The 72,089-nt window shown below is 37.8% G+C and overlaps 1 protein-coding gene across 1 annotated transcript; it reads right to left on the bottom strand.

Moving 5' to 3' along the window:
* Positions 1 to 24,412: 24,412 nt before the first annotated feature.
* On the bottom strand, positions 24,413 to 66,774 carry spsb1 (splA/ryanodine receptor domain and SOCS box containing 1). The gene is made up of 3 exons (XM_028807896.2): positions 66,395 to 66,774; positions 42,523 to 43,362; positions 24,413 to 25,899 (listed from the first exon to the last, which is right to left on the bottom strand). The coding sequence occupies exons 2-3, from the start codon at positions 43,214 to 43,216 to the stop codon at positions 25,772 to 25,774; spliced, it is 822 nt and encodes a 273-aa protein (XP_028663729.1). The 5' UTR covers positions 43,217 to 43,362; positions 66,395 to 66,774; the 3' UTR covers positions 24,413 to 25,771.
* Positions 66,775 to 72,089: the final 5,315 nt, after the last annotated feature.

Here is a 72,089-nt window from a genome sequence, read left to right as displayed (position 1 = left end):
ACCCATGTAGTTTGCAGTAGTAGCTGAAAAGAAATTCTAAGCTCATGTTTTTGTGGAGAAATTAAACATTGGATGTTGAAACTCAGCAGCGTCAATAGGTAATTAACACTGGACAGTGCCAAATGATGTAAAAAAATAAAATAAAAAATAAAAAACATGCATGGGGGAAGAAAGAAAATTCTCATGTAACCCATGTTGAATAATCCATGTCTGATCTCTATTTGTACATTCAAAACAAGCAAAGTGTGTTTTCTGCTAAAATATTAACAGTTACTTCCTAAAAGTTCCCTCAATGTCAACAGGGAAGACATTGTTCCCACAGTGCTGTGTGTTAGAATTAAAGATCTGCCTCTCCCCCTCACTCACTGGTGACAAAACCTATATCTTTAACTAAAATTTGAATTTGTAAAGAGGTTTATAACAACGTCTGAAAGGGTCCTAAAAGCTTTGCTCCAATAATCCTCTTTGATGGGGAGCAACCAGGAAACCAAATGGGAACCCAGAAAATTTCAGGTAGTTAAACCAAAAGAGAGAAGCACGAGGCCAATGACAAAGACGATCCATTACTTACCTTGGTAACACTGGGTGCAAAGCTGTAGCCATTAGTGAATGTCACACAAGTCCATCGCAAAGCTCACTCGTGTGCACGTCAATTAAACACGCATCTCTTTTGGCATTGTTTTGTCGTGGTAGGGTCCTAAGGTGACCCTTATTTCCTTTAATCCTCTTTATTATGTAGATTAACAGAACGTCCCAAATGTTCTTACCAGTTTGATCATGGTCAGGGTTGACTGCTACAGTAGCTCAATACTTCTTCATTTCCTTAACAGTCTATCACCATTCACAATTAGAATATCAGAACAGGTAGAAAACATTATGTAATTGATGTATAAATAAATGTGTAAAGACGTTCAAATGTGCTAAAACGTACACAAAGTAAAAAATATAACCAATACATCCCAGATAGATGCTTTTGATCAAGTTTGGTCCAGCATGGCCCTTGACCCAGCATGCTATCTGCACAGAGCAGCAGCAATGGCCTCTCCTCAGGATGGAGAATGACAGAGAGAGCATGGCCATCTACATAGATGACACAGACGTTTTTGCCTTCACCTCTGCCCCCAGTTTATGTCCAGTCGTATTGTCCTTGACACACCTCTTGGTCAGGTGTGACTCAGCCCCTACTCCAGGCCAGCTCAAGCTTGTTCATGTCCTGTCATTTATTTTCTCCAGTGTCAATGGATGCACAAATGTGCTTTTGGACAAACAAGTAAGAAAGGATATAAAGGTAATTAAGATGTAAACTGCCTTCCCAAGCCTGCTTCTCTCTGTGTCATACATTTACATGTCCCTTCTGGTCCAGGAAAGTTCATAAGGTTCCTGTACACTTGGCCCTCTCTGGGCAACTTTCCCTCCTCAACGTCACAGATGGTCAGAGCACAGCACTTAACTAAGCATTTTCACCGGATCTAGCAAGTCGTAGATGTCCCAGAGCAACAATGAGCTTTCTCAACTTCCTAACACTTTAAAATCAGATGCAGTAAATCCTCGCTATATGCTATTAGAAAAGTGTAACCCATTTTATGACTCCGGTGGTCTTCTCTCCGGGAAGAAAGTCTTTGAATGTGGGATTCAGGATGGTGCTGGGACGATCATCAAGGGGTTTATTCACAGCCATGCACTGCAGAAAAAACAATTCGGAGAGGCCTATCATGTAGTAGCCAACTCTGAGATTGAGTAATAACAGGTCTGAGATGCCCTTCAATGTTCAGGACTGCACGTGTGCTACCCTGAATTGATCAACGTGTGTCTAACTAGCGCCAAGAGGCATGGGTAAGTCGTTGAACCCTGTTTGTGATGGGGTCTGGAGCTTTACCAGCAAACATGGAATTCTCAGTAAGCTCACCCTTATCAAGGCCCTGCCATTTGAACACACCGTCCATCACTGCAAGATGGTTTAGTGAGGTCCTCAGATTTGCTTCACAGATTACCTAGAAGATGATCAGACTTGACAACAGAGGAAGTAAAAGTTATAACAAGGTTTGTGTAGCTGAACCTCTGGAAGGATCTTGGCTGAACCTCAAGGGGTGAGACCCGGCCTGTTTGCCTGACCCCATTTACTTTGCTGGTCTTCCCTATGAGCTGGAGTTCCACCAGAACCTAACCCCATTTTTCCCGTAGAATCAATGCACTTGGCCCAGATATACAGTAACCTAATCGAGAGTTAGCCGCTTCAGCATCCACAGTTTCTGTATCTGTGGGGTTTTTCAGGAACATAATACCAGCGGATAATGAAAATTGAGTATAGTTGATCTAACATTTATATTGTTAGACATTAATAGAAAAAAATATATCAAACTATATGCTAGATAATATTCTCCATTACACTCATGTGGGTGGAAAAGAAGAGTAGTTAGAAGAAAAAAAAAAAAAGGAGCATGCAGATGTCAACCAGGCCTGGACCCTGACCTTCGATATAAAAATAACGGAATACAGCAAATAAACCGCACCTGAAAATATTAGCACAGCTACTGTTTTAGTATAAACGTTTCTAAGGACTTCAGTTTGCCAGAATTGGATAACACAAAGCAGATTCAAATATGATTAATTTATTGTCACAACATCAGATAGGCTACACCAATTATTTTAGAAAAATGGGTTTAATATATAAACAGACAATACAATAAATAAATAATACTTATGACAAATCACTAAGCATCTGGCCAGCCATTGTGCCCAACGCGTGAGCAGAGCTAGCAGACGCCACTGAGCACAGCAGCTGTGTGTGCATTTGAGAATTTTGAAATTAGCAGCTCTGATTAAACACTTTGCACTTGGCCCAGATGTAATCTAATCTCGAGAGTTAGCCGCAGGTCTCATTTATTTACCTTCAGTATGGAGCCTTACTGCTTGTCCTAGATGAGAGAGCCCATACCTGTGAAGCAATTAATGGTGTCAGCTCAGATAACACTGTTGACTAAAGTTAACCCAAGACCAGGGCCTGCTGGAAACAAACCATCTGATACAACATTTTCTAAGTTGCATAACCGCAGTTTCCTCTTACACGGCCTGCAAGGAAAAGGTGAGACTTGGCAAGTGCAGCAGGCTACTTGTGCACAACTCGTATCTTCAGGCTGCTTTCTTTTATCAAAAGAAGGCAATTAAAATCAATAACCTGAAAGCAAAATTAGCAGCTGCAGGGATTACAAAGGCCATCGGTCCCCACATTAAAGCCTCAGATTTCCAGAGTGGGGTGGCTCCCAGGCCCTGTACAGCATGAGCCAGGCTCTCAGCACTAAGTGTGCGATATTAGCTTTGCTACACGGCAGGTTTCAGTTACCCACTTCCCACGCCTACGTAATGTAGGTTTAGGGTCATGGAGACATACAATGCTAAAATTATACAATTAGGACAGTGAACTGGGCCTGTGAGCCTCCTGGCGCTGGAAATGTGAGAGCCGACGCCTCTAGCAGTCCTGCGTCAGCCGATTTTATATTCAGTTTATTGATTTTAATGTCCTTGTGCAAAACAGAAGCTAAGGAGGAGGTAGTTAGGTAGGTATGATATACTATAAGAGACTAAGTGAATTGCGAGACAAAAATACAATTTTTAGTCTGTAATGACAGTAAGAAGACATTTTATAAGTGCCTTTCATGGCACTAAAGTACACTCCACAAAAGTAAAACAAAGATATGGAAAGATAAATAAATAAGAACATTAGAAATTTGACAGACAAGAGGAGGCCATTCATTTTTTTTAGCTAATAACTAAACTGTCACAATACCTTATCCAGATACTTCTCAAAGGTTGTTCCAGTTTCTGCTTCAATGCCCTGCCTCAGTAGTTTGCTTCAGATTTCCCACAACTCTTTGCATAAGGAAGTGCTTCCTGGCTTCTGCTTCCCCATTCATTTCCATTGATGTCCTTGAGTATGTGATTCACCTGTTAGATGAAAGTATTCTGCAGGTGCTGCTTTCTCAGTACCGTAGAGGATTTTGACGACCTGGATTAGGTCCCCATGCCACCTCTTCTGCTCCGGACTAAACAGGTTTAAATCTCCGAGTCTGACACAGTAAGCCACGTCTAAGTCCTGGGATGCTCTTGGCTGTTCTCCTCTGCACAGCTTCAAGTCTTTTTTTTATGTAGCATGGTGACCAGAACTGCACACTAAAGAACTAGCCTTACTAGTGCATTATACAGTCTGAGCAATAACGTCCCTTGATTTATATTCAATAGCTCTTATGATACAAACATTTGTCCATTTAATCACTTCTGCCATTGGTAAAGCCAGAAATTGGCAAGTTGTTGGGCCTGGAAACAACTGGGTGGGCAAACCCATTAGCTGTTACTTGGTGTATCAGTTAACAGGGCTCAGTTAAAATTCAGCAGGGGGGGGGGGGGGGGGGGGTCTTGGTCCTTGTGAAATTCAGCACAACCCAATTCAATCACAATCGATGGAAGGTTAGTGGTCGAGGGGTCGCCTTGGAGGCCATCGGCTAAAATAAGTGAAAATTGATGATTTACATTAATCAAATAGAAGTATTTATAATTGACGTTCCTTTTGCCCACGTGTAGCATTTTTTTTTCTCCCTCCAGTTTTAGGCTATGTACAAACTACTAAATTCTCATTTCAAAAAAGAACTTTTAAATGAAAACGGTCGCCATCCATATTGGTGTTTTGATATCGTTTACGTAAGTATCTCCATCCACAGCAAAGTGACTGAAAACACATATGATGTAGTCCATGGATGTCGAACTTGGGGTGGGGGGGGGGGGGGGGGGGGCCTGGAGGGCTGCAGGTTTTCATTGTAACTGTTTTCCTAATCAGTAACCAGTTTTCACTGCTAATTAAATTTGTTTTCCCTTCATTTTCATAGCCCTGTTTTTAAGGATTCAGCCCCCTGAATTTATTCCTTTCTTCATTAAATGAAAGCCAAACAGAAATGAGACGTGAAACGAGCCAACTGATGACCAGCTAAACTGGGATTTCAAACTCCAATCAATCTGTTAATGAGAAACCAATTTTTGCTGTTCATTAAAGCTGTTATTTAATTCCATGGCTTGTTGCTGCTCTCATTGTGCTACAGCAGACATTTCCAAAACTGTTGATTTTCTGTTTATTCTAAGAAACCATCAAATTGTTTTGGTGACCTGAGAGATCAACCTTACTGAGATCATCACCTTTCTTTATTTTCAGATGTTGCGTGTCTCATTATTGTTTGGCTGCTAATTAAGGAAAAAGAGACAACTAAGGGGCCCGAGGCAAGTTAATTAAAACTAAAGCAAAAGAAGTTAATTAGCAGCAAAAACGGCTCACTAATGAAGAAGATGGTTAAAAATGAAAACCTGCAGCCACTGCAGCCCTCCAAGACTGGAGTTTAACACCGTAACGTTGACATTTGCCTACACTGGCCACGCACAGATTGGCAGAAAAATAAGAGATGGTAACACTGCTGGCCATGGGCTCTACCTCCAAACTGTAGTGACCAGTAAATTATTTGCCTTTTGCACAAGAAGGGCTGTGGATTCGATACACAAGACCTTCAACTCAGACTCCTCAATTTGTAATTAGACTCCTATATTTAAAATGTTAACTCAAAGATACAAGGCATTTCATCATTGCCAGCGAGAACTATCAGACTATCTTTTAGCACTCTAACCTGCTAAAGCTCAGGTTTAACAGCTGTAGTGAAGCTGTGGCTTACAAACACGTAGTAACATTAAAACATAAGGCTAAACTTACAAAATTAAAAAAGAGCTATATTTCAAACAAAAGACTAGAAGAAAAAATAGTTTAATCGAATCAGTATGTATGAAATTGGAAAATTTAACACATTACAATTTACAATTAAATTAAATCCACAAACACGTAGTAACATTAAACATAAGGCTAAACATACAAAATTAAAAAAGAGCTATATTTCAAACAAAAGACTAGAAGAAAAAAATAGTTTAATCGAATCAGTATGTATGAAATTGGAAAATTTAACACATTACAATTTACAATTAAATTAAATAATAATTTGAGTTACTCAAGTAACTCAATTGCTTCCGACTCTACAGCCCTGTGCAGGATTTAAACCTTACAAAACACATACAGCTAATCAACGCAACAATCATCATGGAAAGCACCTCTTCTGTGTCGCCCATGTTGGAATATGGTTCTCTTCTGAGGAGAATGACCAAGCAGGGAGTGGTTAGTAAAGAGTTGGATCCAATTAGGAAAGGGCCACGTAATAAACACTCTTATCAGAGTTCGCGTCCTCACCCATCCACATTGCAGCACTGAGCTGGCATTTTCAGATGTTTAACCCTCTGGAGAGCATTTTCAAAAGTCTCCGTTTTAGGGGGTTAAAAACATTGGGGTGCTGGGGGTTGAATTTTGGTTTGTTAAATTTGATTTGATTGTGTGTAATGTTATTTTCTTCAAATAAAATAAAATAAACACATACACACACTTGTGTGGTGTGGATGAAAAACTAAAATGAAACCAAATGTCTTGCTTTAAAAAAAAAAAAAAAAAAACCCCAAAAACAGACTAGAGCGGATGTAGGATAAAGATTACATTGACAAAGAAGGGCAGTTTACATTCATAGCTATTCTATCAGGTCAGTAGAGGTGAGAGGAGATGTCCTCAAAAGGGGTCTGTGCCTAGTGTCACATTGGGTGCAATGGCACTTTCATAAGCACGGGTGTATCTTAGTGTTTGAAGCCCCATTTGCCTAGTTGGCACGCTACGGCTGCCAATCCTGGAGTGTGGTAATCCGAATACACAAATTGAACAGGTAGTCTGTAAAGTGTGATCTTGGGTGAAACAACACGATAGGCGAGGATGTACCTTATTGACGGAAGCCCCAACTGTCGTGCGTGCACACTATGGCGGACAATACTGTGTTGGTCAAAGCGCCACATATTACTATAGTTTACCATTTATGCTCCCATATAGCAAAGAACCTAAAAAATGTTTTAGATTTTCCATGATATTACAATAGTCTAACACTTAGAACACTTCAAATTAGAACATGGTAATAAATGCCATTTTAAGAAGAAAAAAGAAACCAAATTAAATGGATCAGCAGGCTGTTATTAAAATAAACTCAGCCCAACCCTTTTTGTTATTAAATCCCGTTTCTGAGTACTGGTAGAAGTCATAATCATTTACTTTTTTTTTTTTTCCTCCACCCTCATAATCCACCATTTCAGGGGCCTGAACCTGTTCAGGCAAGAATCAAACCTGCAGGAGGCGCCGGCCAAGTCACCAGCAAACGGTTTATTTTTCTTCTTTTTAAATGTTGATAGTCCCAACATATTAGGGTAGGAGATAAAACTGACCAAAGTAGGAAGAAATGCTGTGGCCACATCCAATAAAAACATTCACTAGACACTGAGGAGGTAAAACAAGGATTCACACAGGATGAAGTCTGACAATCCATGAATGTGTGTGGAGCTCCTATTAAAAACAAACAAACAAATAAATAAATAAATAAAAAGTAAATAGCAACACATGCCAAGAGCAGCTGAAGGAGCCCACTGGTGACATCACTGAACGGCACAGGGTGCCGAGGTTGAGAAGGTCTTCTCAGCAATTCATGGGATCTGCGCATCTGTGCGAGATCAACTGTAAACTAGGATTAAGTCACTCATGCCAAAAACTCAGCATAACTGGAACAAAACTTTGTTTGGGTGTCTGGGATTTTGTGGGATGTAGTTTTTCTTTTTTGTTTTAGATGTTGAAGTACACACATTCCAATAGTCATTTCAGAGGAAAACAAGAGCAGAAACTAATCCATGACCACATATGGAAATGCATTTCAAAGTGTTAGCTGTAATCAAATTTAAAAAAAAAAAAAAGAAAGGCAGTGTGGGCTTATTCTGCAGCAGCCACCACCGTCTAAGAGGTAGCAGAGGACCTCTGGAACACAGACAGCTGGGAAAGGCAGAAGGCCACAGTGTCACAAGGACTCCACTCTTGGTGGTGTTATCAGATACCTCACTCACCCTCGTTGGCTTCGACTAACCTGCATAAACAGAGACTCTTCCAGGACTCTTTCCTGCCTTGCCCCCAGTGCTACTGAGAAAGGCTTCAGCCCTTCAAAACCCTGAACTACTTTAAGCACGTTTGAGAAATGTGTGTCAAGTAACTGCTTTCGCCAAGTGCACCGTTTTGTTGAAATCATAAACTTGCCACAGAATCGGCTCAGTGTAGAATTTGTCATGCACAGACCCCCCGCAAATAAGATTAAGGTGGCACTTTCTGTATGGGAAATATGGAAACTTCTGATTCAGGTTAGCATCCCCTGCTCCTTATACATTTGTAAAATCAAAGTGGCACTCCTTTGAGTTTAGTGATTGCTCGCCACCTGATGTAGGTGTTGGATAGAGAGGGAGAGATGGAGAAAGCACACTTCTCATCCGAGAACATGACAGGAGCCGTTATTTTGTACTCACGTTTGCTGTTTATTTGCAGTCGTTTCATAACACCATCATTAAAATGGGGTTACCAAGCTTGTACCACAAATCTCAGGGCTGACTAATTTGCATTTATTTTACACTATATACATAACGTTTTAATCTGTTTACCAGTCACTCAAAAATGGCTAAACCAATTTCATTAAATTTTGCACGTGCATTGACGTTGGTCCAGTTTAAAACAGACTAATATATGTTGGAGAGGGGAGTTGTAATGGACGGAGTAGGAGCAACACAAACACCACTGGTACTGTCCCCCGTAATACAGAGACCTGAAGCATTGTTTGTGAACCTCAAACCATTCCACCTACTATAGATGCTTTCTGAGGTCCACGGATTAAAATTATTCAACAAGCCATCCAGTTTACTGATGTGGGATTAAACATCTTACATGGGTAGCATGGCCATTAGATAAGTTGAAATCTAAGTAATCAACATAGCTCTCAGGATTAACGTTTACAGCGCACCATGCAATGCATAGGTCTCTGTTAGATGACACTTGGTATGGGATTTATAAAAATAGTGTTAACATTTGTGATGTGCCATCTGTTGGAATGGAAAATGCAAGGCATTTTATTACTAAAAAGGTTTGTGATATACCATCTTTTGGAATGACAGACATAGCAAATGGACGGGAAAACAGACACACATTTATCCTTTTATTATGGTAGATTTTTGAAACCACAATAAGCCAATAAATGCAAAGCAGTAGCATTCAAGGGCCCAACCCAGCAAAGAGTTACTGCAATAATGGAATCCTAACACACACAAACAGAACAAATTCTCAATCCATAAGATCAGAGACATTGATAGAGAGGCAGCAGCAATCAGTGGTTCTCAAAACTGTTTTACAATTATGTTTTCACTTGTGAAAAATACTATAATGACCCGAGGTGCAAAGAGGAGGAGTTGACTAACAGACTCAAATAGTGAGTTAGTAAGCCTGACAGGCCTATTTATTGGCAAGCACGTCCTTAGTTAAAGTGCCTGTACTACTCCCACTGTTATGCCTTTGGAAAATGCAGTAAGAAAGAAAACAAAAATCAGCACAAACTGAACTATGCCAAACGTGTACTGCTCCTCCGGCTCTTTCTATGGTGTAAGCTAATTGTCATACTGCTACTTTATAAACTATGTTGCTGGCTGTTTTTTTTTTTTTTTTTTCCACTGGATGTCTCATCTTAGGTTTGTATGGCTTTCCCTGTCGATGTCGGAATCTCTTACTTCCCAGGTGCTGAACCGGCCCAACCTTGAGGGAAGGACTACCTTACAAGACTAACACTCAGATCTTGCTGGATTTACATTTCAAAGTCCTAGATGATCCACAATAAATCTTGGATGATGGCGTTACAGGACATAGACGTAGAAAATTAAACATCTGAAGCAGCATGCGTCAGCATCCATCCACCTAGAATTAAGGGAGTATTGCTTCCAGAGGGGTGGGTGTGTGTGTGTGTGTGTGTGTGTGTGTGTGTGTGTGTGTGTGAGAGAGTGAGAGTGAGAGTGTGAGAGTGAGTGAGAGAGAGAGAGAGAGAGAGAGAGAGAGAGAGAGCTCCCACATACAGAATCGGAGAGGCAAGGAGTGATGTAGAAGTAAAAGATGTTATCATCTGCAAGAAACTCAGACAAGGTGGTCTATATTTGGTGTCTTAGACCAGTTTCATTCTTTTAAGAATGATGATTAGGTCAGCCCACTGACCACCTGGCACATGCTTGCAGAACACCAGGACTCCTTGGTTCACACTGGTGTAGATGAGGGATGGGACAGTCAGTAATGATAAACAGGTCAACATTTAAAAAAAAAAAAAATATTTGCTTTCTTACCTTAACCCATTATACAAACAAACCCAGGCAACCTTGGCTACTTCTGCTGGTGTTAGCATAAAACAGCTTGCCAGAACTTTGCTTTTTACATTAGGGTGGACCACAAACCAGAGTAAAGAGCTGAGGTTTGTAAAATCATTTCTCCACAAGGTGTATTTTTGTCCATTAAGGACAGCTTTCTTACCTGATTATAGAACATTTAGAGGCCACTCCATTCAACATTTTATTTGTATTGTTACTACATATGCACTCTTGTACAGTCTTCTCAGCTGGCTAAGGGATTTGTGAACAATAAAAAAAGAAATAGACAACATTTCAGTACTAAGGTGGAGTTTCCAGAACATTCTTAATAGGAGTTTCTATTTTCGCCCATTATTTATGACTGTCTCGGCAGAAACAAGGAAAAGATGGTGCAAAGACTGCAGCAGCCACCCATTCCCAGACATTCCTTGACATCTTAACCCGACAAATGAATCTGAGCAGCTGAAGTCAGAAGATCTGGTAGCTGTTGGAATAACATCCCTCTTTGATGACCTTATAGACAAAGGCTAAGAAAAGTCTTGGTCGTTTCTGCAGAAACCACCACAACATAGAACAGATGATCCACACATTAAAGAATTTTGTGAACTGTTAGCATGTATGACAGTAGCGAACGACATAGCTGAGAGAGGAGTAAATCTCATCAAAAAGTACACTGACATGCTCACGAAGGACAAGGAACAGAAAGTTTATTCTTCGACTGCTCGCAAACCATCACAAGGAATTTCCAACTTCAAAGATGGTGCCAACATTGTAGACCAACAAGTGAGGATCAGTTATCTGCTGTTCAGTTCTGATGACATGAAACCTACCAAATGTAGTGACCTCAAAATGCTTATTTTCTTTGAAGTTTTGTGCATTTTTGATAAATATGATAAAGAATAAAATTATCCAACTGGAGAACTTGAATCTTTTTTTTTTTTTGACCACCCCAATTTAAAAAGAATACAGAAAATAAAATTGTATACAGAGAGAGAGAGAGAGAGACACAGACAGACAGACATGCACGTGCACCCGGGTGCCCCCTGACAAGCTATAAAGTTTTTTGCTATAAAGCGCAGCTCTGTAAAGTGTGTAGAGGAAGGAGATTGTACATTTCTGTAGTAGTCTTGAGGGTTTCTTTTTATGTGTTCGGACCTTATCATCAAACTCATCATCAGGGACTTACAAAAAAAAAAAAAAAACACTATAAAAACTGTTCTACTAATTATACATCTATTTTACTTAATTGCATGATGATTTTTTGTATGTTATTTATTCATTATTATCTAGGTTTTTTTTTTTTTTTTGCTTGAGACTGTTTCTTTGACACCTTTGTAAAAACACTGAGCTACCTCCTGTGTATGAAAATGTACTGTAGAAATAAATGTTATCACCACTCCCCTGCTCCCCCCAAACCCCCCACAATGTTACTGCTCTGTTAGCTCACTTAAATAAGGTATTGAAATTCAAACCAAGGCAGGATGAATTCCTCTTTGTAAAGGTGAAAGCAGTTATGAAGTGATATTTGATCCCACAATTTCTTTGAAAGATGACTAATATTTTAAGATGGCGGCATGTATGGACATTTTGAAAATGAAGATGCCCTTTTGTCAGAACAAATTATCATAAGATTACACAACAGGATGTGGCTGTCTAGATATCCGAGAGAATTCTAGGACTTCCAAAATAATAAATGAAGAAAAGACAGGAAGGGGTATATGGGAAGCAGGTGATGAAGAAAATGATTCAAAGGTGCAGCTAAAAGAAGCAGACAGAAAAATATTCAATATTCAGTGCAAAATGGCAAGGGTATTGGGGGTAAATCAAGGTGTGCAGGAGGGAGGAGATGAAGAAGGCCACAGTGAGTGTGTACACAACTGGGAAATAAAGGAATGGCTGGAATTAAGAACAAAGGGAGCACATTAAGAACTGTTAATCTGTGCAGAGAAGCATCTTAGTTAATAACCATCCCAAGTCATACACTAATTACATAAAAAGGGAAATCAGATGTCACATTACGGGACTTCTAATCATCTGGTATGTCACACTTGCCCACCAGAGTTGCTGATCTCATCACTGGGCCATATCAGTTTAAACAAATGAAAAATCACTTGGCACATCACATTTAATGACCGAGTGCCAACCATCCAGCACAGTCATGTGTGCCCATTTGTGTGACAACCAATAACTTGCTGCCTGAGAGTCGGCAAAGGTTTCACAAAAGGTTAACAGAAATGGAAAATTTGGTGACAATGTCTGCCCTGTTCTTTAAATTTTGTTCTGTAAAATACGAGACATCAGACGGATAAGCCTCTCTTTTATCTGAGCATTCATTGGGTGTCTGCTGTCATGCACACTGACTCCGCCCCCACAACCAAAGGCAAAACCACACACACTTGTTTGATTTGGTCAGAGCGAGTCACTGGATACTGTATGTAACATTACGTGAACATCACGAGAGTGTGCCACTGACTTGCTAGGATTATGAAAATGAAGGCTAGCTACCACTGAGAATAGCTAGAAAAGGCTTCTAATGTGATGAGGCCTGAAGGGAGTAGGATGGAAACTGAAGAGAATAAAAAAAAAAAAAGCGGAAAACTGTAGTAAAGAATAAAAAGGAAAGAATTAAATCTTTAAAGCAGCACAGACAGAAGAACACATACAGGAATGGCAGGACATTGTTAAAACTGAAACTAAAAGACAAATACAGGATTTTAAAGTTGAGTAAACTCAGAGGGGCCTGGGTAGATCAATAAGAGAGGGAAAATGAACAGTAAGAGGAGAGAACTGTCATGGTGGAGTAAGCACAGGGTACTATCCTGTCATAAAAAAACATGAGAAATGGCAAAAGCCTTGCAACTTTTAACGACTATAAAGATTAACATTAGGAGCATGTAATATAAAAATGCTTAATACCCCTGTCTACTGCTCTGTCCCCATCTGCCAAAAGTCATTATTTTTTTTTTTCTTTCATTCTTTGTGCTATCTTCTTACAAAAAAAAAAAAAAAAAAAAAAGAAAAAAGGGGGAAGCGATAACTTGAATGTGTCAGACTTTTACATATTTGAACATGGAGCCAGACAAGGCTGTCCATTATCACCAGCGCTTCTCACAAGTGCAGACTGTCTGTCGTCAGGAAAAGTCCAAGATAAAAGAGACGCTAAGAAGAGGAATTTAACAAAAAGTCTCTCTGTACTGATGGCTTGGTACTGTGCATCAAAGATCCATCTTTAGCACTTACACTTAATCTGTAGGATGAATTTCACAGGATCTGCAGGTTCAAAATTAATTTGATAAGAATACCCTTGTGAACTTTTGAACTGTTCAGCCTGTTACACTAGTTTAGATGGCATCATTATAAAAGCCTCAGAGCAGTTAAACATCCAAGAGCTGCAATGAGGAAAATATTTAAAAACCTATTTAATTTTTGCAGCATGACAGAAAGCATCTCACACGAGGCTCACAGGTGCCCATCTCTTCAACTCAGAAAAACTAAAAAGTATTCAAAAAATTTACATCCAAGGCATTTATTTCTCTTTCAAAGTATTCCTAGAATTTGTAATTAGATAAACATTGTCATACACAGGAGCCTAGGGAGTGTCCCACAGGTATTAGTTTGTGGAGAGAGCAAGCAGCACCGCCACTAATATGGCTTCAGTTTCCTTAGAGTGGAGGAGAAAGAAGCAGAAGATGACTGACTTCACTTACGGTGTTACCCCACTTCTTCCGGCTCCAACGGAAGTTAAACTGCTTTGTCTTGTATCTTGTGCTGCTTTAACAATATTGATACAGTACATACAGTATATTTATATTTATTTATTTTTTAAATTTTATTATACTTTATTAATCCCGAAGGAAATTACTTGTTTTTTTCGCATACCCCTTGGGGTCAGAGCAGAGGGTCAGTCATTGTACAGCACCCCTGGAGCAATTGAAGGTTAAGAGCCTTGCTCATGGGCCAAGCAGAGTAGCAACTCTTTTGGTAGTGATGGGGATTCGAACTGGCAACCTTTAGGATACCAGCACAGATCCTTAGCCTCAGAGCCACCACTCCGCCCCTGTATAATCAATATACAGCCAAATGTGCTACAAAGAACAATGCTACAACTAACAGATTTAATCAACAAAATCAGGATGTTAAAACAAACATGAAGGAATACTATTGGCTAATGTAGCACGACTTTAATCAGTCAGTGTCTCTCACCATTTACGCCACAGAAGTGCAGCGGGCAGTGATCAACAACAACAGGCTTTCTACACAGTATCGAGACAGTGTTTTACCACAACACAATGTTTTCAAAAGGATTGAGAAGTTCAAAACTAATTGGACAACACTTAAGCATGAAAAAAGGGGAGGGCACATCCAACAATATTTCTTCAGCACATTTTCATTGAAATAATTTAACACAAAGTGCTTTACAAGATGTCAAAGAGTAAGTTACAAGAAAAGAAAAACAAAGGATTAGGCAAGAGTAAGTAACAAAGAAAAAGAAAGCTATACAAACTTACTCTTCTTTCGGCTGCTGCCTTTAGGGGTTTCCACAGCGGATCATCTTGCTCCATTATACCCACACCACCTGCACGTCTTCTCTCATCAAGTCCATAAACCTCCTCTTATGCCTTCCTCTTACCTGGCAGCTCTATCAATATTTTCCCAATATATCCAGCATTTCTCCTGTGTTTTAATATTGTTAAAAAGAAAAAAAATACATTAATCCCATATAACTGCTACCTACCTACCTAAGTTTGCTACTTTCTATATTGTTCCCAAAACACAGAACTTGGGAAATAACATCAATTAATTAGCCCAGGAGTCCAATTAAAAACAGAAGCTGGTTGGAACAAAAACCTGCAGCAACAGGGGAGTCACAGGACCGAGGATGGGAAGCGCTGCTCTAATGTATTCGTGCCTGATCCTATGCATCCTTGTCACACCCAATTTAAATCTTAACATCTTTAACTCTGCCACTTTAAGCTCTCTCTCGTTTTTTGGTTAGTGCCACCATAAATCTATACAAACCTATTAAATAGATCTAACTAGTACCGGAATAGCATCCTTATATGCAATATTACGATTTAGGTCTCTAAAGAGGAGTCCAGTAATAAGGTCAGATGGCAGGAAAAACAAAACTCCAGTTAAGTTAGGAGGGGAACCTGCAGGAGTTCCAAGGCCAAAAGACCACCCAGCCCCCACTGGGCATTCTACCCAACATAAATCGTGTTAAATCATTTGTCTATTTCCAGACTTCATATGAGAGGATTCAATGAAGTCTGTCGTGTGGACAGCTGGGGCACCCACATTCATTCCAGCATAACAGGTGGCTGCACACTGATCAGGTGGTGGCGGCGCTACTGAAGTCCTAGAAAATACAGGAGAAGAAAGTAGAGCTCACTATCAATGAGGATACTGAACAAGTCCATACCAAGATTCTGATGAGGATTTTGGCCCCCTGGTACATTTTCAGTCAATAGAAACTGGGGTCACTGTTTGCTACTCTTTGGTGCAAATGGAGAGAAGGTGACCATGCTTACTCCTAGCAAACAACAAGAGAAAGGTTGAAACATTACCACTGTGACCACAGACACCACATTTCCACATGTGCACAGCCCACCCAAATACACTTATACGAAAAGTACATTTAATTCACTTACCCGCATGTATACTTGATGGCCGATGAATTGTTCCTCCTAAACCACTGCCACCTAGAGGCCCTCCCCTTGGGTGTCTGTGATAATTCTGAAGGCTTTTCTCTTTTGTGGGTCTGTGATACCCAGGAAGCTTAATTTCTTACCAAGGGACTTACCAGCAAATTCCCCTGCATCACACTTTAGTAAGCAGGCACTGTGCATGCTCCCCTAACTGTGGCTTTCTTCTACCAATTTCTGGTACCTTGTTCTTTTTCTCTCAAAGACATCCTCCATCCATTCTCCCCTGGGTTCTGTGAACTCTTAACAAAACTCTTGCTGCTTCTAACAGCAAGCCGTTGTCTGGTGTGAGTGTAGTGCTGGTGATACAGTCTGATGCCCTCCAGAGGATTCTTGCTGTTGCTTTTGGCTTTGATTGTGGCTTCTTCACTGGGTGGTGGTGCCTGTGCTGGGAAACATCATTTAAACTGCATGTTCTGTTTCAGTTTTCTGTACCAGTTAATGCATTATGAAAATTGTAGCCAGGCCACCATGACTGTTTTGCGCCACTATATTTCACTTTTGTCACAGAACATTTCACTTTTTTTCTTATTAGCCATTATTTTAGATAATTTTCGAAAAAAATTTACATATGTAGAACCACAACCTTCTGAATCTCTCTTACCAATTAGCATCTCACCACTACAAAGTTGAAATGGAAGCAGAGACATTCAGTTGCAATGAATTGTGCAAGATCTAACGTATTGGACACAGTAAGTAATCACTGACCTGAAATGCAGAGATCTTTTTCCCCCCAATGCAACAACTACGAGAAGTCCAGTAGACTTTTTTGACAGATTTAAAAAAAAGGTTTGTGAGTTTTGGTTCAGTAACAAATTGAATCTAATTTTGTGTATCCTCCCGGTTTCTATGTCTCTGTCATTCTAAAGGCACCACAAACCTTTTTAAATTAATAAAATGCATTGCATTTCCAACAGATAGCAAATCTTAAATATTAACAATTTTACGAATCCCATGCCAAAAGGCATATAAAAGACATAAGGCTAGCATGGTGCACTGCAAACATTAAAGCGGAGGTCTACGTTGGATTACTTACATTTCAATCTGTCATAGACAGTCAGCACTGCTAGATGGTTTAGCAAAATACCCTGATTTTAGACTGGCGTCATGAACAAATTTATTTTTCACATTGGCAGTCAACCTATTTGGAATGTAATTTTTATTCTGGATGTCTGGTTTATTTGTTATGTATTTATTCATTCATTCATTCATTCATTCATTTTTTCACATCTGTAGTGCCTCATTAACTTATTTGTTAGGCTATTACACAGTACCTATTAAAAGTATTCATCCCTTGGAAGCTTTCACATTTTATGTTACATTGAATCTCAGTTAATTTACTTTGGACTTTTTTGGTACAGATAAACAGAAAAAGACCTTTAATGTCAAAGTAAAAACTGATCTGTGCAAAGTGATCTGAATTACAAATATGAAACAAAAATAATTGATGGCTTATGTACGTTTTAAATGTATAGTATTACAATATTCTAAGCACATGCTCTGTACCTGCTCTTAAAAAAAGAAAATAAAATAAAAAATACTTGTAAAATCAGATCGGTAAGCTTAGAGCACACACTGAGAACATACTTAGACTGTTGTTAACAAAAAAGCAAGGAGATATGGGAAGAACTGAGAGTAACAGAAAACAAAAGTTTAGGAAATAAGGCCCTGGACTGGTTGGGTGGACAGAGCAGAAAAGGAAAGTGCCGATAAAGTTAAAAGCCCACATTCAAATAGGAGATATGTCATCTTTATCCTCTTTACAGACACAGCAGCAGAATCCAGATTAAAAAAAATCTGTCCACAACAGAAGGAACAGGGAGGTATAACCAGAAATTAAAGAAGAAAGCTAAAAGAAAACTGGAAGAGCTTAATAATAAATGAAATACCAGGAGGAGTATGGAGGACAAGTTTTTCCCGTCTTGCAGAAATTACAGTAGACAATAGTTACAAGGTAAGGTTGTACTCACTAATCATGGTGCCCGAGCGTAGTGACACGTTTCATGCAATTTATTCCATGCAAGTGAGAATAACTGGATTCTGTATATGCGACAAAAATGATCCTGTAAACCAAATTTTAATAATTTGTATTAAAAACACCTCGTATGAATTCACAAACAAAAAAAATAAATAAATAAAATAAGACCAGTGAGAGCAGATTCAGTTCATTGTGGAGAGGAGAGGAAGGCAGAAGTAGAAATGTTAACCTTTAACAAAAACATCAGCTGAGAGGAGCACGGAGCTCATTCCAGATGGATGTGTATTGTTGGCATTGAATTTTCCTGTGAGGCCAGCTGGTATAAAATGGACCAGCAAAACCAAGAGCGGTAGGATGACTTTGAACATGGTGGTGAGAAAGAAGAAAGCCACAATGTTAGGAGGTTTCAATTTATAATTGTGTCTTGATGTTTGATGGAAACTCAACAGAAGGAACAGCAAAGATAAAAATTGTAATCTTGAGAAGGTTTATAAGGAATACTGAGAACAAACCATTTTACATTAGAGGGGCAGGACAGTAAAAACAGACCATATTTCACTTTCTTGGTACACAAGGTATACAAACAGAGGAAGAAGAAATTCCAAATTTGAATAGATAATAAGAGCTCTGACAGTTTAAAATACCCCTTAAGAGAAGGACCAGCAGTCATTGTGGACTCATCACTATCTATATCCAGAAAGTGTACAGTAAACAAGTGATTTACAGTATAAGGTTAATAGGATGTTTGGGTTATATAAAATGTATAGAGTAATAGTTACATTTAATTAAGCCCCTTATTTTTAAAATTATCATTATGTAATTTTTGGATAAAAAAATGGAAGGTCTAAAGCTTGAAACTCCTCAGGAAAAATCATTATGTACATCAAAACTGGACAGAAGCAATCAAGTAAACTACTGCTAGGTTTTATATCACAATGTGTGAGGTACAAGTTGAGAGGTAATGTTTAAGTTAAATAACACACTAGCAAGACCTCAGCTGAAGTACTGTGTTTCATTTTGGTTTCCATATTACAAAAAAAAAACAAAAAAAAAAAAAAAAAAAACCACAAAGCAGCAACTTAGGTTGATTCCAGGGCTGAGAGACATGAACTATTGAGGAAAGATTGAAGAAGTTGAACCTTTTCATATTAGTACAAAGGATCTCAGCAATTTTGAAATTAATTCTTCAACAACAAGAATACAGGGAGACAGTTGGAAACTTGCTAGGAGGCAGATTTCTCCCTTTTATTACAAAGTTTTTCTTACACCAAACACATGGAACAAATGACCAAGTAGTGTATTGAAGAACAGGACTTTAAATCTGGACTTGGTCATTTCAGAGAATCAGATGATTAGGATCTTTTTCAAGTCCTAAAAACTAAGTGTGAAATCCAACCCCACTTTCTTCAGAGACTATGTTAAGGGCAGAAATAAAGAGCCACCAACAGAAGGGAGTGTAAAAGGCAAATGCAAAATTGTCAGAGGATGACAAAGTGATTTTGAAATGAAGCGCATGAACAGTGGGAGAGCATTAAAGACTACTGGGAAGTTGGAGGTAAGAGTGGGCAGTGATAAAGGAGAAAACAAGAGCATTCTTTTTAGAAAGCAGGGAAACAATGTGGGAGGAGGAACAGCTCAGCAGCAAAGCTGGAATGAGCTCCTAGTATAGAAAGACAGAGGAAATTAAAAATAAAGAACATATGGAGAAGTGGTTTGAAAAGGAGGAAGAGAGAAATCTTCAGGAGTGAAGTGAAAGAAGTTGTAATGTATGAGAAGTGCTCCAGTTTAAAAAAAAAAAAAAAAAAAACTAACATACATACACACACACACACACACACACACACACACACACAGAATGAAAGAAAAGGGAAACATAAAAAGGATGAAATGAAACTAAGAAAAATAGAATTCTATCATACATATACTATGAAGGGCACAGGAGGCTACACCACTACAAGGATAACTTAAAAGATTTAAGCAAAGATGTGCTGATGGACAAAATAAGGTACTTAAACAAGTTTTGGGAAACATTAAACTGGACTTCAAGAAAAAAAACAAACCGAAGCAGCAACACCTTACTTAAGTGTCTCCCAAATAACAGAACAATGTTTTATCCTTTAAGGTTCTTTTTACATTGGTGGGCACGTTAATATTGTAAATGTCCAAATTATTAGCATTTTATGTGTACAGTACATTATGCAGTACTTACCTATTTAACATTCACTCAGTCATGTCTCAAGCACAAGAGTGGCACTCTAATCGCTACCTCTGCAAAAGTCAGATGTGAAGTTAGTGAGCATTAGGACTGTCCTATAGATGGCAAATCAGGCAGTTGACACCTCTGAAAATGGTTTTCAAAATCTTTTCCTCTACAGGGTGCTTTTGATGGCTATTTAATGCAAGATCTTGCATCAGCTCAAATCAGACAACTGATACATTCCAATGGTCTGGTTAGTTGTCAGTGACGTTACTTTTAGTTAACTATGAGAAACATGTTGACTTAAAATCCCAAGCCTTTATTTCATAGCTTATTATTAGCATAAACTCACTGGTTAATTTATCTATTTATAGGTTTAAGCTCAGAGAAAACACTTTTTTTTTATACTTCCCAAAATTCTTCAATCTTTTTGCACGCATTTCAAACTCTTATTGTATCTTCTGAAAAACATCCCACTAGTCATTAGCTCTGCAGCTCCCTTCTGATCTGTACGAATACTAGCTTTCCGATACGAGTTCTGTGCACACACTTTATTAACTTAAAAGCTACATCTAATCAAATAATCCTACACAAAACATTAAAATAACACACAAATTAAATATTCAGTGGTGTAATCCGCAAACTATAAATTTGTATCCTTGTTTCAACCCCTTTTGACATTTTAGTCACGTGCATAACCCTTTTCATATGAAGGTAATTAGGGAATAGCACTAACACTATTACTTTATCTAAAGTAGAACAATTACAGTATTACTTCATTCAAAACAAAGATACAAGTGTACTACATTTGATACATTAAAATATTAAAAATGTAAATAAAAATATGAAATGGAATTGCTTGGGTTGTTATGAAATTAGTACTCAGACATCCCATGTCAATCTGTCATATATATATATACACACACACACACACACAATAGTGCCGCTCCACATCAATAGCGCCATTTTTCTTTTGTTTTCATGCCAACAGTACAGAAAGTCCAACTTTGCTCAAATTTAATGTATGAAACAGAAGATAAAGGGCAGCTTTATCCATTACACTCAAAAAGGGAATGTTTAAATGAAAACAGAATGGCAAGACAAGGCTGTCCTTTAAATTGACATTGGTTTCAGACTCCAAATAAACATTTAGAAATGAGATTTAAAATCCACACTAATAAAAAAAATGGGGGAAAACAATGGCCAAACATTGCAGGCAACAAGCAAAATTATCCCTAAACAATGAAATGTTTGAATGAGTGGGAAACTGAGGAAAGAAAAAAAAAAAAAAAACAACATGGAATGGAAAAGAATAAATATACATGAATAAAAAGTGCTGGAAATTAAACTTGAAACACAATGGCTGTACAAAATACAAACATAAGGTGATGGAAGTTGTTTAAAACGGACTGGAAAAACAAATAATGGCTCCCAGTGGAATTAAATTTAGTAGTAATTAATTGCAAATAAATACTATAGTATTAACAGCAACCAATGAAATGAGTAGAAGAGGGCATTAAACACACAAATGACAAATATTAAAATACACTGAGACAAGGGTGATAAAACATACACATTATACTGTATACACATACAGTACATATAAGCCACTTGGTTTTGGGATCTTAGTCCAACAAAAAAAAAAAAAAAAAAAACAAACAATATTGAAAAATGTGTAACTGGAAAAAGAACAAAACAAGGATGCCTGGGAAAGCAGGAGAAAAGTTACAAGAAAAAATGCAAGCAGCATTTATAAAATATTTTTTTGCTTTTAACACATTTGCAAAGATATGAGCCAGTAAAAGAAGTGAGGTTAAAAATGAGCACAAAGATAAGGTGGAGGAGCATACAAGAGGCACTGCCAGCTCACTTGGTGTTATGTAAGAGAAGGCCTATCAGGCACACACTGTCCTAGAGAGGAAGAGTCAGCAGAACAGGTCTTCTGGGAGTGTACAAGCACTCGCAACAAAATGGAACACAGAAATTGGTACCCACCAACACTGACAAACTGAGGGAGAAAAAAAAAATTTTTAAAATATAAATGCCACAAAAATATATTTTTTTACATTTCAAACTGTATACATTCTGCAGTAAAGGCAGATTCCTAAACTGCATGGTCTGTGAAGAGCTAATTGCACACAGACTTTTAGATGCATTTGAGATTGTTTTGTTGTGGATACTTTGGTTTCCCATCGTAAACTGTGACTGTCTCCTTATTTGTTGCTCCTTCCACCTCTTAACAATATTTTGACTTGATGTCAACCTTCCTCATTCTTGTCAAGAGCAGGCAATGTCTCACCTATCCTTCCTGAATTAGTTTGCCAAAACCTCCTTCTGGACACCCGAAAATCTTTCTGCATTGCATTATGAACAGCCCCCCACCACAGCTGGCCTTGACAGCATAGTTCATCTATGCACTAACAGTCTCTCATTTTAGAGCAATGCTGTGAATTAAAAATGTAATAACATTTTTTTTTTTTTAGCCTCTCCAATTTTGAAAACATACCAAGGGTAAACAAATTTATAGTTCAAGGCTCATGACAACCCTGCAATATAAGCATGCTTACCAGTACATGCAAGTCCATCTCCAAAGTGAATCACAATCTTTTGAAGGGATTAAAATCCTAGAGCTTCACAAATGGAGGCAGAATAATTTTATACACACAACAAATCCGAGTATATTTTAGATTCCATTAGCTTATTTTCCATTTACACATGCACAGAACTTGCTTGAACGGGACTCTTGCGTTGTAGCAAATTGTATTACAGGTTGTGCATCCTTAACTGAAATGTAAGAGTGATAGTATGATACCCTGAGGATGAGACCCAAGCCTAAACACGAAATTTGTTTCACAGACACCTTATACACATAACCTGAAGGTAATTTTTCTCAACATTTAATAATTGTCCAGAACAGCATCAGCCAAAACATGTACCAGCTGTTAAACCAGCAATAACCACAAACTTCTGGCTTTCAGTTTCTACCTATGAGGTGTTTTGAGTAAAAGGTTACTGTACACAAAGAACAAAAAAAGTAATGTATGTACAGTAGGTCTGGTGATATGTTCCTGTAAGCAGTGTATGTGCATGGCCACACACCTTCTGTCTGTGTGCCACTTACTCTTCCTCACGTGCAACAGCTTTGAAGTGCTGAGGAGCTGTACATGTATTGGTGCTTCCTGGCACACTATACTTCGAGGGAACCAGCTTGTGAGGTGATGCATCGTGCCACTACAAATTCAAAGGAGAATTGAAGAAATCGGTCATAAACCGTAAGAAAAACAGGTAAAGGGTCATCAGTTTTAGTTAAAAAAAAAAAAAAAAATTTAGAGAACATTGGTCAGAGCTCCATATGGGCAAGTGAGGTCAGGTGTGGAATTTTTCACTTGTCACATCTAACTGGCACTCAAAACATTTAGGATTTTGTGGCATTTTGGATTAGAGAGGTTCAAACTGTACTGAGAACTAATTTTTATGCACATACAGAGCTTCAATCTCACATCACACAAGACTGGTTGTATTCAATAATTTTGATTAAGCCTGTTGGTATATGCTTCAGTTTTTTGGTACATCACTTGTACTGTAAACTATGGGGGTCTAATTTTTTAGTGTGCCATTAATATCGCCTTGGCCCACATGTACAGCATTTCTATTGTCATCTGGGTTCCTTAAAAAGAAGCTCAGAATGCTATAGGAAAAAAACGATTTCACCATAATACTGCTATACATTTATTTGTTGATTACTTTGAATATGTACAACAAAACCCTTAAAGAATTTTTTTCTTCATAAAAGTAACAAGAGGTTTTATTTTGTAGCCAAGTGCTTTGTTTTACTATGGTTTAGTGTTTAAAAAGGCAAGCACTCCAGAGAGGATACCCATCTCCATTAAGACCTTTAAAGTACTTTCAAGTTCAGAAAACTTCCAGGATTAAGTGCTACTTGGCCACAAGATTCCAGATTGTCCAACTTTATTTAGAAGCAGAAATTGTAATGCAATTTCTCAATCTTTTCTTAGTATTGCATATTTTAAAATGTAACTACATTTATTCTCCACATTGGCAAATGAAGTGTTAAAATTCAGTCCGGAGGAAGAGGACAAGAGATCACACCAAAAAACTTAAATCTCCATTAAAGCATTTTATTTAAAGGACCTTCAAAAGGCTTATTATCTTATTGAATTGAACTCCAGTATTTAAACAAAACTGAGTCAATACAGATTTAATTTATAATAAACTTTATTATTAGGTTAAGAACATTATCTACAGTATACAGGAATTAAAATATTTGAAAGTATTAGCCTGAATTGACAAACGACAGATTGGAGAACAAGCATACACACAGCTAAAATAAAACTGCCAAATGACAAGGAATTTTAGATTGTGGAAGGTTCATTATACAAACCAGGATTCAAACAAACATTCTCAGTCTGCATTTCTACTTCCAATTGTAGGCAAATGCTTTAAATATTTCATGGACAAATCAGGTACCTGCAGCAGCTCAGTGGTGATTATTATCTGAGTTTCACCTTGTAGCCCAAAATCCATCAGCAGTACATTTGCATGAACATGAACATGGACAGTTTATGAAATGTAACAAACCACCATACAAAGTATATAAAGTTCCTGAGAGAGGAGATTTTGCAGTCTACAACCTTGCCATCAAGATTTAGTGTTCCAGTTCAACACAAACTAGATCTAGTCAAAGAGTAAAAACAACCCTTAGTTTAGGTTGGAGAGGCACTTAATTCATTGAAGCTTACAACGCAAGGTTAAAAAAAAAAAAAAGAAAAAAAAAAACAATGTTCCCTGTACCTCTTTCTTAATGCTTTAAGTTTAAAAAAAAAATAACTGAATAAAGCAGACCCTACCACATAAATGCAAAAAATAACTTTTGACAAGATTGTAAAACTTCAGGAACAATGCCTAGGACAAAAACCCTAAAAATAAAACCTTCTGTCTAAATGAACTGGTGAGTATAATGATGCTATACAAAAAGAATGGTCATTTGCCAGTCATTGTTTACTGTACTTTTGTGAACACAAGCAGTAAATTTCCCTCAAATACAGTCTTAAATAAGTAGCCATATTAAAAAAAAAAAAAAAAAAAAAAAAAAAAGACTCTCTATGGAGACCATGAGCTTGTGTGTCTTGAGAGGCTTATTATTATTTTTTTTTTTTATTTATTTATTTATTTATTTTTTAAAAAAAAGGTGTCTACAGTAAAAAACCTGACAATGCGAGGCTTAGTGCAACACTGCTCAGATACAGCTGTTCTTCCCTGCAGTAACCAAATTTAGAATACAGACAAAAAAATAAAAAAACTGTCTTAAAGATTTCATAATTTAAAATGACAAGTTGTAATACCAAATTAAACAAGCAACATTTGCATTGTACACACACATCATAGATGTGGTATGATTTGCTAGTTTAAGGTTGAGGACCACTGGATTATTTTTGGGGGACAAATACAGCTTCAAGACTGTGCATAAAGGAAAAACAAAGGATGCAAGGTAAGAAGGGGAAGACAGATCTCAGGCTCCTTTACCCCAAACATTCAAGTCCATCAGAATAGGCAACATCACTGATAAAGTAGGTAGTTCTTAAGTGAAGCTGGCAGGGGCAGGGAGTGGATTTCATCCAAGCGTTCCTTCCCCAAGGCAACCCGAACTGCACGCCGACACAAGTCCATCAACGGGAGAGGTTCAGCTGCAGAGACAAAGAAAATTAGTGAGTGATATTACTACTGCATTGAAAGGAGTAAATCCGACTACTATATTGCTGTAGAGTCCCTAGATGAACTTGCAATTCATAAGACTTCAAATCAAACGAATGATGAACAGACATTAAAAAACATTCTTGATGTTGTACTTGCTGTATTTTTTCTAAAGACTTAATTCTGTAAATGGCCACATTACACTCCGAAATCTAAACTTGCACAGCTTTAGTTTAAGTCAACATTAGTAAAATTAGACAAAGCATTTTACTCCGCCTGTAAAAACGTAAAAAAAAAAAAACCATACAGGTAAGCCTAGTGTAAAATTTTACTCTGGAATCACCTATAGATGCCCTCTTTTAGGCACATATTTAATGTCACTTTTAGAGGGAGACCTGAATGTAGCTCATGAATTGGAGTTCATAAATCTCAAAGCTGTTTCATAGGTGGTGACACAGCGTTCTTGTCCTTTAGAAAGACATTTAGCTGAAGTTGAAGTATAACCAAATATGTCTATGACATGCAGGAGATACTGTAGTTTGCTATATCATATACTAAGAAACCTTGGGAATTAACTGCGCAGGTTCCTACAAGGTAGCAAGTATATCTCTAGCATTTCTATACTATAGGTTGCAAGATAGTAGTGTAAAAAGACTGGTATAAGAACTAAACACTTCAGGATAATCTAAAAAACCAACACTGCTGTCGTTAAGAGCTCTTTAATAAATTACCATACAAAGCAGTTTTGAACAAAGTTCTGGAACCAGTCCTAAGACTGGAGGTCAATCTGTCAATCAGTTGGTCAGAACATTCACAAGAACACTACTAAAATATAGTAACTAATTACTGTAACATGCATCTCTTTGGTTGCTCTTCCAACATTTCAATATTTAATTGGGGAGAAAAAAAAATACATGCAACCACACCTTAAACAGCATTGGTTAAATTAGTTCTCAGTGTTAGTGAAAGTATAAAAATATATTTCACATTGGAGTCAGACTTGGAAAAGAAAATGCAACAATCTAATCTCAAATATCACTCTGTACCATCTACAGCTGTGGATTTGCAGCTAAGGGTTCAGACTCTAAAGGCCACAACTGTCAGTTGAATCCACACTTTTAAATACTAGGCAAGAAAGAGTCATTCATCCCACTGTACAAATACCACTGTAAAAAATTCTGTATTGCTAATGGTACGGCACATCAAGGGACTGAAATCCTCACTACAGAATAACTGCTTATCTTGTCCATTAAAACCATAACCAGTGCCTTTTTGTAGTCTTTTTGAAACTGGGAAACCTCTCACCACCACCACCAAGCACACACAAGCTGTTATGCTAATTTAGTTACTGTAGTGACCAAAAAAATAGTTTCAACTTGTACACAAAGCATAGTTTAGGAATGCAAGCAGATTTTGAACAAAGGGTTAAATATATTTTTTGAATAAAATGTGTATACAGAATTTTCACTAATTATCTAATGAACTTGCATTTCACAAAACTATTCAAAGACCCAAATACACAATACTTAAATGGTGCATTAACAAAAAAAACATTTAAAAGTGAAGTTTGCATAAATGATGAATTCTGAATTAGCACTGGTTTGAACAATACATTAAAAATTCTGGTTAAGGCCAGTTTCAACCAGAAGCCTTGTAACAGTTGGTCTTACATAAGCTCGAAAATTGATGTGTCCGGATTGGCAAGACTTTTATTATTATTATTTTAAATCAATTATTCTCTATGCCTGCTGGCAGCATATTCTAGGAAATGTTCCAAATGCAGCAGACACTGCTATGTCCAGCATATTCCTATCTGTGAGCTTGAATATTGAAAGTAGTTTTAAGAGACATTAACAAACAAAATCAGACTATCAAAACAGCTTTTATTACTGATGTGGAACACTATTGTTACAAAGGTGACAGAAAACCCAAGCAACACGCTACTTGAACAAGTTTAGCTTTAAATCACCTAAATTAGTTTTGAAAGAACTTCAATTGTTACATGTACTTAGAGGCATACCTTTTCTATGAGACTTTAAATGACTGCATAATTTAAATAAAGGACTTTCAAACATTACTGTAGCTACTGTAAATGGAGTCTCCTGAATTTAGCTTAAATCATTATACACATCTCTTTATATTAAAAAAAAAAAAAAAAAAAAAAAAAAATCTACTTTTGTGACACTAACAGTGCTATAGGCGGTTAAAATCATGGAGCTCCAGTTCAGCATTTCCATATTCATATACTAAAAGGAATTGGTTGAAACAACCCTTTATCTAAACTGCATTTTTAGTAAAAATGCTTTCTAGAGTCTTAATTACCGATTGACTTATGTTGTTAAGTTAAACTTAACTGTATGAAAAAGTTTATTCAAATAAAAACTACTAGTTGACATCACTGTTGCCTTGTGAAAAACCACTTTCAGAACAATTTATCCTTAAGTGGCAGGCATTAAAATCAGATCACTTTCAGAAAGAGGGAAGAATAGGACAGGTATTTTGCCAATGCAAGTTTTTAAAACACAGGCACAATAAAGTATATGTAAAGTAAGATGGATACGGCTCACTAAAAGCAAAAATGTGCCTATTACCGGATATCCGCAAGTAAACCTCTGCTCCCTTTGAGTCTGTTGCAGCATTTATGGATAATACATTCTAAATATCATTTAACAGCAGACTGTGCATTACGTCAAACACGGATTAGTTGTTGAACTAGAAAGTGTTAAATGGGATTTAAAACACTTGACAGCAACAGATAAATGCATTAGCACTTCACTAAACACAAGAATGTGCCCAAGCTTGTTAAGGCACAGGTTATAAACAGACCACTTCCTGTTGTATTTCATTCCTCTGTTCATATACAAATGAAGCAGGAATATTATATGACAATGCATATTCTGGAAAGCCAAACTGAGGCGTTCAAATTAGCAGAACTACATTTATACTGTATATTAACAAAAACTTTAAATTACAACTCCAAATTGCAACTTGTTTTAGCAGATTTACTTTATACATCTTTTCCATGTGAAAAATTGCAGATTTACAGGTTTCTTTTCTAGAAGCAAAAGAGACCTAGACATCCCAAAAATAATTATACAGCAATGCAAATAAAGTCAATGATTTAAGGTTTGGGAGATTGAACTTGTTCATTTTCTAGTAAAAACAGAATACAAAAACTCCTAGATACACAATATACCCAGTTGCCCACAATGATTGGGCATCAGTGCTCCATTTGCAGCTCCTTAAGTTATACAAATACGTGGGAAAATTGAGACAACAATCATCCAATGCTATGAGAATTGACAAACAGTTAAAGATCCCTGTCACTGCTTTAAATGTTTTATATATTGTGCAACAATCCCTTTTTTCAAAACTGCCAAGTTATACTTAATCATTCAAACAGCTTGTCAGACGAGACTTTGAAGCCATGGGTACCATTTAATGTAAAACACATACCCTTGAAAATTGTTTTAAGCTCAAGTTACCACAGGATTTTCATACTTTATCCTTCCTGCATTTTACTTAGAAAAGACTACCTGTATATGCTGTTTAACACTGGTGTACCACAAAAAAAAAAAAAAAAAAAAAAAGTAAAAACCAATACCTTACCCTTGAACTTTCGTTGTGCTTCCTTGTGCTCTGCATAGTTTCTTACAGCAACAGTCTATACTGACAAGCAAAAATGCAACCAACCATCAATTATGTGAATGGCATGACCTTGCAACTTTTATATCTGCACTGGCTATTAAGCAATTTGAACCAACACTACAAATCAAGTCAAACAAACTATGATTTCAAAAAGAGCATCTTTGGTGGGGGGGGGGGGGGGGTTTAGAAAAAAAATCATCCAAAAAAAAAAATGCATACTATAAATATGTCAAACATTAATCATTTTTTTTTTTTACTATATAGGCAAAGGAATTATAATACAACGAACTGTTGGTGACCACAAAACAAAATTCTTTTAACTTGATGCACAACTTTTTTTACATTTTCATTATTTCTTCTAAAAGCTCCCATGCTAACAAATTCAAGTTAAAAAAAACATTTACATTTTGGAGATGTGGAATTACCACTACCATATTTGGGAATTAATTCTGCTCATGGGCAGACTGGTACTGAAAAGTGCCTGAAAACATGCAGCTACTGCATGATGGCGCAAAAAAACATTCACAAAAGTTGCCACACACAGTTTCTTTGGAAACCACTCAAATTGTAATCTACATATTTTCTTGCAAAGGACAGACTAAGCTTTTCCTCACTACAGTAATATCAGATACACTAATAATTTTAGCCCTTCACACTTTCATAAATAGCTAGACTAGCTAGCAGTATTGTTGACACAATTCTTAAAGATGGTAACTGTTAGCTATTTATGGTAATTGTTTTCTCATCAAGTGACTACTGTTTAAGGAATTCTTTAAAAAAAATAAAGCGCTCAAACACAGGAGGATATCATTATAAGCTTGATAACAATCCAGAGTCTGCCTTGGTAGGAAACAAGGATACCTCCTAAAAATGTGCATATTTGGTTAAAACTGGCCCAGTATGGGAAAGTAAAAGGGAGTGCATCAGAGTGCTCAATGGCAAATCAACAACCAACACATCAAAAGTTTGTAACATTCACCTGCTACAACAATCACGCTAGGATCATAAGAAGCTTAAGCATAAAAGGGCATGATATTTAAAACAGAGGAGGAAAAGTGAAAAAGCTGTAAGAGTGGTGCTTACAGGGCAGTTAGATGTAATTTATACTGCGTTAAAAATTCTCTTAACGTTTTATAGTTAGGGTGTAGGATTACACTTCATTTTTTGTAAAGCAAAAGCACTGTCATTTCTTGAAACAAAATATGCACCTAAATATCTGGATTTACCAAGTTGCACTTGCTTTTAAAATTTCAGGACACCTCAAAATTAGAATGATTACAGTCACTTCAGATAGGCACTCAAATTATTCTGAGCTGCAAGAGGCTTCCAGATGTTAATTATTTATTGAACTGTGGGAGTAAGCAGGCTACACATTAAAATTTAACTACTCTAAATGTTGTAATAGATAAAAATAAAACCAGCTTACATAAGTCAAAGCACATATCTAAAAACCTGGTTTTACAAATCCTTCTCTGTATTGACTCAAACTTTTGCAAGGACATTATAAAAATACAGAAGAGCCTAAAAGAAGAAGGCATTCCATATTGTCTGCACTTTTCTAAGATCAGCTTACAGTAGTATTACATTTATGAATTGAATATTAATGTATTAAAAACAATACTGCTCGAGCTAACTGTATAAGATTCAGGGTAAAAGAAAAACAATGTAAGCCAGTAAGAATTTGTTATTGGAAAAACACTTTCGTTTTAAATATTTTCATAAACAAGTTTGAACAATACAATTACTATGCAGTACATTAAGCAATCTCCTCAACACAGGTTAACAGCAAAAAGATTTCTCCTATTCTACTTTATAACCTTAAACATATCAAAACTGATCTATACTCCAGGCATACAAACTGCATCCTTACTAAAGGCCAAGTTTTCATAAAACCTAGACATTTAAAAAGCAATCAAAAATAAACTTCATTGTAAGAAAGCAGCTTCAACAATTGAAACGTCCGAGGTCAATGTTTCAGTGTAACATTCACCTACAATCCCCTTAACAGATCAAGATATAACCAGCTTTATTTGTATTAAAACAACAACAACTTAATCTCTTAGGTGTAGTGAGCTCTTATCAATATTAACAGCTCAAAGCACTTAATTGTTTTTACAGAAGTTCCCATATTTGAGAGAATAAAAGGTACACATCTCCAAAAAAAAAAAAAAAAAAAATTAAGGGGACACTTAAATCACATCAGATCTTGATGAAATATTCAAGTGTAAAATGTTTACTGAGTGACACTGTGTAAATTCATTAAGAACAAAATGTAACAGTCAATGAAAACCAAAATCACCAATCCACTGAGGACTGGATTCAACATTACACCGAAAAACAGTCAAAAATTGAAATCACAGGCTGGTTCAACTTGTATGAATTTCAGCATGGCAACTCAATGTGAGTTGGCGCTGTGCATTCCCAACAATGTCTGTGCATGCTCCTTATGAGACAGCAGATGGTGTCCTGGGGGACCTCCTCCCAGACCTGAATCAGGTCATCAGTAAGCTACTGGACAGTCTATGGCGCTACTTGGGGGCGTCGCAAGCACCTATACATAACATCCCAAAGGTTTTAAATCAGATTCAGGTCTGGGGAATGTGCCAGCCAGTGATTGGCATCAATGCCTTAGTCATTCAGAAACTGCCTACACACTCTGGCCACATGAGGTCGGGTATTTTCCTGCTCCGGGAACAGCCTTGGGCCAGTGCACTGCACCACCACAAAATCGGACAATGGCTCGGACGATTACATACTGGTACCAAACAGCAGTCAGGAAATGGTTACCTAGGACTTGGAGGTCTGTGCAACCCTCCAATGATATGCTTCCCCAGACATTCATGCAAAAACAGTCATGCTAGATGATGTTGCATGCAGCATAATGTTCACCATGGCATCTTTCATGTCTGTCCCATGTGCTCAGAGTCAGCAGTGCAGAGAATAGAATGCCAGTTACGGAGCTGCCAATTGTGGTATTCTCTTGCAAATGTCAATCGAGCTGCATAGGGATGGGCTGTGAGCACAGGTCCCACTAGAGAACATTGGGCTCTCATGCCAGGTCGGAACCATGCACACTAGTAGCGAGCAGAAGCTAGACTGCCAGTGCAACCTGAATTGGCTCCACATACCGCCTCATGCTGCTAGCAGTGACAAGGACACTAGCAAAACTAGAGAAGAATCATTTAGGAAGGATAAGGAGAGTGCACTTTGTTGTTCAACACAGAAGCAAATTTCCGTTCTGCACTGTACACAGTAAGCGCTGAACAATAACTGGCATAAAACCATCAAATATTAAGTGCATGTTGCAATGACTGCACTAATAAAACAGCTACATTATAAACGAGACAAATTACCTTTTCTTTCAGTCCCAAAGGCCACTACCAAATGGCCATTTCACCCACAGAGAATACAAGTCAGATGTAAGTCATGTCACCATTCTGGGAATTGGGACAGGGCTAAGACTTAATATGTGAAGTAATCGAGAACTAGGCTGTTAATTTAGTACCTACTCACTTTACATTGCCATGATTTTTTTTTTTTTTTTTTTATATAAATGAAAAAACTCGAGGCCAACAATTTTACTGTCCAGTAAACCTACCTACCACTAAAGTGTTCCTCATTGATTCACTGTTAGGCATTTACCAATAGCCATTTACTGCTGTACTGATATGGAGTACTTACTAAACAGCACAGGCCGATAAAAGTACTCGGTATTCTCAATTAGAAGAGAAGATGCTACCTTTTGAAAAGTGTAATTTAAGAAGCCACAGTGAATAAAACTAAGAAAAACACTAATATTTATTAAAAACATTAACTCTTGTAAATGTATAACATTAACAACAACTAAAAAACAAAACTGAAACACGTAGCTTAACTGAAATTCTTGACATCTGACAAATATCTGGCTCAATTAAGCTTTCAAACGTTAACAGATTCTTTTAAAAATCTGCCCTATTGCAGATACTATTTGTTCTCTTACCTACAACTCTGATAGCTTATCTGAAGGGCATTCAGTTTTTAATCTGGTACAAAGAGCTTTCATTCTGAAATAGCCAAGGAAGCTAGTCTGGCTGTAGTGCTTGGTCTAGGAACAAGCTTGACTGTTTAGCCAATGGTTAACCTGGTCTAGTATCTTTTCAAGATACAGTTTTTAAAAGGTAGTTGTGGTTTCTGCTTCAACTACTTGGCTCATAGTTTTGTTCCAGAATCCCACACCTCTTCACATGAAGAAGTGCTTTCTAGTTCAAGTTCAAAGTTTGTCATGTGCACAGTAAGGAAACACTTTTCCCTGTACAATGAAATTTTCTTTGCTGTCCACACCAAATGACAAAACCAACATATAAAAGAAACATAAATAATAAGTAGCAGATAGATAAGTAACAGCATAAAGTATAAAAAACAGAAGTGTAATGTGCAGGTAGGTGTATGATGGACAAGTCAAATACAGTTGTGTGAAGTAGATAGAATTAAGTGAACCATGGTTATAAACTCCAGTCAGTTATTTAGGAGTCTGCCATTTCATACTTCTATACCTCCTGCCTGAGGGCAGAAGTGTGAACAGTTCGGGTTGGGGGTAGGTGGGGTCCCCGAGGATCGAAGCACTTCTCCTGTGGACTCTGCAGTTGTAGTTGCTCTGCAGAGAGGGCAGTGGGGTCCTGGTGATCTTCTCAGCAGTCTTTACCACTCTCTGCAGTCGTTTGCAGTCCATAGCAGTAGTGTTGCCGTACCACACGGTGATGCAGCTGGTCAAAATGCTCTCAACAATGTGGCTGTAAAAGTTGCCAAGGATCTTAGTCAACATACCAAATGTCCTCAGCCTCCTCAAAGTACAGCCACTGTTGGGCCCTCTTGACCAGCTGTGTGGAGTTGTGTCCAAGTGAGGTCCTCACTGATTGAGATGCCCAGCTATTTAATGCTGTTCACCCTCTCCAATTCAAGCCCTCGGATGAACAGTGGCCGGTGAGGTCTCCTCTCCTTCCTCATGTCCACTATCATCGTCTGTGTCGAGGGTGAGGATGTTGTCCTCACACCATGACGCCAGATTGTCCACCTCCCTCCAGTAGGCCACCTCATCCCCACCAGTGATGCGTCCTATCACTGCGGTGACGTCTACTAACTTTAGGATGATGTTACCTTTGTGGGAGGCAACACAGTTGTGAGTGAACAGGGTGTAGAGGATGGGGCTTAGGACACATCCCTGTGGGGTGCCTGTGTTTGTGATAATGGTGGCTGCGATCCTATTACCAATCCTGACAGACTGAGGCCTGTCAGCCAGAAAGTCCAGCTTCAGCCCTAAATGTACTTCCCCTCAAATTCCACTGACTTAACAAAAAGGTGAATCGTGTTCTTGAGTACATGATTCACTGTTAAGTTGAAATAATTCTGCTGGATCTACTTTATCAATACTCTTCCTCAGTTTCAAAAGTCAACTTTAAACACACAAATGATGCATTGGCAAAGCTGCTTTTTCCAATGCCAAGTGGTAGGAGCCAGCACATTATACACCTTTTAGGAATATTGCTCAGAGTACACTGTTCAAAACACACCCAAATACAAAATGACCTTTAATATACCAACATGAAAATATGCATGTGGGAATTGCAATTTTTAAGTTTGGTGATAGGACATATTTTACATTTAAAAGGTTTTTGCAAATTTAAAATTTTTTTTACCATAATATTGGAAAACAAAGATGCAAACGCACATTGCAACTGCCATGTAATACAGCTGTCAAATTGAACTTCGCCATTCAAATTTAATTGGAATGTATTTTAAAAAGGCCTTCATTGAAGGCAAAAGTGGACATTCAATTGTAAGAGAACAGTGATTTATGTTACTTGGACTAATTTTGGCATCAAGTTACTCCAGACACACTATGCAATAAGGCTGAGCCAATAGTCAATGAGATCATCCATTGGATTTAACAAAATAAATAAAAATTTACAAAAATCAGAAACTTAGTGGCGGTCCGTGTACTTCTCGGTATTTGAAATTGCGCTTCAGAAAATATTTAAAGAGACACTTCTTTGATTTTCAACTTAACGGAAAAATGAAAAAACGCAAAGAAATTACTTTTTTCCTTTTCTTCTTTTGCACATCAGAAAAGAAAAAATGCAAGAAACGAGAATGAGAAAATGCCCTTTATTTCGCAGCAAGTAACAATAACGTTCAGAAAAGAACTGCTACATCAATAAAGCAAAGTTTGCAAAGCTTGCATTTTTACCTGAAATGATGCAACTCACTTTTTCTGCAGTCATGTCCTCGTCGTGGAGTGTCACTCTTTTACTGTTCCGAAAAAGAACGTAATGGCCCAACCTCTGCTGATGCCAGTATAACTTCAAGGCCGATCAATCAATGTGATGTAACGGGGACTGTTCATACGTGTCGTCAAAAATCGCGCAGAAATACTACTTCAGGTTTCAGGCAACAAAAACGCGTTTGTTTTGTTGTTTTTGGGCTATTACACTTTCATTATTTGAATCACAAATAAATACAGAAAAGTACAATGGAACCTCGGTTTGCGAGTAAATTGGTTTACAGAGTGTTTTGCAAGAAGAGCTAAAATTTTTTATAAATTTTGACTTGATAAACGATCAATGTCTTACAATACGAGTAGTATGTACATGCTTTGTCTGCCGAGCGTCATGTGATCACAACTGAGCGGATGGTTGCCCATAATCGTGCAGCGAGAGAGAGAATCATCTCCTATTCTCCATCTGAGTCGGCGTGCCTCACTTACATAGTCAACATCCGTATGCGCGTATACGGTTTACTACAGCATTGTGACTGTGTGTGTGTGTGTGCGCGCGCGCGCGCGCGCGAGTCCCCGTCTTGCACCCCAAAACACAAAGCCGAGTCTCAGTACTTTAGCAACACCAGCTTTATTCAGCTTGAAACAGCAACAGCGTGGTTATTTATTGTAGTGAGATCTGCTACTCTCCTATACACAGACACAGCAGTCCGGCTTGGTCGTGGCCAAGTAATACTGTGCCCTGTACATTTATAATGTTCCTTGTATCACTCATCGACGGCAGGCACTTACAGCATGTCCGTGATCTTTTTGGATTCGCTTTTACGGCAAACTGCTACAGCGCTGGGAGACTGCGATTGCTTTGGGACGCTCTTCCACATGTCGTCCCGTTGGGTGGAATCCCACAAGAGTTTAGAAACTCACTCACACCAGCCATGATTCGTTTCAAAGGTAAAGTGCAGGTTAATTTGTTTTATGTATTTTTATTTTATATTTTGTATTAATCATTTTTATATGAATAGTTTTGGGTTGTGGAATGAATCATCTGAGTTTCCATTATTTTTTATGGGGAAATTCACTTTGATATATGAGTGCGTTTCCGGAACGAATTATGCTCGGAAACCGAGGTTCCACTGTATGTAATTTTAAGTTTATGACTGCTATTTGTTACCATAGAATTAAAAAATACCTTATTTTCCCTCATTTTATTCTTTAATCAAAAATCAAAATTTTTGCTTCTAAAATGAAATTTCAAATACCAAAAAGTACACGGAAAAGTAGCAAACAGCTTTTTTTTTTTTTTTTTTTTTTAAATCTTGCACACCTCTCAAGAAAGAGGTCTAGGTTCCTGTGCTAAGCTAGTTTAGCTAGATTAACTCCTTGTTGTGCAAGGTGTGCTGTAGCAGAGGGAAAGCAGCATGATTAGTAGTAAATCACATACAAAGCTCAAATGAGAAGTGCGCACGGGTAGCACCACACCACTGCAGTGTTTGTAGACCCAAGTGCCTATGGTTTCTCACACTTCACACAACGTTTACGTGATTCAATATTCTTCAAATGAATGTGGCCACACAAGTTGAAGATCTCTTGCAACTTCGGCAGGTTTGCCCATTTTAAAAGATCTCCTGATGACACTCATTTGTGTGATAAAATGTCACTTCATACTGCGAGTGACTGATCCCCAGGCTAACAACTTGTCACAATGTTACAATATCTGATTCACCATCTGTTTTCCTTGGGCAGGGGTCATAGAGGAGCTGGAGCCTATCCTTGTAGAATTACATAAGTTATGCAGGGAGATTCAGGACCAGACAAGGCAAGTGGAACCATGGTGGTGCTTATATACAGAAAAGTACTTATAGTGCCATTGGTTAATTGGAAATATCAGAAGTACTCTAAGACCCATTAACTCAGAAAATTTTCTGGGTGAAGCCAGGTAACACAGCTACTCACAATGTATACTTGACACAATATCAAAGATTTTTCTGCATTTTCCATTGCCCCATGCATCTAAATTGCTCTTCATTGTTGCTTTAAACTAGCAATTCCTAACCCATAAAGAAAATGTCTTTTTACCCACTCTCGATATTCTGTAATTAATTAGTTGTCAAACTTTAGTTAAGCCGAGTCTTATTTAAAGTTACTTGTAACCTTCTCCTTGAGGAGAAGCATGAATGTGTATGTATATATTTGCAGTGTTTTTTGTGCAGGAATCAACAAAAAACACATCGCAGATACTGATATGTTGTATACACACAGCTCACTGAAATTCCTTAATTAACAAAACCTCTCCAGATAAGTCTAAAATAAAAACTTGGAACAGGAGGTACAAAACCTAAAACAAAAACAGTCAACCCAAAAATCTGGCAGTCCTTGGAAAACCTAGAGAGCATATTCTGTAACTATACCTCACTCAAGGCGAGACAGCTAATACTAGAGTCTAGACTGTGGCTTCACCTTTCCATGAGGAAAACAAGCTGAAGGGCTGTGGCAACTTCTCCAAAGCTTATTATAGGTCAAGGCCACACAAGTAACTGGTTTTCAGTCAGAATCTTAGAGGAACTGAAAAAGAAAACTTGTTTGTGAAAGATTTCCCAGGCACTTGTATCAGAAACATTTAAGAGATAAAAGCCTAGAACACTAAAATATTAAATAAGTTGGTAACAGCTTGAAGCAGCCAATGTCCCCAATGCTATTCCATGTATGACTGGGAGACAATTTCAGGTTGAAAAGTGATCCTAATTTAAGACCTTAAAATTTGTACAAAGTGCGTGCAATGATCCATTTATATTATATATATATATATATATATATATATATATATATATATATATATATAATAAAAAAAAAAAAAAAAAAAGTTATACTGTAGTTGAATGTCTAACCTGATCTATAAACAAACTAACCAAGATCAAACTACTCAGGGCAAAAAAAAAAAAAAAAAAAAAATCTTTAAATTTGCAGTACTTTAAAAGCTAAATTCAAAATAAAATATCCGATCTTTAAAAGTAAAGCCACAGTGAAAAGAATGGTTGCAGCACAGTGGTTCAGTTGTCAGAGCTGTTGCCTTACAGCTCCAGATTCCAATGACTGAATCTTGGCCTGGCATCAACTGTATGGAGTCTGCACACACTCTCCTAGTTTGCACTGGGTTTTTGTAAAGCATGCCAGTTTTCCAAACATTCCAAAGACATGCAGATTATGTTAACTGGCTACTCTAAATTGACTATATATGAGAAGGTATTAAGAATATGCATATAATGCTCCACGGACTGGCACACTTTCTAAATCCTGCCTTGCGTCTAATGCTGACAAGACGGGTATTAGCCTTCTCCAACTTGAAGTGAATTTTGCAGGACTGATATTTATGGAATACGCAAGTACTATACTTTGATCTCATGTACTCCAATAATTGCTGTTTGAATAATCATGTTAATACAGGGTTATTCAGGGAACGAGACTTCTTTTCCAATAACGTTATCACATTCACACTTAATATACACTTTACAGTTTTAAAATTCGAAATTAAGTTTCAAATCTTTTTATTCAGCTTTATATTATGACAATTTTGCTCATTTATTGATTACCAAAAGCTATATTTTCCAAGCATGTGATATTTGTGTTAATTTGCTCCTCCTTTGTCTATGAGAAAGACTCGACCACTGCAGGATATTACTACTGTATGTTTTACCAATTTTAAGTATCCCATTGACCAATGTCAGATTTAGAAGCAGAGTTAGAGTTTTCATATAAACAAGGGGTGGGGTTGCACAAAACCCCACAAATGTGTGAAGCTGGCACAGTGATCACTGCAAATGGTTTCTATGTAATATTGCAGTTCTTTTTTTGCACATCAATTTTAAGATCAGCTATTGCATCATTTAATTTTTAGTAAAGCTAACAGCCATACTCTGTAACAACATAGTTTGGGCGATTTTTCGACCCCACTGATTTTTGATCTACAGGCACATGTATCAGATTTTTTTAAATGAAGACTTTACTGGAACTGGTAACTAAAAAAAGGTACCATACTGCATTTGATACTGTTCAGAATTCATTCTTAAACAGAATATTCTTAACTTCTGTCATGAATTCAAATGGAAAGTAACTGACATAAATCTGATTTTCCCTTTATTATAATACTTTAAACCTCCACTTTCTTGCCAACACAAAAGCTTTTTACATTTAGCTACATCCACAAGCATGCAATGTCATAATTGGTCTCAATCTTACGTGGCTGCTGGCTTGATCCATAATTCATCAGAACAATGCATAATTCATACATTTAAGCCACCATTATTACATTATTGCTTCATCTGTTTTAAGAGAAAGAGACCCGACCCCCTCCCCCCCATTTAGTTTAATCCACCCATTATGGTTCACTACCCTGAAAAAGCAGATTATATAGCTATCCGTTCAAGACAAAAAAAAAACAAAAAAAAAAAAAAAAACACACACACGACTAGAGAGCCATGAAGATGCTCCCCTTATAGGTTACATCTACTGTAAATGGGATTTTAATTGCTGTTATATTGATGTAACAGTTGCTAGAGCTATTTTTCTGATGGGCTGAATTTTGTTCCTGTTGATGATACGGCCATTGCCAATATTGCTGTGCAAGTATAATAAAATGTACACAGAATAGTTAACCTTTATTATATATAGTCAAATATTTACAAATCTTTAAAATTTATATTCAGACCTTACTTTTGACCAATTTCAAAGTATTAAATCCACTCAAACCCAAGTTAAAATTTCTTTACATGCTAGAGATACTTTGCACTTCCTATAAAAAGAATGCAGAAAAGAAAAAGAGCTCATAACTGTTCAAAAACATTAACGTTGCTTGACAGCTAAGCTTTCTTTTGCCCCTAGGTGGTCAAAAGCGAAAGGACTCCCCCATCTCTCATTATCCTGAGGCATTGTGAGGCTGCATGTTTCACAAATGAAATAAGTGTACTTAATGTTAATGGTCCTAAGATTTATGGCACATTAAAGCAGAAATCACAAAGTACAAAAAAAAAATAAAAAAAATTGTTCATCAGACAGACAAACTGCCGCCTTAAACAGTAGTAAGCACAACTGTAAACAAAAGTACGAGAAACAGCATAGATGGTAGACCTGGTGAACACCGTTTGATACATCAGAGGGGGAGACAAGTTTAGTACTACAGGCGGAAGCAATCAGTTAAAGAATACATTTTTCTCCTTTACAGTTGCAGCAAAATTGTAATGTGAGCAACCAAATTTGCTTAATTATGCCGTTATGTTTTAAACCAAGTGAAAACAGTGTTACCTGAGGTGGCTAAATAAACATTGTTGACACTAAAAATGCTCTTTAAAAATGATTAAAAAAAAAAAAAAAAATCTGAAATATGATCATTTTCCAGTGTCATTAATGAATGAAACTAGCTTTTGCTTGATATAATGGATCCTTAATAGTTCAACCATCAGTAAGACAGGAATGTCAGGTACAGGAATGAATCTGAACGGAATCACTAGCTAAAGGTTTAATAGTACTGGGAAATTTTTAGAAATCTGTTCATAATACAAATGTATTTTCAAGAGCAGCATAGTGAGGAGTAAAAACTGCATTATGAAGGGATGTATTTAAAATGCAGAAATCTGTTTTACTAATGACACCACCACCTAATCAAACTTACAAAACAGCTGATCACAAAAGTGCTGTGCAAAAACAGATCTACTGTATACAATACTCTAAAAAGGCCAGTGAATATTGATAGAACAATGGCAAATTAGCTTGAGGTAAAGCAAACAAGCATTCTTTTTCATCTGAATGAAAACATTTTGACTTTAAAAGATGTTTATATAATACATTCAAATAATATTCAAAAAGTGACAGCCAATCAGAAAGCCTCAATGTCAAGAGAAGTAGAAAGGATGTTAAAGGAATTGGGGTGGGGGCACACAAAATAAACAGTTCGGGTATGGTAACAAAGACACCTATCAAACTCTAGGAGTATGAAATGCTGCCTTTAACTTAAATTATCAAATAATTTTGTTTATGGGCAAATACAGCTTACTCTAACCTATGCACCAGTTCAGGTTTAACTGCATGTTCTCAAGTGGGGATACTGAACTTAGTATGCAAGAGAAGCAGCATTCAATTAAAAGCATGGCTCCTTTACACAGGGGTCACTATATAAAGCAGCATTTGCAGAAATACCTCTAAATGTCTGTGAAATTATGTCCAACAACAAATATTGTACACTCTTATTCCACTCCAAAAATATAGCTACCTGCTGTATGAAACAATTTAAAATAAAAATGCACTAAAAGATACTCATGTACTGGTACACCAATAAGGATTTCCTGTTCTTGCTTAAGTGGCACAAGCTTATCTGACAGCACCCTGTACAAATGCAGACAGCAAACTATCATTCAGCTCAGCTTTACAATTACTTGATGGAGAACTGAGGAGTGACATTAAACTAAAATATTAACACCTTGCCAAAAAACAAAAAAACACCCACACATTTTGTTTCTGATCATAAATCAATTAGCTGCTTTCTTGATTGCCATCCTGGAACAGTAAAATGCTGAATATTTTAAATCCTTTGTTTTGTACTTAGCTTCACTATTCTTAAACTTCTCAATGCAATGTGCCATATATAATACAGCAGACTGTCATTGAACATTCCCAGTTTTAAAATGCAGGAAAAAAAAAAAAATTGAGAAATGCTAAATAAAATACTTACGATCAAGTCCATTGATATATCGGATACGAATTTCACAGTGTCCCCAGACAGCACTGACTACAGGATGAAGTTTTTTGCCTTTCAAACCCCTAAATGCTACTCCCAGATACTGTCCATCAACAATAAAGCTCAGAGTTCCTTCATCCATGTCCAAAACTACAAATAAAGAGTCTGGTACTATAAATGTTTCATCTGGCTCCAAAAAAGCTGGATAGGTCCTACTGGGCTGATTTTTCCCATCGTGATAAAGTTTGTTCCGTCCAAGGTCCCAGCCCCAAGATTCATGGTTATTTCCAACTAAGGCAGTATATCCTACAGAATGTAAAGGAGCATCTGCTGTCGCAACACCTACAACTGCATGTGTTCCTCTCTGCCGCATTGCCCAGCTGATTTCCCAAACATGGAGTCCACGAGTATATCCTACTTTACCTCTAATTGCATCTGTGCTCTGTGCCACCGGATGCCGGTGAAATATTAACTTATTATCATCTTTAACAAAAATGTTTAATGAACGGTCATCATTGTTCCAAGAATGTTGTATCTGGATTTCGTACGATGCAGGTGGCATGTCCAAAAGCATGTCCAACCGGGCAGGTTTGCTGCTATCCAGAGCTTGTAGCTCATATTTCAGAGGTCTAAAAGCAGGGTCTCTCATATCAACTGTTTTTATCCCACCAGGAACTTTCTGTCCCATATTGAATTCTTCAGTGGTTCAATTCAAGTTTAAAAAAAAAAAAAAAAAAAAAAATCCAACTCCACCTTTACTGTACCACCAATTAAAGAAATTCTAGGAACAGGCAGCTAGGATTCAAGGTCAACATCTGCACCAATCAAAGGAACCTAAAAAAGAAAAAAAAAAAGTAATTATTAAGCTAAAAGCAATGATCTTTAAACTTTACATATAGATAAGGCCTGGAAATTTGGGGGGGGGGGGGCGCGGGGGGTAAAGCAGGCAGGGTATGAATTCACTCTAGATGACAATAACATTTCATAAAAATTCATTCATTTTTTTGAGAATGTTTCCTAAGCGATGGTCCTTCTGACCATAATCAAATACAGTGATGTTGAAAGTTACAGAATTCTCTAAGAGGGCATTATCTTAGATATCACATATTAGGAATTACCATGAAAGTCTTAATGAATATAAAACATCCTAAATAAGGGAATTTGAAAGCTTAGACCAATATTAGACAACCAGGAACTGAAAAAAGAAAATAAGACACTTTAAAGCCATTGAAGCAATAATTTCAACGTCACCTTCTAAGACCAGTTATCACTTGGACATCCTGAAGGAAGTCCCCCAAAAAAAGGACCTGAAAGTAGCATCATATCATTGCAACAGAATTTAGGTCCGGGCTTTGTCTTGGCTATTCAAGGACAATGTACCTCTTATTTTCCAAGCTAATCTTGACTAGACTTAAATGTTTAGGACTGTGGTCTTGCTGAAAGCACCAACCTTGTGCCCACATTTAAATTTTCAAACTCGGGGCCTGACAGTGAAGATTTCCTCGATTTTTCTCAGAATTCACGACTCCCTCAACAAGATCAAAATAAAGGATAGTTAGACAAATAACTGTAGTCATGTTGATAAAGAGGATAAATGTGAATCTTCTAGTCCTTTATCATCCCAACTGTATATGGTGCTGTATTAAAAAAGAATCTCACTCACACAACAGATCAATAATCACAATATTCCACTGTCAAAGCATGCATGAATCATGTATTAATTTCATAACCAATTCTATAATGGCATAGAGGTGGCAATGCTGTACAATTCTTTACGTGAAAATGCAGCAGGACATCCCCACTTTACGAAGTTAAATAATCCATCCATTTTCTAAACACTTTTTACCCTGAGCAGGGTTGCAGGGGAGCAGGTGCCTATCCCAGCAAGCACATGGCTCAAGACAGTGACGATCTGATAGGGTGCCATCCCAACACAGAGTGAAAATTCAGAAACACACAGCTCAATTTAGCATTGCAAATCCCACGAACTACACTGCGGAAGGAAACACATGTCACAGGAAGAACATGCAGAGTCCACGGGAAGTGAACTCCTTCTGGAGAGTTGTAGTGGCTGAAGGTTTTAGTTCCACCCCAATAGTTTAATTAGAAGGCAATTCTTACCAATAATGAAACTTGCAAGTGGTTTCGTTTTGCCACATTCAAATGATGTGCGAACAGGAGCAAATTAGTAATAGGTTTTTACTTTCTCTTCCATTTCTTTGATTTATTAAACCAGATACTGAGCACACACAGATTTACATGGGATCAAATTAAATCATTCCACCCCCCACCTTTAGTCCTGGAGCCCCACTTTGGCTACATTTTTTTGTTCAAACCAGTTTGAGAATCAGCAACTCATTTTCCCTTACTAATCTCACTGTTTACTTAGCTGATCTTTTTCTCTTCTGAGATGTGTTCAAAATAGCACAGTATCGTGATACTTACATTTTTAGGAAATTTAGATATTTGTATTTTTACCATAGTCTTAAATACTAAACATTTGCCCACCCTTTGAAAACCACTGAAACAACACTCTAAATTAGGTAACCAAAAGGCTGGCTGTTTGCTACAATATTTAGGAAACCTAAATTAACTCTTTCACCATAGAGACCAACCATGATTCACCATGTGCAAATTGCTTGGTAGTTAGATGCCAGAAAGCCACTTTTTAAAAAAGTGTGTTCACTGTCCTTCATGAAGTTGCCAACAGCACTGATGCTACTGTGACAGTATTCTTATTATCTTGAATGTATTGAAAGGTTTAACATGCATAATTTCGGGGTCATTATTGTTCCTGGCTAATGGAGATTTCCAATTCAGCATAAATGACTTAATTTCCTGAAAGGTTCAATAACAATTGACTCAAACAGTTATCGAAACTACACTCTCATTTTGAAAACCTTACATAAACCGATCATGCAGAACAAAAAGACCAATGCTGAAAAAAGAATATTTTAAAAATAAACCGTAGTATGCATACCACTCAAAGCTTTAAATGTGTATCCTGTTAAATGCTTAGCAAAGAAAACTGTTAATTTTTTTTGCCTGGATATTAAATTAACAAAAAACTACCAAAATCATTAAGTGGAGATATTTGCTCAGTGATATTTGGGGACAAAATGTATTTTATTAAACCATGCAGACAAACTAAAATATGAGCATCCACAATTGTTTTTCCAATTTTCACATCACTGCATTTAATTAACAACACTCTCCACAAAGCTTTTACCACTCTTACCAAACTGGTCTAATCACACCATCTTGATAATTTTTAAATTGCTTCTGTAAAACCATGACTACAGGCAACCAAACTACAAATGAAAAACAACTAGTACAGTAATTGAACAAAAGCAATCAAACTGCACACTAGCCCAGAAGTTATGAAATTTTATTCATATCACTAGATTAAGATATCAAATAAGTACAGAACCACACTTTTTCAAAAACAATATCTAAGATTGTTTTTAATACCCTCTAAGCACCTAGACACATACCTTCTTGCTGTTGGGTTTGAAGCCATGATGCTCAGATTAACAAAAAAATGCAGCACCAGACAACACAAATTTACTCTAGACACCAGTGCACTTAAAGACACACTTTAATAATGTGTGAATGACTGTTAAGAGCCAAAATATGTTAAACCCACCCTTACTGGTTTTGGGGCTGGGAGGGGAGTGTCAGGGGTATGAAAAAATTGGAACGGATTTGTAATGCGAGCCCTCAGTAAAAGACATTGATAAATGTTTAATGTAAATATGGCTTTAAATGGTGAGAAAATGCATAATTAAAATAATTTTAAATAAAATATTAAACAAGATAGTTACACAAGATATTTATAGGTTTTACTGAAAAATGGCTATATTTTTAATGACTTAACAGCTGTACTTTTCCCATATAATACTTTTAAGGCAATTGCAATTTACAGTATTTCAACAAGCTTTGTCCAGTTGGTTTGAAGACCTCATACATCTTTTTCACGACTAGTATGGTATACTCTACACACTTAAGTTTAACAACTGGGTTGAGAAAAGCAAAGCCAAGACACAGGAGGTTAAACATGAAACCAATTATAAAACTTTTGGGGATTGAATAAAAGGTAATGTGTTGAGATCTTTCAAACTTTTAATATGATAAGAAACCCCTTAAAAAGTACACAAGAATTATAGCCCATTTATTGACAAAAGAAATCAATAAAACTGGTGTTCTGACCTTTTGAAGCAAGACATTAGAACAATTTCAGTAGCAACTGAAGCCCTCTTTCTGGGAATGGATTTAAGTTTCTACAGCTCTGGATTATGAACAAGATTTGTTCAACCAGCGTATTAAAAAGATGAGCCAATGAATGCTAAACTTCATCTCACACACTTATGAAGTCAGACATTTATACCTGTGCTGGAATTACATAATTATAAATTTTCCCCCACTATGAACAAAATGTTAAAAACTCTTTGCCAGCTCCATAAAGTTAGACATCTATTGTTCCTTCACCCAAAAGTAGTGTTACGAATATCCTATATTCACAATATAAAATGTTTAGTTTGTGCAACATTTCTCTATTTTGGAAACTAATTTTGTTAAACTTACACAAAACAATTTTATCAAGAAATAACACTGATGACACAGGTATCTCAAAATAAGGTGCAGTGTCACAATTACCATGACAGTATTTACAGATGGTACAGGTATTTCATTTGAATCATGTAAACCAGTACAGGGTTATAAGGTCTGGTACCTATACTATATCAATATTGGACTGGTTGCTGACTTGAAACCACCACAGTGTACACTCAAGCATACACTGCTCCTTCTCAAACTTGAAACATTTACAGTCATGAAAAAAAAAAAAAATTGGATTTTACTAAAAGGAGGATTAAATTAACTGCAAATGTAGGTCATGCAACTTGTACAAACAAGTGGAATGGGCACTAACCAAAATTTGGCACTTTGTAGAAAATGGTGCTAAATTTTTTGATAGCTGCAGTTCAAAAATTCTTTTTAAAAATGAGGTACTATAAGACAAATCTAACCAAGTCTTTAATTAACCCCAGTTGCCTCAATGGGTTTTTGCCATTACTGCACCTATATTATAGGCCAAAAATAAATGGGTATTATTCTGCTAACATAATAATGGAGCCACAAATGGAAGAGTATAGAGTATACCACTCCAATCTCTCAAATAATTTGTGTGTTTAAAAATCCTTAAACGCCAATATCAACTTTAAAAATATGCTTTAGGTATTTCCCGAACAATTGGATTTTACAGTACATATCCAAGACATTTAATGATGCACAACCCTGGAATCAAGTTTCTTTTGTTAGTCTATCATTGTATAAAGTTTAGATGTCACATCTTTTAGCACCGAAAAGTTTTACTGTGTGGTACAAGGTGCCCCTTCAAACTTGTGTCACTTTTGGGGAACATTGTCTGTTGTACGTAAATATTACTCACAAGTAATGCAGTAATACCATGTTTCCCTGAAAATAAGACAGGGGCTTATATTAATTTTTCCTTCAAAAAACACACACTAGGGCTTAATTTTCAGGGGATGTCTTGTTTTTCCATTTATAAAAAAAAAAAAAAATCTTGGAAGGCTTTGAAGGAGACAATACACGATTTTCTTGGAGACACCTTAACAACCCGCAAGACAAGGCAATGAGACAAAAGGATAGCTGCTGCTGCACATGCTTTTAAATGATCGACAGCAGCACGACAGCAATGAGACTGGCTGATCCGACCACGTCTTTTTAGTATACGTTCAGTCCCCCCTTCACAACGCAAGTAGCAAAGATGTGGAGTGGCTGTTGCGCAGCGCGCCCCAGGGGGTCGGCAAGTCAAGTAATCCAGGAGCACAACCCATTAGTATTCTGGAACAAAAATCTACATTTATTCAAATACAGTCATGTCATCTTCTGGATCATCATCATAACTCTCCAAACCTCAAATTCCATTATGAATTTCTTGCAACTCCATTTCTTTTGAAATAATATCCCCCAATCTCTCATGTCTAGCAACAGAGCTTTCCTTAAAATGGAGCACCTCTTGTCTATATAGCCTGCTCATAGCGTATTTGGATATCTAACTTCTCTTTGCAGAAAGCAGTAAGATTTTTGCCCTGGGACTCCTCCGCAATTACTTTCTTGTACTCGACAAAATAGCTTTTTCTTTTTGCACTCATCTTGTCGGGGGGACAAAATACCGCTATTATTTCCTATTCATCTGTGTACATACAGTAGCGGTAGGCGTTTATAGCTCACCCAAAGTCACCTGCTTAACTAGGGCTTATATTATAAGCATCATGAAAAATCATGGTAGGGCATGCATACATGCATACATATACAGTGATCCCTCGCTATATCGCGCTTCGCCTTTCGCGGCTTCACTTCATCGCGGATTTTATATGTAAGCATATTTAAATATATATCGCGGATTTTTCGCTGCTTCGCGGGTTTCTGCGGACAATGGGTCTTTTAATTTCTGGCACATGCTTCCTCAGTTGGTTTGCCCAGTTGATTTCATACAAGGGACGCTATTGGCAGATGGCTGAGAAACTACCCAACTTACTTTCTCTCTCTCTCTCTCTCTCTCTCTCTTGCGCTGACGTAGGGGGGTGTGAGCAGGGGGGCTGTGTGCAGCTGCTTCCTGAAGGACATGCTGCACAGTGCTTCGCATACTTAAAAGCTCAAAGGGCACGCATTGATTTTTGACTTTGTTTTTCTGTGGCTCTCTCTGTCTCTTCCTGCTCCTGACAGAGGGGGTGTGAGCTACCGCCTTCAACAGCTTTGTACCGGCGGTGCTTCGCATACTTAAAAGCCCTATTGATTTTTTTTTTTTGACTGCTTGCTTTGCACTCCTTTGAAAAGGAAGATATGTTTGCATTCTTTTAATTGTGAGACAGAACTGTCATCTCTGTCTTGTCATGGAGCACAGTTTAAACTTTTGAAAAAGAGACAAATGTTTGTTTGCAGTGTTTGAATAACGTTCCTGTCTCTCTACAACCTCCTGTGTTTCTGCGCAAATCTGTGACCGAAGCATGACATTCTAAAAATAACCATATAAACATATGGTTTCTACTTCGCGGATTTTCCTATTTCGCGGGTGGCTCTGGAACGCAACCCCCGCGATGGAGGAGGGATTACTGTATAAAATCCCACTATCACTCCAAAGTAACAAGTAAACAATTTGAAACTATGTATATATAATACTCATCCAAACTTACAACTTAAAATTTTACAGTCCTTCAAACAATTTCAGTTTATTACTAGACAGAAAAACATTACATTTTGTACACTAGATTGGGTTTTCTGTGCTGCAATTCACAGATCTGCCTTCTGTTGCAGTTGCCCCAAAAACTTAGTGGATTTTTGTCTTTAGCTTTTACTTGCCTTTTATCCCTGGAATAAAGCAAGTACACACATATTAATACCAGCTTCATCCAGTGCTGGGATATGCGGGTGGTGATAATTGCTTTCCTAGAAGACCAGAGCACAGGGCAGGAAACAATCCTGGACAAGGCCACAAGCTACTGTAGATATACAATACAAATACACCTAAACCAGTGTTTCTCAGCCACTTTTACACTACAGGTGGTGTCGCTGGGAAACGACCATATGAGATTTCAGTGAAAGGGATAGATAAAGCTGTACAAGACTTTATCCAGTTTCACTCTTCAAACCCCCTGAATCACCCCCCAAAGGCCATTCTTTGATTTTATTTCCCCCATTCATAATCACTCGTTTCTGCATGTGTGTGGGGTTGTGAAGCGAGAATTAACAACAAGATTTCAAAAGGTCAGTAGCTGAAAACCCTTTTTTAGTGATTACAAAAGTGGCATCATACGGTGACAAGGGGGATCTGCCCCCTGCTCGCTTCACTCGCCTACCCCCGGCGTTGGGTATCCTGAAATACATTAGTCAAGCTCGTTCATTTTGGAGCCGTGCCCGCTTTGCCAGCGGCATTTCAGACGCGCGTTGTAGGTGCCTGCGTTCATTGATCTTATCCAGGCGGGCTCGTGTTTGTATCGTTGAGCTGTATTGTGTTTGAATTTGGTGTAAAGCGTTCAGCGGTTTGTACAATCCCAAGCAGCACATTATTCCTAACTTCACTCCGCAGTAGTGCCACTCACATTATGGTGGTGATGCCTGCACTTTGTGGACCTGTGGGGCCTCCGTAGCCTCTCACGGTTGATTCTGGGGTGCAGAGCAGAATCGTCGTGTGTGGCTGTGTCATTAGGCGTTAGCTATGGGCACGTTGTTGCTTCATTTCTCATTCACATTAGTTGAGCTCTTTCGTTCTTGGGCCGTGACTCCTTCGTTCGCGGTGGATAAGACTTCGCTTGCGGTGTATGGGACGCGCGCCTGCGCAGTACGTCTCATGGTCCCATCGCCGTGTACCTGCGTCCATATCCGGTTTATTCTCGGTTAGTAATATGGATAATCGAAGGAAGGGTCCTTGTGAAAATTTGAGAAGCGTAGGTACAGTATAACAGTGCTTGGTAGTGTGCTCAGAAATGCTGCCAGTACTCCAAGGTGAAACTGAAGGAGCACTGTTCAGAAAACTAACAGAGGGAGAACATGCAGAAGACAGTGTCCGAGTATGGTGACTGAATGCAGGACATTTAAAACTGTAAAATTGCATGCCTCAATAGTATACTTGCAAATCAAGCATAGTGTTAATGCAATCACCAAATGAGTCACTCTCAAGGTCAAAAGTGTGATCATAGTCTAACTTAAAGCCTAAATATTCTGTAGCACAAGCATTCTGTAACTTTTATAGGCCTTCAAAAGTATGGCATTATTTCCAAAAAAAATTGCTAGAATACAAAGTTCAAGTCTCACTGCGCATCAACCAAACATGAACGGTCAGAATGCTTTGTGCTTAACAGTGAGCTGCTGCACTTGCAATTTGCTGCCTATTACGCTCAGCTGTGCCTTAATATGAATGATCAATCAGACAACTATACATACAGTGGGGAAAAAAAGTATTTAGTCAGCCACCAATTGTGCAAGTTCTCCCACTTAAAAAGATGAGGTCTATAATTTTCATCATAGGTATACCTCAACTATGAGAGACAAAAAGAGAAAAAAAAAAATCCAGAAAATCACATTGCGAATAAATTCTGCAAAAATCAGACAAATTATGGTGGAAAAAAAGTATTTGGTCAATAACAAAAGTTCATCTCAATACTTTGTTATATACCCTTTGTTGGCAATGACAGAGGTCAAACGTTTTCTGTAAGTCTTCACACACTGTTGCTGGTATTTTGGCTCATTCCTCCATGCAGATCTCCTCTACAGCAGTGATGTTTTGGGGCTGTCGCTGGGCAACACAGTCTTTCAACTCCCTCCAAAGATTTTCTATGGTGTTGAGATCTGGAGACTGGCTAGGCCACTCCAGGACCTTGAAATGCTTCTTACGAAGCCACTCCTTCGTCACCCGGGCGGTGTGTTTGGGATCACTGTCATGCTTAAAGACCCAGCCACGTTTCATCTTCAATGCCCTTGCTGATGGAAGGAGGTTTTCACTCAAAATCTGACGATGCATGGCCCCATTCATTCTTTCCTTTACACGGATCAGTCGTCCTGGTCCCTTTGCAGAAAAACAGCCCCAAAGCATGATGTTTCCACCCCCATGCTTTACAGTAGGTATGGTGTTCTTTGGATGCAACTCAGCATTCTTTCTCCTCCAAACACGACGAGTAGAGTTTTTACCAAAAAGTTCTATTTTGGTTTCATCTGACCATATGACATTCTCCCAATCCTCTTCTGGATCATCCAAATGCTCTCTAATAAACTTCAGATGGGCCTGCACATGTACTGGCTTAAGCAGGGGGACACGTCTGGCACTGCAGGATTTGAGTCCCTGGCGGCGTAGTGTGTTACTGATGGTAGCCTTTGTTACTTTGGTCCCAGCTCTCTGCAGGTCATTCACCAGGTCCCCCGTCTGGATTTTTGCTCACCGTTCTTGTGATCATTCTGATCCCACGGGGTGTGACCTTGCGTGGAGTCCCAGATCGAGGGAGATTATCAGTGGTCTTAGATGTCTTCCATTTTTTAATAATTGCTCCCACAGTTGATTTCTTCACACCAAGCTGCTTACCTATTGCAGATTCAGTCTTCCCAGCCTGGTGCAGGTCTACAATTTTGTTTCTGGTGTCCTATGACAGCTCATTGGTCTTGGCCATAGTGGAGTTTGGAGTGTGACTGTTTGAGGTTGTGGACAAGTGTCTTTTATATTGATAAGGAGTTCAAATAGGTGCCATTAATACAGGTAACGAGTGGAGGACAGAGGAGCCACTTACAGAAGAAGTTACAGGTCTGTGAGAGCCAGAAATCTTGCTTGTTTGTAGGTGACCAAATATTTTCCACCATAATTTGCAAATAAATTATTTAAAATCAGACAATGTGATTTTCTGGATTTTTTTTCTCATTTTGTCTCTCATAGTTGAGGTATACCTATGATGAAAATTACAGGCCTCATCTTTTTAAGTGGGAGAACTTGCACAATTGGTGGCTGACTAAATACCTTTTTGCCCCAGTGTAATTGAAACTCTCTGAACCTTTAGTTTCCAATGGTAATCAGCCTTTCACTCTGTAGTTTGACTTAGGAGAGAAGAGATTTACTTCGCTGTGACACTGCTCATCTTGGCATATACAGGTGTAAATCACATTTTACTAATGAAAAAAATGCAGACAACATAGAAAGGAATAATTTGAGACAATTATGTAAAATATTGATTTTGATTGACTTAATGTTTTTTGCAACATTCATAAACTACTTTGAAATATGGTGTTGTCTGGCACAGAAAGACCTACTGTAGTAGTGATTTATAAAAAAAAAAAAAAAAAAAAAAACACCCTTACAGTAAAGTTCACCGAAACGGAAGTTGTGAAAATGCATTTAAAATTATACAAAAAGTATGCAGGTAAATATAACTAAAATATTAAATTTCCTAAATTAGACCACTTTTGCTCATGTATAAAGATGCACTTTGACAGTATAAAAGGTTAATCAAGTATCATGCATCTATTGAGCCCTTTAAGTGATAAGTGAGCAACTGGTTTGAAGAGAGTTTGGGGGGTGTGGGGCTGGTTGGGCCTATGCAGAACAGAACTGTTTTCAGTGCTTCAAGTCTGAATACATGACAAGTAGTCACACGAGCAAGCCATACTACAATCTGACTGAAACATACCTTCTGCTGCGAGAATGACCGAGACCATGCTAGTAGCACTGACATCCAATCATCATGCTGGTGGCTTACAGTCACGGCTTCAGTTTCACAGTTGTGAAAACACACCTAAAAATATTTCCTTATATGTGCCTTCTCTAAAGTATGAAAATCGTAAATGCTCACCTACACCTATAACCATTTTGAATGTAGGAGGAAAACTAGAGCAACAAGAGAAAACCCACAAAGGCACAGGAAGAATGTTGCGTGAAATCTGCATATCTGAGGATGGAATTTAAACTCGGCATAATGGATCAAAGTGCAATTTTGTTCACCATTTGGATGGCATGTAACACTTTCAGATCATTAATTACTTACTTCTGACAAAATTTTTCCCTAACTGCCAATTTTAGAATAACCAAGATAACTAAAGCTAGAGAGTAACACCTGAGGAAAAGGCCTTAAACAGACTAAGACTTTAGTCCAAATATCAAATACACATGTGCTTTTATTCCAGAATATAACCAAAGGGGGAAAAAAAATAAAAAAATTATATATTATATATATTTATTTATTTATTATATATATAACATGTTGTTGTCAATGAATTAAACATTAGCTCAAATATTAATTGGCAGGAAGTTGATATGTATTCTTGAATGGTGCAGAGGTAAGAACTGCTGCCTTATAACTCAAAGGTACCGGGTTCAAGACCGGGCACTCTGTGTTTTGAGTAGTGAGCTGCAACTATTACAATAATGAAAACATACATCTGATTGGAGTCGAACACCCAGTGTAAATTTTTGCTACTTGTAAAAGTTAGTGCTCGTTTTTTTTATTATTCAGTTTTATTCTCTCAGTGATATTCACATAGTACAACAAACTTTCCTATCCCTCTCCGAGTTGATGGCATTTATCTCTATTCTTTTCACAAGAGCAGCGCTGTGGCTGATGTTTGCTCAGAACTATTTCTTGTAATGGCAATCAAAGATACGATGCCCCATGACCGCTATCAGACTGGACAAAGGCAGAACTGTAACAGAAAGCTTCTTCACAGCACTTTTGCTGGCGAACCGACTGCTGCACCACAATGCAACTCTGCTTGGCACCATAAGCAAAATGGGACTTCCACCTGCAGCTATTGTCACTTTAGTATGAAAGCAATTCGCCACACTAGCGTTTAGATCTGGCAGTGTCATGCCGACTGTGTACCATGTATCCAAAAAGAAGTCTGTTTGTATTCTCATTACCATGCACCACAAACGCAGAAGACAGGCAAGATCGGAGGAGGGAAAAAAAAAACCCCCCACCATGTTCAAATGACCACTCATGTTTAAATGGCATAGCGTTTTCAAACAGTCATGTTTTCATGTATGAATGTGTGTGTGCACAAGATACACCATCAACATGGTTAAAAAGCAGCTATTAGTCAACAGAGTAGGTGTGTATAAGACTAGATTCAACTTGATAGTCAGCATGGGATATCAAGTCAGCATTGCAGGCTGGAGCTGTCAATCAATGAACAGATAGAAATAACGCCACCTTAGTTTTTCTCCCCTATTGACAGTTTCACCAAATTATGCAGTATAGGTGAGCTTAATATTCTGAGTGCTACATGCTTTTAATATTCATGTGCAAAATTATTTTTTCACGATGGCTTTGTAAAGCATTACATGCTTATAAATTGTGAACTATTGCTTAAAACATGCATGTGAAGACTTTTTTTTTTTTTTTTTTTTTTAATAGTTATTTTGGAGGTGTCCAATGGGCAACTTCATGGTACAGTTAACAGCGCAGCGCTCACAATAAAAAGCATGTCAGCAACTGTGGCCTCATTCCAAAAAGCGGCTCCTGTGCACCTTACGAAGTTACCCCATTAACAAGTCCGGTTCCTCACAATTTATATACCTTTTTCTCTCCTTTATAGATGCAGTTAACACTTTAAGACACGTTGCCCGTTTATTTTTTAGTTACACCTTATTGTTTTAGGCATTGTGTGTCAAACTGGAAGCCACATAAAAAGCAGACATTGCAGGACACAGCGTGTTGGCTCTATAGTGGGAATTCTAAAGCACAGAAATAGATGGAAAGCCAGAATTGAGAATTCTGATAAGTCTCTTTAAAAATGTAATTTGCAATTTGCTACAATTAAAGGAAAAAAATCTGAAATATGGAAGTTGTGTTTCATTATTATTAATGGAAAAGTAAACCAGTATTTGCTTGGCCAGACGGATGATTAACAGTTTTATTAAAGCAGCAGTAACACAGGGATCTCCGATTCATGAGTAAACTGGAACACATTTATAGCGCCAGAAGAGTTTTCAAAATCTGTTCTTTGAACAACTATGAAAATGAAAGAGCAGAGGACTGCACTGCAGTGTGGTGTCCGGAGTCACACTATGCTGAAATTAGAATGAGTTTTGTTTCACCACTCTACACAAAAATTGATTTTTTTTTTTTTTTTTTTAAATGAGTTTCATCCAATATATATATCTCAATTTAGCCACCACCTGCAACCCATGTTAGAAATAAAAAGTGCCTTTTTAATATGAAAGATGTTGACTGGCTATTAAAATGCTTCTTAAAGCTCACAAGTTCAATTAAAAGCATAGCAGCAAGGATCACAGAAGCCACAAAACTTAAAGTTCTTAAACTGCTAGATTAGCTTTCAATTAAGAACAGATTTTAAAAGTTTCCTTTTAACATAAAGTCATAAAAGGATTAGTCACTCCTTATCTTAAAGTATTAATGCTTACAGTATTGTGTACACTTAAAGTGTAGAGCTCCTTAAAATTCCAAGGAAAAAACTGTTGAAAAAAAAAATTAAATTATTGGCGGCAACTCTGGAATAATTTACCTGCCAATAGTAGTTATCTTTCTAGGTATTCTAAAAATGTCTGAATAACTATTCTAGCATGTTATACTCCGCTCCAAGTTCTTATTGTTTCTGCTACTTTTGCCAAGCCTTAACAATCATGACTGACTAACCAAATAATGTAGCAAGTCACATGGGGCTATATCTGGAGATATAGGTGGGTGTCTTGCCTCTGAACATTCACCCAGCAGCAAGACAGTTGTAAAGCTGAAGGATTGTGGTCAATTGCTTTCACATTTGGGACAGTCAAATGAAGCTAATATTGCATAATAATGAACATGGATTACATTCTCACATTAGAACTCTACATATGCTCTTGTTGGCACTGCCTTGAACTACTCTAGTATTGGAGATTAGCCATGCTTAAATTGTTGCACATATTGACACATCAAATTTTCATCCCAAGTTATGCACCACAGTTATGCAATAAGTCTTAAATTTTCTCTACTTAGGGTTCATTAGCTAAGGATTCACCTTGAAACATTGGATACAAGCATGCTTTGTGTTTATGGAATCAACATCATGGGCACCCAATATACAGAGACTTGTTTATGCTGAAAAGGATTCGGAATCCATGGTGCCATTTAATGCAACATAACCATCAACAGTCCCTGGCTATCCATGAAAGAATTTTTCAGAAGTGGTTTACTAAAAGAATATTTTAAGCAAATATACACAATTAGGAAATTATAAGCATACCACTGGATTTTGAACATATGTATTATATAATACAATACAAGTAAACTGATATTCTTTACTTTCCCATTGATCCCCTTACAAACCCACTGTGACAAAAATTATCTTCATTAATCATAAATGTTTATAAAAAAAAAAAATAAAAATTGGGGGAAGTACTCCTTTAAGCAACTCCATACACACCAATCAAAGCATGCGCTTACTAATATTACAAGGGTAGAGGGGGTCCATATCAAACATAAATGGAAGTGAAAAAGCAAGAACACAAACCAAGAGTTGTCACCAGCGAAGCATTATTCTAGGTAAAACAAGAATATTTATATAAAAAAAAAAAAGTGTTTCCGTAACTATTTCAGGCAGTTAGAAAAGGTAGAGTAATGAGACGAGTACGTGTACTCAAATGTATAGTCTCTGCTGTGTTACCATCACAGATGCAAAATAAAGTATATAAATCTCATTCTATAAGCACAACCTGAGAAGACAATTCTAAAGTGAAGAGCTACATGTCTGCAAAACATGATAAAACTAAGATGCATTGTGTTGAACTGAATGGCAACATTAGAAATCCTGTCTGCAGCATGACTGACTGCATGTACATAAATTTAAATACTACTTGGATAAGTTTCATTTGGCAAAGATAAAGTGTTTTCTATGATTACACATTACTGTAACAGGAGTCTCTCAAGAACAGCATCACAAAAGGCTCTGTACAAGAAAGCACTAATGACTTTAGAGACTAAACTAAACTGCTTAAAAGAGTGTTTTCTTGTTGAAATTTGTGGACATAAAACTAACATAGGTGTCGATTTTAAATGTTAGCAGGCATATACATTCAAAGCAGCGCAAAAGCCTGGGACGAAACTTCATTAAAACATTATTTTTAAAACATTTTTATCTTTTAAACACCATAGTGGTGCATTACATATTTTAACTTAGGTAGGAGGTTTAATACCTCACCATTAAGCCAAAAGAACATTTGCAAGTTCAGGTTCTGAAGCTATAAAACAAAGTAGCCCAGATCCTGAAAAACAGCTGCAGACCATTATCCCACCTACACCAAACTTTACAGTAGGTACTACACAGTCTGGCATCCACCAAATCAAGATTTAACCAGCAGACTGCCAGATAGTGAAGTGTGATTCAATCTTTTCAAGAAGACTTTTGTACTGCTTCAGAGGCCTATGACAGCATGGTTTACACCACACCAGCCAATGCTTGGCATTGTGCGTAGTGATCCAAGGCTTGAGTGCAGTTTCTCAGGCATAAAAATCCATTTAATGAAGCTCCCAACACAGTTCTTAGGCTGAGGTTGCATCCAGAGTAGGTTTGGAACTCTGCTGTGAGTGATGCAACAGACATGATTTTTACACAATTTAGCACTCTGCAGCCTGGCCCTGCCCTAAGAGTTTATGTAGTCTACCGCCTCATGGTTGAGCTGTTGTTGCTCCTAGATGCTACATCCATCAGGATGAAGTTCATCACTTTTGAGTAATAAACTGTTAGCTCGCCAACTGCAAGGCTGGCAACACTTGATGTATTTTCTGATCACATGTATTTGTGACATCTCCACACTAACAGAAAGTGACTTTACAGCATTTAAAACTCCATAATGATCATCACAAGATACAAAATAAAATTCAACAGTAAGTTGCATTTTAGAATAGCACAGCGTCGAGAATACTGAAAAAGCATCAAATACCTGCTTGTAAAGTACAGTACCCTCCCTGGCTTGTAGGGCAATGGAAGTTTAATATCTGAATACCTACAATGCAGAAGCAGAAATAATTCATGTTTTTAACTTTGCTGCAAATGAAATGGATTTTTAAAAAGGTGCTCCATATAAAAGCAGAAGCATCAGCTTCAACACATTCAGCTACAACAGGATCATGCTGATCAAAGGTCGCTTCAAGGAGCATACTGCTTTAGGTAGTTATAAAAGGTAGCCTCTTGAAGTAAATAATGACTAAAAATGTCAATTGTAAAAACCCTGACACTTTATCTGCATAATTTACAGTACTGTGCAAAGGTTTTAGGCAGGTGTGGAAAAAAAAAAAATGCTGTAAACAAAGAATGCTTTCAAAAATGGAAGTGTTAATCATTTATTTTCATCAATCAACAAAATGCAATGAATGAACAAAAGAGAAACCTAAATCAAACCAATATTTGGTGTGACCACCTTTGCCTTCAAAATGGCATCAATTCTTCTAGGTACACTTGCACACAGTTTTTGAAGGAACTCGGGTGGTAGGTTGTTCCAAACATCTTGGAGAACTAACCACAGATCTTCTGTGGATGTAGGCTTCCTCACATCCTTCTGTCTCTTCATGTAATCCCAGACACACTCGATGTTGAGATAAGGGCTCTGTGGGGGCCATACCATCACTTCCAGGACTTCTTGTTCTTCTTTACGCTGAAGATAGTTCTTAATGACTTTGGCTGTATGTTTGGGGTCGTTGTCCTGCTCCAGAATAAATTTGGGGCCAATCATACACCTCCCTGATGGTATTGCATGATGGATAAGTATCTGCCTGTAATTCTCAGCATTGAGAACACCATTAATCCTGACCAAATCTCTAACTCCATTTGCAGAAATGCAGCCCCAAACGTTCAAGGAACCTCCACCATGCTTCACTGTTGCCTGCAGACACTCATTATTGTCCGCTCTCCAGCCCTTTGATGAACAAACTGCCTTCTGCTACAGCCAAATATTTCAAATTTTGACTCATCAGTCCAGAGCACCTGCTGCCATTTTTCTGCACCCCAGTTTCTATGTTTTCGTGCATACTTCAGTTGCTTGGCCTCGTTTCCACGTCGGAGGTATGGCTTTTTGGCTGTAACTCTTCCATGAAGACCTCTTCTGGCCAGACTTCTCCGGACAGTAGATGGGTGTACCTGGGTCCCACTGGTTTCTGCCAGTTCCGAGCTGATGGCACTGCTGGACATCTTCTGATTTCGAAGGGTAATAAGCTTGATGCATCTTTCATCTGCTGCTCCAAGTTTCCTTGGCCAACCACTGTGTCTACGATCCTCAACATTGCCCGTTTTTTTGTGCTTCTTCAAGAGAGCTTGAACAGCACATCTTGAAACCCCAGACTGCTTTGAAATCTTTGTCTGGGAGAGACCTTGCTGATGCAGTATAACTACCTTGTGTCTTGTTGCTGTGCTCAATCTTGCCATGACATGAAACGGTCTTCCACAACCTCACCTTGGTAGCAGAGTTTGGCTGTTCCTCACCTGGTTTTAAGCCTCCTACACAGCTGTTTGTTTCAGTTAATGACTGTGTTTCAACCTACGTGTGACATTGATGATCATTAGCACCTGTTTGGTATAATTGATTGATGATACACCTGACTATAATACTACAAAATCCCTGACTTTGTGCAAGTGTTCCTATAAGAATTGATGCTGGTTTGAAGGCAAAAGGTAGTAACACCAAATATTGATTTGATTTAGATTTTTCTTTTGTTTGCTCACTTTGCATTTTGTAAAATCGATAACAATAAATCATTTATATTTCTGAAAGCATTCTTTACAGCATTTTTTTCACACCTGCCTAAAACATTTGCAAAGTACTGTATGTCAAGAAACTAAACCAGAATATGCAACTTAACCTACTTGCTCTAGATTGCCACCTTTAAATATTCTACAATTTCTTACAGCACTCAGGTTTTATGAACACCTGCGATGGGTTTCTGAAAAACAACCTGAACAATATGGGGTTCATGAGTTAACACAAGATAACCAGTTACAAATGTATATAGGTTTGAAAAATGGCACTTTTAAACATGCAGTTTAACATCTACGTTAGTTGGATTTTGACCCCAGTTAACATTGCCCCACAGTATTATGGGATTCCTAGCACATAACTCACTTCTAGATGCAGTTTGTGAAGCAGGGCACGTAATGTATTGTGCATCAAATGACCTTTCATTGATAGCATTTCTGTTTTTCTTTTTAAATGCTATGCTGATACCAACTATTTGCACTATGCTTTAAATGTATTCTTCACTGTTGCACCACGCTGGTAGCCAAGAAAATAACTAAAAAGGTGAAAGGAAAAATTACACATTAATACAAAATAAACATAGGGTATAGGACACCTTTATATTGCTTCAAGAGGATATCTAACTCAGTCTGCTAACATTGATCATTTCAATTTTAATAATTTCTCTGGTAATATATTTATTAAATAAAAGGTTTAAATCACATATGTGCAACATGAAATACTGTTCATTCATGATTTGACATACTGCATGCAGAAAACAGACAATAAAGTGAACACCTCAAAAATAAAAATCTTTGGAATAGGGAGGTGTAAAAATATCTGCCCTGCATAGATACCTACTGGAGACTTTCCCAAAATGTAGGCTACCTACCAGAGGTAAAATTAAATTTGGCAAGTACTGGCAGCAGCTGTGCCCTACTGCGATATAGGCAAATGAAGGAGAAAACTGCTCTACAGAGCTGTTTCTCCCTATGCAGTACTTCGTCCATGGGGGGAAAAAAAATTGGATTTTCACAGAGGCCAACTAATTAAAAGAAAAAAGGATACATGCATATACATGCACATACATATATACACATAGGTCTGAACACATAAGAGAATGACTAAAAAAAAAAAAACTACTGACTTGGCAGTCACAGAGAGATATTATACCTGTATAAAAGGAGCCCGGTACACTGACCACTTCTGCTGCAGGCTTATTTACTAGCTGGAACAGGCTGCTGATAATGGTAAGATGGAGGGCTGGGGGAGAATGCATGGCACAAATATGTCTTCAAGTGAGAAACACTAAATGAGAACATGAAGTTAGGATAGGCTTAGCATATGCTACAAGTTTAAAAATCTGCTTGTTGTCATTTAAGTGCAGATCAGTGCTTTGATTTCTGGAAAAGCAGAAATATTATAATAAACAGAACAACTAATCTACAACTCATCATTAAAGAAAAAAAAAACAAAAAAAAAAAGGCTCATCTATCCCGATCACATAGCTATTACATTTTGCCTGATGATTAACAAACCTGCATATGCATCACAGGTAATATTTTAATAAATACTGAATATCAGCAAAAAACCCTCTTCATTTTTTTTTTTACTATTTTTATTTATTAAGTAGGAATGTGTAAAAGGCTGCATTTGAAGCTCACCAAATCACCTTAGAGTATGCTTTTAATGGACAGTTGAGCAGGCTATACCTAGAAAAGCCAAACTTTCTGGTGTAATGGCGTGAATCATACCAAAATTATTGTAATTATATGTCTGAATGCTTTACCAAGAGCAAGTGTACATAAGAATTCCATGGTTCTTGTGTCATACTGCAATAAAGTAGCTAAAATTACCAATTCTTCCAAGAAAGAAGGGTGAACTGGCTGTGCCAAATCAAAATTCAAACAGATATATGAATTTTTAGAAGCACATACAGAATCACTGAACTAATGCTACACATTTTCAAAAGCTTTACTTTGTTTTTATTACAAGCCTGTGAAACAGACCAAAACACTCCCCTGAAAGACAAGAAAAGGTTCTTTATTTCATGCATTAAAATACTACACTCCCATTATAAATGAAGCCAGACTTCAAAGAATTAACTAAAAACCCATTGAGATGGAAGATTTTAGTTTATGCCAACATGCCACTAAAGCAGCTAACTATGAAGAGTAATACTGTGTAACTAGATGATGATCAGTTTTGCTCTAAAATACCTAAGGGCATAGATTTACCAAACTCATTAGTTCCAATTGGTTAGTGGAACAATTATTGTTATACTCTTAGGGAAATACATCTGAAGTTTAATATTAAACACATGGTAATGGAGTATTTCATCCTTTTAAATTGATTCATGGATTATATGAACAAATTATATGCTGAAGCTTTATTTTTGGGATAAAACAAAATATTCACAGGAGGTTAAAAAAACTCTTTTCAACCAATTGAATGTTATTTAAAAAAAAAGTGTGCTTATTAGAATGACAGAGGGAAAACAATTTTGCATAATTAAATTTGAAAGCTTGATCAAAAGTGCAACCGAAAATGAAGCAAGCAAACTGGATGTCCAATTCATAGTACACTTCCACTTTAGGTAGTGTGTGAAATTCTAACCATTACACATAACAAGTGTACACATGAGTGGTTAAAAAAGGACTTAAAGAAGCAGTGGGGTAGAAGGCAACAGATGTACCCACACTTTCTATACATCATAACCTGGAACACAGCCTGTCTTGTTCAATAAAAAAAATTAATTAGTCTGATGGGTGTAGAGTTGCATGACCATATCAACTGAACAAAAAAAAAAAAAATTTTGAACGAAAAAGTGTGATCATCATGAGCTACTGCACCATTTCTTCTTGGAATTATCTATACCATAAAAAGCAAGTCAGCACCCCCTTGAGGACTACAGGACTACAAACTTTCCTGTAGCATTCAACAAAAAAATTACTGCAATGTTAAATGTCTCCTCTGGGTGAGACCTGCCGAGTGCCATACTATTTATAGTGTCAGAGATAATAAAAGAAGACAGAGCAAAAGGAGAGCCTCTGTTTTTGAAAAGGTGCTTTTTAACATCTTGCTGCCTCAACAGCAAAAAAAAAAAAAAAAACCTGATGAAATGGCTGCACCTCTAACCCCAGAGGCTAGTTACTACCTTACTCCCGATGCAGTCATACCCAAACCACTGAACTAGATTAACTGGGTTTCATACATGATCAGGAATTACATATAGAGTGCTTAAACACTGATCTTCAACGAAGGGAATTATAGAAAAACCACACACATCACGGCTTGTGCCAATTCATGCATGTTCTGTGACGTCTCCGTTTATACACACTAACAGACATAACCTTAATTATAATGAAACCTAATTTAGATGCACAAACTTGGAGAACAGAAGGACAGACCAAGCAAAACAGGAGACAGTCTAAGGGCTGATATTAAAGCAATCCACATGGCTGAATCACTGGGGCTAACGACACGAGTCATTTCCCTAGACAACTATTGCAGTGCATTTCATCTGAAAAGGTGTAAACTGTGTGGCCACACCATAAAACTAATCAAATTTCACTCACATCACCAACATGCATTTACAAATATGAATACTGTTTCAAAGCACCAAACGCGTCCCTCATATAAACATTCTATACATCATTGAGCGACCTGCATGCAAAGCATTGCTTAATGACATACAAGGACCAGAAACCCATGGAAGAAAAACCTTACATTTTATGGGATCTACTGGGAATGTTCCAAATAAATATGGTATGCGAGGTTGTAATCCATACAATTACTAAAAAAAAAAAAGAAAATTCATGGCCCATCTAAATCTTTTCCCCTTGTTTTCTAGGTACTGCACTGTTCTGAAGTCAAGTCGAATACACTGTCTTACACTACCATTTTGATTTGGTTTCACATGTCTATATTTCTGTCACAGTTTCAGACATCAGGTCTTTAAAGCTCCTTCAAGTGTTTTTCAAAGCTTCAGTTTTGGTTCCGTTTGTATGTTAATAAATTTCAGTCACTGCATTATAATCATGTTTGCTCTGTAAAAGGTATCTAGGATAAGAGCATATGGTTCATGTTATATTAAAAAAAGACTGATAAGTTAATAGCTGATAACGGAAATCAACGCAAGCCAATACATTTCACAATCCCATAGCATGGCAGTCTACAGTGTTTCATGGTGGCGCTACTTTTAATACAACCCACTCTGTGGACTTGTGTTCCTGCTCATGTCCATGTGGGATTTCTAAGCACATCCCAAAAACAACACTGACTGGAGGTGAATCACTTTATCAGGAAAGAACTCGTATACTTAAGAGGAATCTGACTTAATGGTTGCGGACACTGGCTCATTCAATGCAAACTTTAAATTGTTGTACTGTACTCAGATTTAAGTAAACAAAAAGTTTATAGTTACAGTAACGCATTAAACACCAACAATTCATAACCATAGCAACATGGATTGTTAATAATGAAAAAACGTCAATAAGGCTTACGTCTCTGTAATAAAGTTTTATGTCCTGTTTTTAAATTTCAGTAAGACTGAAACTGGTGGGAACATAACGTACTCCAGTCACTCACAAATTAAGCAATTTTACACATACGAAATAAAGAAATAAGTACGGTCACGAAAATACATCGTTTGCGGAATTCAAATGACAGGCGTTATTGGAATCGGGTCCCTAGCAGCAGTCTTCCTGCCATCTTATTAAATATTGATACTCGCTAATAAAGACAAGGAACCAAAATTAAACTTGGAAGAGTTCACCGAAATTCTTAACTTGAAATAAAGACACAATAACATCTAAGGAATGCTCATCATAAACATTAAATGAATTGATGTAATACGTCCTCAAAACCAAACAAGGATCTTCATGACATGTTCGCAACTATCGAAAAAGTTTAACATCTAAAGAGCAGAGACAATGAGAGACAACTGCACTACATCCCATTCAGAATATTAATTAGTAAAGAAAAAAAATGCTAGTATCGGAATAAAGTGTAAAATATCTAAAACAAGGAATGCAGAGTTTTTTTAAAAAAAAAAAAAAAAGCTCGGACTAGTTAGCTAGCAGACAAACAAGTGTGTGCCCGGGATCCGCACTCGAAAACCAGTGGATGCGGCGCTAATAGGCGAGCACGCGCTCCCCAACCCTTTCAATAAAAACAATTTTACAAGGTACGCTAACATAACAACCGCAACACTACCCAACCCTACGGAGCGAGTTATTACTGCAGCCAAAGATGCGACTCGCCAGCGACTACAAGTTGAAGTCGCCTAAGCACAGATGTCAACTTTGTCCCTTCATAGATATTATTTCTGGAGCCTTCTAGCGACCGTTTCCCTTAAGAGTATTTAGCGTGTTGGGTTTTGTTTTACAACGCACCGTGAAGCCTCTACGTGTGTAATTTTACTGCCTTGGGCAGCTGTCTTTCACATTTCTACTTATTATTATCCATTTGTCCGGGGCGTTGTTGCAGAAACTACCGAATGGGGCCGAAGAGCGCCGCAGTCCAGAAGCCAACAGTTCACCGCCTGCCTTTTCCGCACAAAGCGGACACGGTCCCGCCAATAATGTCCAAACTTATACAGCCCATACTCTGTGTCTTACGGTCTTCGAACTCGTTACAACTTACCTACTCTGGTCGACGACTAGGAGGCCCCCAATAAAATGCGTTACGCCCCACAAATAAATCCTCTCCAACAAGAACGCAAGAGAGCTCCTCTCACGTCCCCCTTGTAAAAAAAAAAAAAAAAAAAAAACAAAAAAACAAACGACTTGAACCAAAAAAGAAAAAAAAACACGGTGACAGTTATGGGTTTAAACAGTGCGGATGCCGCCGAGCCGCGCAGTCGTCGTCACCATCATCACCATTTGTCGCGGCTTCGCTCCATCGGAGCTGAAAGCAACGCTGCGAGGATGACAGCGATGGCCGCTGCTATTACTGCAAAGAGTGAGAAGAGAAACTGTAGCTTCCGCTTGTCACGTGGTACAAATAGTCGTCAGCTGCGCGCTCTGCCCGCCCATCTCGACGGCTGCGCGCGCTCTCTTAAAGACACAGCAGCGACCCTCTCTCTCTGCCAGTAAATTCATGTCCTCTAAATGGAAAAAAAAGGGTTATAACTAAAACTGTTTTTTGAGTCCTTGAAGGACGTAATTAAATTTAAATTCTAAACGAGTGTTTGGGTCATCATCGCCTTGTTTCAACAAGAAAGACGATGACCCACAAACTCATTAAGAATTTAAATGAAGAATAATAGTAAAATCGATATACTTTTCTATTTTGTATACGATTGTTCACTGAAGATTTCTAATCTAGCACCTATACCCCGTAATGACGCGGATCTGCGGTATAGGTGCTACATTAGAAATATGTGGTATAGATGCTAGATTAGAAATCGTTAGTGAAAAAAAACGTAGAGGCCTACATCCATCCATCCATTTTCCAACCCGCTGAATCCGAACATAGGGTCACGGGGGTCTGCAGGAACCAATCCCGGGCAGGGACACACACAAACACACCCACACACCAAGCCCAATTTAGAATCGCCAATCCACCTAACCTGCATGTCTTTGGACTGTGGGAGGAAACCCACACAGACACGGGGAGAACCCGGGAAGCGAACCCAGGTCTCCCAACTGTGAGGCAGCAGCACTACCCACTGCGCCACCGTGCCGCTCATTACAATCCATTGATACTATATATCAGGGGTAGGCAACGTCGGTCCTGGAGTGCCACAGTATGTGCAGGTTTTTGTTCCAACCCAGTTCCTTAACGAGAACTCAATTATTGCTGATGAAGCACATATTGCTTAAGTGACATTTTAATGCTTCATTTTAGTGGTCTCGCTTGTTAAGGTTCTCCAACCTTAATTGCTTATCTCAATCTTAAACTGCTGCATTCAGTGTTTTAATTGCTCCTTATTAGCAATAAGATGTAAAAGACAAAGCAGCCAGCAGTTCTCCAGCTAGCTTTTTTTCCAATTACATCTGTGTGTGTTCATCATGCACGGTTTGATTTAATAAAACACTTAATAGAAAAATGTGACAGACTGAAAATGATCTGTTTTAGGCTTCAAATCATTTGGATGATATCCTTGGAAAGGAAAAAAATCTACAATATAAAAGCCTTACATTGCACAGACTAACAAGCCATAAAATTAAATAAGGTCTGAGATTGGCAATGATTGGTTTCTAATTAAGCAATTGGGTTGAATGAAAACCTGTAGCCACTGTGGCTCACCAGGACCGACGTTGCCTACCCCTGTTTTACATCTTATTGCTAATAAGGAGCAATTAAAACACTGAATGCAGCAGTTTAAGATTGAAATAAGCAATTAAGGTTGGAGAACCTTAACAAGCGAGACCACTAAAATGAAGCATTAAAATGTCACTTAAGCAATATGTGCTTCATCAGCAATAATTGAGTTCTCGTTAAGGAACTGGGTTGGAACAAAAACCTGCACATACTGTGGCACTCCAGGACCGACGTTGCCTACCCCTGCTATATATCTTACAGTACAATTAAACATTTTTGGTATTCTATTATTAGTTAACAGGTTAGAACATGGATGTACATTACCAGTCAAAGGTCTGGACAAACCCAGAAATTTTGATGGTTTTTTTTTTGATCGATTTTGATACCTTATTTTATCAAGATACTGTTAATTTGAATTGAATACAACAGATTCTGTAGTTTGAGAAACAAATGCCTTACAGTTCCTCAATTGTCTTCTTCCTTAAATATACACAACATACTAATGTTGTCTACAACAATGAAAAGACGACTTAGAGATGCTGGTCTAAGAGGCAGAGTTTCAAAGAAAAAGCCATATCTGAAACAGGCAAATAAAAACAAAACATTAAAAAGGCAAAAGAACACAAATATTGGACAGAAGGTAACTGAAAAACATATTATGGTCAGCATCCTGGATTCATCTGTTCTCTGTTGCAGACGACACTGGAATTTGGTGTGTCCTTAATGAAGAAACCAATCAAAGTTCTGTAAGGCGCTTGTTTTTCCTATTGCACACTCTGATTTCCTTATTCTCTTATTCAGTTGTCCATCTGGGCTTTCCCCTTCTTTTTCTATCCTGGTTACATCCAGTTTGCCCTCTTCTCTCAAGTCAGTAATAGACACCTTTGCACTGAATCTTCAGTTTCTTGGCAGTCTGTCACATGGAATAACCTTCTATCTGAAAAAAAAACAATAGACTGACATGTTTCTTCAAAAAGCTGTTTCATTTTAACATTTTTGAACCTGTAGTCCTGAACTGTTGACCAGACATTTTCTTGTTCAATTCACTTACAAATTGCAAAATTCCTTTTTCTTTAATTTTAGCAATTTATCCTGACCCAGCAACGCATCCACATGCCCATCACATTACATTCATTATGCTTGACAATTGTTATGAGGTTCTTATTGATAACGTCAGAGATGGATTTTGGTCTTTAAAAGTGTATCCTGTTCATATGATATACATCCAGAAATGTTAAAGATTATTCAGATATGTTTTAAAACTGAGTGAATTGTTCTTCCTTATCAAACATTATTTCCACCTTGCTAATCTTCCATAAATCTTGAGTAAACAACTGCATTTCTAATTGTAGATTCACAAACATTTACTGTAAGTGTAGCCAGTCTTCGTAGTTTATCCAGGGGTTCTTTTTTTAATTCCTAGAATATGTGACTCTTTGCTGAATGAATTTAGGACAGTCAGGATTGTGCCTCAGAATGTGGTTTGGTATAGCCCACTCATTTTTTCCAGGGATATTCAGGAGTATCTTTTGATGACAGATATCTTATGATGTCCCATCCATTTTATATCTGGCTTCTCCAGTTCAGCTCCATTGAGGCTGTGGAAGATCAGCCTCGACACAGACAGACATGGACTCCAGATGTCAAAAAGCACACAGGTCTTATTCCTGGGCACACAACACAACACAATACTCAGCCCAATACAGCTCACAGTCCTTTAGACTTCCTTTTCTTCTGCTGCCTCTACTCCTCCCATTGCAGGCTCCATCCTCTTCCACCCGACTCCGGCTCCCCAAATGGAGTGAGGCAGCCCCTTTTATGGCACACCCGGATGTGCTGCAGGTGCTCCCTGATGATCTTCTGGCAGTGCTGCCCTTGCACCTGGAAGCACTCCGGGAGTATCTGTTCCGTCAGCACTTCCTGGTGTGGCAGAAGTGGCTCAGAAACCATCCAGGCGCCCCCCGGTGGTGACCACAGACACCCACAGGGATGAGCTTCCCAGCTCTATATCCATGGTCCTGATAGAATCCAGGGAGGCTGCCCTCTTGTGTCCAGGGGAATATATTGCCCCTCTCCCGGTCCTTCCTTGTTCCAGGCGTCCCAGTGAGGCAAGGTCCATGGTCGTCTGCCACAAGGCCTAGTGTGTATTCTGTTAGTATATGGCATGAGGCAGTAACTACCCTTGAAGTTGGCACCAGTTGATCAGAAGGTATGCTCAAGAACACACCCACACTTACACCACAGCAATTTAGATTAGATTAGATTCGATTCAAGTATATTGTCATTGTACAGGTACAACAAAATGCAGTTTAGTATCTAACTGCAAAATGCAAATAGTAGAGTAATATATATACAGTATATATACAGTATTGGAATTTATAGGTAGTAGTATATACAAGGAAGAGTGTATAGCTATGAATACTGATCAGTATGTACAGATACATGATATGAATAAATATAGATATATGAAATGATTTATGTACAGAATAGATATATGTAAACAGATGAAAATATGCATAGAGTACAGTCAAAAGTTATTGATATTTATAAAGACAAGCTATTGAGTGGTAAGGGTTGAGAGTTCAGAATGGTGATAGTGTAATGAAATAAACTGTTCCTGAGCCTGCTGCTGTAGGACCAAGGGCTCCTGTAGCGGCTCCCTGATGGAAGGAGGGTAAATAGTTCATGGTTGGGATGTGATTTATCTTTGATGATGCTGTGAGCCTGTCGAAGATACCATGTATACTGCAGGTCAGGAAAAGTTAGCAGCGGGATGCCGATGATTTGCTGGGTAGTTTCCTCCACCCCTTGCAGGGTCTTCCTGTCAGCTACAGAGCATTTGCCATACCACACCATAATGCAGTTACCGTAGTCAATATACCCTCAATAGTCAGTCAGACAGTCATTCTCCAACCCATCCATCCATCCATTATCCAACCCGCTATATCCTAACACAGGGTAATGGGGGTCTGCTGGCGCCAATCCCAGCCAACACAGGGCGCCAGGCAGGAACAAACCCCGAGCAGGGTGCCAGCCCACCACAGGGCGCACACACACACCCACACACCAAGCACACAACAGGGACAATTTAGAATCTCCAATGCACCAAACTTGCATGTCTTTGGACTGTGGGAGGAAACCGGAGCGCCCGGAGGAAACCCACACAGACACGGGGAGAACATGCAAACTCCACGCAGGGAGGACCCGGATGTGAGGCAGCAGCATTACCACTGCACCACCGTGCCACCCTGCTCTCAATAGTGCAGAGGTAAAAGTTCATTAGCATTTAAGGAGACACGCAGGCTTTTTGTTGCCTCTGCAGAAAGTAAAATCGCTGCTACACTTTTTTAACCAGACTGAAAGTGTTTATTGTCCAAAATAAATGGTAATAAATTTTATTTGTGATAAGAACCTCAACATTCACCGTAAGTATGAGAGCAAATGTCTGCAAAATGTTCCCCAAGTAATATTTATGTAGATTACCCTAACTTTCCCTAAATTAATGAATTCTCTTGGGGTTATTCACAAGGTCACTTTTGACACCAAACACATGCCACTTTATTCACTGTGATCCACCTAACTAAAGTCTATGTCATGAAAGTACCAAGGTTCAGAAAGCTGGAATACTCTTCATTGAACAGTTTGCAATGCTTCCTGCACATAAGCTCCTGGGCCCATAAGCTGCCTTTTGGTTTGTTTATGCATCTCAGAAGGATTCAAAATAAAATGTTTCTACTTTGGGTAGTTAAGTAGGTTGCAACCACCTCATTCTGTTTCCTGCTGATCCTTGATGGCATTGTGAATGTATTGTAAAACATTGTTTAAAGATGACGCTCTAACTGTGAAAGATAACGTAACATAGGTTTCTCAGATCTGTTTAAGCTAATTCAGGTTCACAAGAGGCTGGAGTTTATGTTGGCCTCTGGTACAATGAAGAATTCATTGTGGATTTCCTCATTGCCCCATACTATAACAAATCCACCACCATGCTTTACAGTTGCTATCAGGTTTTTCTGGTCAAATGGTGTCTTTTGTTTTTGTCATACTAGTCTTCTGGTACTGTGGGCAAATA

The sequence above is a fragment of the Erpetoichthys calabaricus genome, chromosome 8, assembly GCF_900747795.2.
Source record: "Erpetoichthys calabaricus chromosome 8, fErpCal1.3, whole genome shotgun sequence".
NCBI classification, from domain to species: Eukaryota; Metazoa; Chordata; class Cladistia; order Polypteriformes; family Polypteridae; genus Erpetoichthys; species Erpetoichthys calabaricus.
This window is presented reverse-complemented; position numbering and strand designations above follow the sequence as displayed.

Excerpts from the sequence above, each read along its gene's own strand:
- spsb1 (XM_028807896.2), bottom strand. The coding sequence starts at position 43,216 with ATGGGACAGAAAGTTCCTGGTGGGATAAAAACAGTTGATATGAGAGAC. Across the intron at positions 25,900-42,522 it reads ATATATCAATGGACTTGATC|CTGAACCTCTCCCGTTGATG; the intron begins GTAAGTATTTTA and ends TTGTCTCTGCAG.